The sequence below is a fragment of the Pyrus communis genome, chromosome 7 (assembly GCF_041283825.1).
Source record: "Pyrus communis isolate YQ-2024b chromosome 7, ASM4128382v1, whole genome shotgun sequence".
Classification (NCBI taxonomy): domain Eukaryota; kingdom Viridiplantae; phylum Streptophyta; class Magnoliopsida; order Rosales; family Rosaceae; genus Pyrus; species Pyrus communis.
The window spans coordinates 9,654,845-9,721,111 of NC_142571.1; the positions used below are offsets into that span (position 1 = coordinate 9,654,845).

The following is a 66,267-nucleotide window of genomic DNA, read 5'->3' on the forward strand; positions in this document are numbered from 1 at the left end:
CTTCTATTTGGAGACGATAAAGTGGATGTGTTTGATGACAGGTCTCTAAGAAACTTGGTGGTCAGTGTGAAATAGAAAGGGAATAGGTGTTTCCCCTTGATTTTCAGTACAAACAAGGAGCTTGCATTGAGAACAAATGTACAAGATTGTGCAAAGATGTGGCACAAGAGGTTTGGTCATCTAAATTTTAGGAGACTCAAACTATTACAGAGTCAAGGAATGGTATTGGGGCTGCCTGAAATCTAAGATAGTGATGAAGTGTGTCAAGGGTGTACACTTGGGAAGAATCACGGGGAGCCATTTCACAAGGAATCAATGTGGAGAGCAAGGGAGCCACTGGAATTAATACACTCAAATGTGTGTGGTCCTATGCAAACTCCAAGTCTGAATGGAAATAGGTACTTCAGTACTTTCATAGATGACTACTTAAGGATGTGCTGGGTTTTTTCTTTTTCTTTTTTTTTTTTTTTTTTTTTTTTTTTTGAGAAACAAATCAAAGGTCTTCCATGTATTTAAGAAGTTTAAAGCTATAGTATAGCTTAAATGTGGATATCCCATGAAGAAATTGAAACGTATAGGGGATAAGAGTTCATCTCAAATGAATTTGGGAAGTTCTGTGAAAACTTAAGGATAGAAAGACAACTCACTGTTGCATATTCTCCACAATAGAATAGAGTTGCAGAAAGGAAAAACAGGACTGTCGTGGAGATGGCAAAGTGCATGCTTCATGAGAAAGAACTTCCTTACAATCTCTGGTGTGAAGCAGTGAACACATATGTGTATCTGCTAAACAGAAGTCCTACAAAAGCTTTGGGGAATATTACCCCTTTTGATAAGTTCAGTGGAAGGAAACCTGGGATTAAACACTTGAAAGTGTTTGGTTCAGTGTGTTACTCTCTTATTCCAGGAAATATGAGACACAAATTAGAAGAAACAAGTGTCATAGGTATTTTCATTGGAAATAGTGCTTGTGAGAATGGATATAGAGTGCTTAATCATGCAACTCAAAAGGTTCTGCTCTCTAGGGATGTAATCTTTGATGAAAATGGTAAATGGGACTGGGAGAAGCATAAAGTCAAGGAAGTATGCATCCCACTATCTACAAATGAGTTACTTGACATAGGGAGAATTGATAAAGTGTCTGAATCTAGAACAGGTAATATTTGATGGGTCTCAAATTCAAATTGAAAGCTCTCCAGCCACTGATTTTGATGAATCAACTAGCTCATAGTCTACACCTCAATATGATGATACTCCACTGAGATACAGGAACTTGAGTAAGATTTATAAGAGATGTCACTTGTGTATTGTTAAACCAGAATGCTTTGATGAAGATGTACATGATGAAGCATGGAAAAAGGCAATGAAGGATGAAATAAGTATGATTGAGAAAAATCAAACATGGGAATTGGTAAGGAGATCATTTGATAAGCCTGTAATTGGGGTAAAATGGGTGTATAAGACAAAGTTGAACTTAGATGGCTTGGTTCAAAAGAATAAGGCTAGGCTAGTTGCAAAGGGCTATGCACAAAAGCTTGGGATAGACTATAATGAAACCTTTGCACCTGTGGCAAGGTTAGACACCATAAGAACTCTTATTGCACTGGCTGCAAAGAACAATTGGAAGTTGTTTCAACTGGATGTGAAATCGGCTTTTTTAAATGGTGTACTTGAAGAGGAGGTGTATGTAGATCAGCCAAATGGATTCATTGTGCAATGAGGTGAGGATAAGGTGTACAAATTGCAGAAGCCTTTGTATGGTTCGAAGCAGACACCTAGGGCCTAGTATGGAGAGATTGATCCCTATCTTTCAAAGTGTGGTTTCAAAAGAAGTACCAGTGAGGCAACATTATACACCAAGTGTAGAGGAGACTCAGATTTGATCATAGTGTCCATTTCTGTTGATGATATAGTCTGTACTTGAAGTTCTCAGGAGTTAATGGAGGAATTCAAGATTGGTATGATGCATAGTATGAAATGACAGATTTGGGCTTGCTGCACCATTTTTTGGGAATGGGGGTTATGCAAATTGAAAACTACATCTTCATACACCATAGGAAGTATGCCTCAACTCTGTTGAAGAAATTTGGACTCCAGGATTGTAAACTTGTATGCATTCCACTTGTACCAAATGAAAAATTGAGAAATGATGATGATAGTAGAGCTGCATGTGAAGCTCAATACAGGAAAATTATGGGAAGCTTGTTGTATCTCATAGCAATAAGGCAAGATATAATGTATGTTGCATGTTTGTTAGCAAGGTTAATGCATTGTCCTTCTAACAAGCATTATGGGACAACAAAGAGGGTACTCAGATAAGTTCAGGGAACTCTGGATTTTGGTTTAGTGTACAAGAAAGGCAAATGAGCTATTTTGATAAGCTTCTGTGATAATGATTGGAGTGGTTCAGAAGAGGACATGAAAAGTACATCCGGTTATGCTTTTACATTTGGTAGTTGCTTCTTTTCTTGGGCCTCTATCAAACAACAATGTGTTGCTTTATCCACAGCTGAAGTAGAGTATATCAGTGCATCGGAGGCAACTGCACAAGCCACTTGGGTAAGATTTGTGCTGGAAGATTTTGGTGAAATGCAATTTGTTGCAACACCACTGAATTGTGACAACATTTCAACTATTGCTATCACTAAGAACCTCATATTTCACCAGAAAACCAAGCATATAAATAGAAGGTATCATTTCATCAAGGAGGCATTGCAACAAGGAGTGATGGACTTGGTTCATTGTCGTACAAAGGAGCAAGTTGCTAACATTTTTACAATGGCCTTAACAAGATTGCAATTCACCTATCTCATAGAAGTTCTTGGGGTGAAATCAGTTCACAATTTAAAGGGGAGTATTAGTGTGTAAATTGATGAACTAATTAAAGAAGATTATAAGTTTGTATTAGTGTTATGCTTCAGCTCATAGGCTGAGCTTGTGTGTTAGCATGTAATGTGTTGGTTAAGTTTCATAGGGCTTGATATTGGACAGGTGTCTTAATCTTAGTGTAGGATGTAATGGATGGCTGAGATTGAATTTAGAGAAGTGTCTGTCTCTCTCACCTTCAATGGTTATATTGTTGGTGTATGAGCTCACATGCTCAGTGTGTATGCCCGAAATATATAGAAGAATTGTAGAGGGATATTCTCTTATTTATCTGATCGAAATTCTGTTCTTCTTCTTGCTTAAGCTTTATGAGTTTCTCTTCCATAACCAATGCTAGAATTCCCGTTTAATTTTGAATCCTCTAACACTGTATGGTCAAACACTTCGCTTCACTCAAAGCCGCCAGCACTAGTTAAGGTAACCTAACGACTTTAATTAATTACTGAGTTTTTGAACCACTGATATATGTTATTATCACGTACAACCATTCTTAACTAACTAGGCCTCTATCCCAATCTCACTTCGAAGCTCAAATTAATTTGCTTATGAATAAAAAGGTAATCCTCAAATCTATTAATTATGAAAAATTGGTTACTAAACATATTATAATCATCAAAACCGTCATCATTAAAAACAATAAGAAGTAGAGGATGAAGTAACAGTAAAAGTATAGTACGAAGTAAGTCGTAGTTGACTAGGGAGTGGAAAGAAGATTTTTGTTCCGTTAACACAGCTATTGTGGTGGTGTACCCGTGCTCTCCGACCAAATTATATACAGTGCACCAAAACCGGCCACCACCATCTTCTGCCTCTTTTGCTCATTCGAAAGTGTCCTATAATTTTACTGTTACACTACATTATGATATACACTGTTATAAAAAAAATCTTCGCCTAAACCCCACCTAGGCTTTAGGAAGCTGGATACCACTCCGATTAGTCCCTAAGTATATGAAAATTAAGAAAGTGCGCTTAGACCCGCTTCGATATCCGCCTAACCCGCCTAAGTGCCCACTACATTATGATATACACTTTTATAAAAAAATCTCCGCCTAGCGCCTCCTAGACCCCGCCTAGGCGCTAGGAAGCTGTACACCACCCCGATTAGTCCCTAAGTATTTGAAAATTAAGAAAATGCGCTTAGACCCGTTTAGATATCCGCCTAGCCCGCCTAGGCGCCCACCTAAACCCGCTTAGGTCGCGACTCTCACTTAGATAGAAATCGATAACTTTCATTATGCATTTCAATTTTTCAATAAAATGTAAGAAACTTGTTGAATGCTTAGATGAACACTCATTATATACTTGTTCTCCATATTTTGTTCTAATACTTTATAATTTATTTATCATTTTACTTTGCAATTTATGGATTCCAATATAATTATGTGTGTTTTTTTAAGTATAAATAGGTACTTATTTATTATATAATGAATTTGCTTAAATTTGCCTAGTCCGCCTAGGCACCCATCTTGGCCCTGCCTAGCCGCCTAGACGCTAAACCCCAACTCGCTGCCCAACTAGTGCCTATCGTCTTTTAGAACCTTGATGATATATCACATGTGTAACGCTCTCCTCTCTTCCATCACAGGTGTAGAGTGTGGTAAGCGACGTCTCCTATAATTAGTATGATCAGCACAACATTTCATGGATTAAATTCTCACTTATATATGTGTCAGGTGACACACCCCAACCCGAAATGTCCACTAGGACTCCGAATCGAGCTGTGCTGGCCGACACCTGGAAGGTGACGAAGCCATAAAGTACGGTGATGTGGAAAATATGATTAAATTTAAACCTAAAAGTGCCTAAGGACCAGAGTGCACTGCGAGCGGGAACGAGCCCATTTCACACGCAACGTTAGAGCATAAGTAAAGTACAGTAGTGTGGGTAAGGATCATACCCTCAGAGGTAGCCACCTATACTGAGATTCACCACTCACCCTTGTTTTTGCGCCCCTCCAGGTTTTAGCTGCTAAAAGGACCCACTGGGAAGTTCTTGTGTGAGTTTCCAGAAACAAAACCGTGAGGGCGTAGTCGGGGCCCAAAGCAGACAATATCGTGCTACTATGTTGTCGAGCTCGGAATGTGGTGGGGGTCCAGGCCAGGATGTGACATCAGGTGTCACTTGCATATATAGCATGCATCACTTAGACCTACATCAATTTAACTTTATTTACATTAATTATTTATGTATGCATGCATATGCTATTATATCAACATGTTCATAAATTTCACATTCATAATTCCTTTTGTGTAAGTTTATCTTACATTGCCGGTCCCAAGCCCGAATAAAGAAGAAGGAAGAGGACGTCGGGTAGTCGACAGCCAGAACTCCTAGATTACGTCGAATCCTTATGCACCCAAATATATATAAGATCGACAAAACCCCTGGCTAGCCTACCGGGCCGTGCATGTGGCAATTCATATCATGTCTATCGTGTTATGAAAACTTTACTTCGACGTTTACATGATCCGAGGGGAGCAAAAAGGAGTGCTCATGAGTGACATCTAATCTAAAGTAGAATGAGCATGTGAGATAGTATGAATCTGATATATTTTGTATATAATATATACACACACACACATCAATAGTATTTAGGGTTTTTTAATATGGATCAAAGTAACTAAAAATTGGACCTATTTCAAAATGTAGTCTATTGAATTGGACTTATTTCAAATTTTTCCATAGTATTTTTGGTGTATCAGATCCATTTCGGACGTTAATAGCCAATATCATCAATACCTATTAGATAAAATAAAAACATTAGGTCATATCATATATCGAATGCTGCGGTGTTAAAAAAATGATTCTTTTTTTTCTTTCTGGTAGTGCCTTCAGTGTCAAGTTCTTTTCTATATATTGTTTGTGATTCTTATGTTTCTGTCAACACTTTCACACACACACACACACACACACGTATTCTTCATATGTTGCATTAACATTTGGAACTGGAAACTTGGTAAATAATATTGTTTCATTCAATCTGTTGTTAATATACGAAAAATATTGAAGTCAAATTGTTATACATATATAGAGGGAGAGAGAGAGAGAGAGAGAGAGAGAGAGAGAGAGAGAGAGAGAGAGAGAGAGAGAGAGAGAGTTGGGCAAGCAAAAAGGCACAGTTTTAAGTACGTAAACCACACACAAGTGTTCCCAAACGAAAAGGACTTGGATTGTCTGCCCTTCTCATTTTATGTCCTTTTTATGCCCTCATATATTATGTGATCACGATTAAGCTACGTCAATATTTTATATTAATTTTTTTTATAGAAATAATAAGATAAAAGCAATGAAAATATAAAATGTAAAGTAATTTAACCGTGACCACAGAAATAAAAGGGCATGAGAAGTTCATGGAATGGGGATGGCAAACAATTCAAGTCGAAACGAAAAACACTTTGGCAGCACCACTTTTAATTCTTTTGCTGACGCCCTAGAACACATGAATCAGATCATCGGGACCACCTATGATTTTCATCTTTTGGGCGATTCTACAGTCTGATTGCGCAGACATTCTTCAGTGACACACACAGCTTCAACCGCCCACGTGTCTGCTCATGCTACATTGGCATGGAGAAGTATTGTGCGTATTCCCTCCAATGGCAGATACATAGATGAAAATGTTTCTTTATATAATGAGTTTATATATTTGACACATCCTAAGAGAAATCTTAGTTTTCATTGTTGTGTACAATTATTCTTTGTCTTCCTCGTCAAGTAAGATGACTTACGTGATGAAAGAGATAGATAAAGATAATGATTGTTGATAAGCACATGTAAAAGGTAGGACGGATAAATGTCACTTCGAAATTTTCGTCGAGCTCACCAAACTGCTCTTATCTTTTCTAACAACACTATATATTAGCAAGTGGTCATTTACCACAATGGTGGAAAGATATTGTGCCCATGCATGACGGCGTGATTTCAAATCCCGTCGGTGACTAATCTAATATTTAACTTACTAACGCTATCGCTCAACAAAAAAAAAAAGACTATATATTAACTTCCAACAACAACAAAAACAATATTTCCATCCTAACAGGTCGTAAGTGTAAATAACGGGTAAATTAAGAGAATAGATGGCTCAGACTATTAAGTTGCGATGCAAAATAATACTAATAATAATAATATATAATAATTAAATAAATAAATAAAAACTATGGATCTATTAGGGGTGGGGCTGACTGAAGTTCTTTCGGGGGTGAGTGAAGATCAAGCGAGTTAATAAACAATCACGGATCACCCTACACGTATGAATTGGAGTTTTCTATGAGTGTTTTCAGCAAAAAAATTATTCGGTAGATCTGCATCAATGTCAAAGTGGATTTTCGTAAAAAATAAGAAAACAACTTACATGAAACATGATAATAGCTATCATGGTGTCTAAAATCACTAATACAAGCTAGATGCATGGGTGGGATTCTCTTCGCACACAACTTTATATTATTGGTAAAAGACGTCAAATAACGGTAAACTCGTTCTATAAAATTCTCTCCTAAGATTGACCCAACATTATGTAATGTATGGTTGAGAAGAAAGATGACCCCCCATTAAGACTTCCTCCATTCCATCACTCCCCACTCCATCCACAAATTTTTCAACTGCTCATCCCAATTCTCACTCCTATAACATTTTTCTCCTCCTTTGGAAATCATTGTTCTTCTCTTTTCTTCAGTACTTAATTCACCTGTTAAGTTCAGAGTCTTCAGATCCTCATAATCCATTGATGTGCCGATCAAGCCCTCCCTCAAGTCCTCAAACACTCATCAGCCTTTTTGGCTTCACATTTTCAGGACAGGATTCCGTACAGAGCCGGCACCATTTTCCTGATAGGGAAAAGAGAGGAGGGTGGGAGCCTACAGGTGTACAAAACACATATTGCTCTATTCACCATCAGATTTTGACCCCACTGTTCTTCTTTTTTTTCTTTTTTCTTTTTTTTTTTTTGTACGTATAATTTCATGATCAAGAGGGCCCATGACCCCCATTACAATGTGATTTGACACCCGATGGTGGGGCTCAATAGATTTGGCTGAGGTACGACCCAGATTTGGACTTGGACTTGTGGTGACTCCCAACCAACCAATCCATCCATACAGGTTCATCATTTCCGAGTTTTATGTTAAAACCTAAAATTAAGACAAATTTAACCCATAATATGGCCAAGGTTGAAAGGCTGGCCCACTAAAATTTAGGTTTTAAACTAACCTATTCATTCTCTTATTGTTGAGCGAAAAAAAGTTTTGGGTTAAGACTTAAAATTTGGGCAATTTTATATACATTAAATCCAACGACTGTGCTCAAGTATGATCAAATTTGTTGGTAAAAAAAATCTAACGGTCCAAAAATCCAACGGATGAAACAAATAAAAAAAATTAAATCAAAATTCAACCTTAAGCTCTATAAATACATGTTTCTTCAGCTCGGTTTTTCTCGGAATCTAAATATTTTTATGTTAAAATGCTCTTAAAAATAAATTATGGTAATCTACATGAATTTAGTTTTTGAAAAATGCTACCGAAAAAATTTTAGGCTAAATTTATTTTTAATAATCGCAGACTAAAATTTTAACCCATTACCATTTGAGCAAAAAAACTATTTATGGGTTAAAACCTAAATTTTCTGGATTAAAATTTTGAGAAAATTGCAAGAATGGTCCCTCAACTTAACCCAATTGGAGCAAGGGTCCATCAATTGAAAATTCATGATCATTGGTCCTTTAACTCATCAAAACGTGCAGTTATGATCCTTTTCGTCAACTTCGTCAGAATTCTGTGAAAATGAGTCATGTTAGAAGGAACATTGCTGCAATTAGGTTAAAATTGAGGGATCATACCTCCAATTGAGTTAAAGTTTGGAGACCATTTCTTCAATTGGATTAGAGTTGAGGGATCATTGCTACAATTTTTCTCATTTGGTTTTTTATATTTTCCCCTTGATTTAGTTTCACATGCGTGCCAGGTAACTCATTTTGATGAAAGTTCTAACGGAGTTGATGAAAATGGCTATAGCTGCACGCTTTTATGAGTTAAGGGACCAATGTTCATAGATTTTTAGTTAAGAGATCATTACTCCAATTAGATTAAAGTTGAGGGACCATTGCTACAATTTTCTTTAAAATTTTAGATTTTAACTCAAGGGTTGGAGATAATCTACACATTCATTCTTGATTTTCCTTTTTCTTTTTTTTTTTCCTTCTAATAAAGAGGAAAATTTTAAAATGCTACATAGCATTGATGATGGAGAAATAAATTGCGGGGATTAAAAATAGAAAATCTAAACAGTTGCGCAAATCAAATTTGAACGGCTAAAATACTTACATTGAATGATACATAGCATAGAATCCACACCAAAACCCAACTGTCTCAATTGTACACCTCTATTACAAGGATAAATTCATCAAACACAAATTCATTTCAACCAAATCAATTAAAAATGAATTCCCGATTGATCTAAGTTTCGTGATCCAATAAGTAACGCTTAGGAGCATGACTCGAAAATAGAAAACTTGGAAATCATAAAACATGAGATTTGGTGAATCCTGAGGCGTAGTAGTGAGTGAGTGAGTGAGTGAGTGATGATTTCCAAAGCCATGGAACCAATATTTGCAGGCGTATTCGTGCGTAATCATAGAATTGCTCTCCACCTTAAACATTGCTGAAAATCTCCTTCCGATATCACTCTTGCCATTTTGGTCTTGATTGCGTGAGCAAGTGGCTTCTGAGGTGGGATGTTAAACAAGATTATCTTTTAGACTCCTAATTCAACAACCCTCACAAAAGTCTGCATTCACAACAAATAGTAGAGCCATTGTAGCAGGCACTTGTGATCTAAATATCAAAGACTACTATTAGTATCGAACACTTGTCCAAACTCACCACTGGGGTCGGAGGTTGGGTTAAGCCACACAATGAGCCAACAATACTTTGGTATCAAAGTAACCATTCTCGGGAGTCAGACCAACGACCGCACACATACAGGTGGAGAGAAATTCCACTAGATGTGTATAATGATATTTATACAACAAAAAACAAGATCGTAAAAGGAAAACTTCAAATATTCACTTATAAACAAAGCATTCACAGGAAACGGGTGAAATACCAACTCTTTGCACGTCCCTCTTTCCAAACATAAGGAGGCACGGTCAAGAACCAAGTAATCTCTATGAATGTCTTCTGCAACTCTACGATCATCATCTACATATACAGATTCAAACCCACAGCTTTTGGGGGGGTTTCAATTATCATATCATCAAATTAATTGCGGATCAAAATCATTGAAAAAAATTGGTTGCTGGCGAACCATAGCAAGAACCTAGTCATTATGTAGAGAGTGCATCTCTAACAAGCTATATGATTATCATGAGCATCATTAAAGTACTAGTGATATTTATGGACAACCCTTTTATTTCTTTTGCTAATTTTGCAGATTGGAACGCAATAGTTCTGTAGAAGGCAGTTTCAGTCAATTGCAATATTTTCAATTGATATCATATTTAGATTTTAGTTACTTTGTCCTCTGTAATTTGTTCCTTTCTCTTGTAGTAATAACAAATGGTTGCATTTCTCAGCAAGAAAATTAAGAAGATATTTTCTTTGCAAATATAACACAAATAGGAGGCGGAGGTAAGGGTCAGGAATCCATCACTTTGACTTCTTGAAGCAGTTAACTGTCTTCAGATTTCCTAATCTGTTGTCCAACTGGTCTTTCGAGCTTCATTTCGTGACAGTATATACTATAACTTTGACCAGTAGCAACTATGAGCCCCTAATTTTACAAATATATACCTCTAGTATAGGCACGAGACAACGAAATTCAGATACAACAGACTGTATGTTTAACGCCTAACCAGACCTTAAAAAAATGGGAAATTGACAAGGCTGTGGATTGATGAAATATGCAAAATTCAATGAAAAGTACAACATACTCTAAGGTAAAAACTAAAGTTATGCAAAAAGATAAGATCTGGAGTACCACGAGAAGGGAAGTAGTAACATTCTGAAGAAGAAAAAAAACGTTGATGGTTGGCTTTGAATAAGTGAACTCACATTGTGTCACTAGGAGAAATAATGAGATCACTGCAAACAACTTTCTTCTTCATTCTTTCCAAGTGTAGGGAGCACGGTCTACAACCAAATAGTCTCCTCGGATATCCTTCACAACTCGAATCTCGTCATCAAGGTACACAGTGTCAAACCTAAAAAGAACCAAATTCCCTTAATACCAAAAAACATAAAAGCTAAAACAAAGCAGCACCTCCCCAAGTATCACAAATACGGATTTGGGTTGATTAGAAAGACATTAGTATTGAAGCCTTAAGGAATACAAAATGCACCTCAAATTAAAGCATCAGATTTCTGTAATGTCAAGTTGTATGCTGATATTCACGCAGATAGTATTGCCTGTCAGAGGTTTGGCTTTTCTATCATGCAAGGGTAAATAGAAGTAAACCAGGCTGTAAATTTTTCTCATTTCTTTCTTTCTTTCTTACTAGTTTTGGTTAGTAATCAACTCAAGAGTTGAACCAGCAGTTTTCTTCAGGAGAAGTGATGAGTCTTCTGGAATAAACCATGTGTACAAAACAATGAACAGGATGCTACTATCAGGTGCATAACTTCCTTGTGACAGAAGATTCAACCTGATCAATTACGAGTAAACAACCTATGGTCGTAAAAACCAAAGTTTAGACTGCTCTCTGTGGCATGATAAACCTAAATTCCAAAATCATGCTACTAAAACCAAGCACCTAAAGAAAAGATGATCTTTAACAAGTAGTTTTCAAATTGCTCTACAAAACAAACAACTTGACTATTATATTGCACAGTAGTTTTCGACAGATGTCTGTTACTAAAGTTGAAAATTCAATGCTCTGGGGCCATTAGTCACACTATTCACCTATCTTTCAAGGTGGTATATTAATCCAGAAGTAGAAGCTAACTCTCTCAAAATAACAACATTCAGAAATTCAGCATCCATTAAAAAGGGCTCTAGCAACAAGAGGTAGGTTTCAAGCACTGGGAACGCTGATATGTTGCCTAGAGGAACAACCAGGCACACTTCCTATATGATAAGAAAAGTGGACACCAAACAAAGCTCCTTTGTAATTGAATCCCAAATTACGGAGGAAGGCTACATCTTTTCTGAAGCAGCTCTATGTCACACCTCAAAACCCACAAATGAGAATTAAAAATAGAGCAAATCAAATAGGTACTACCTATCTTCTTTCAAAACTAGCAACTTCTGGGATTCAGACGTCAAGAATAAATTAAAAGGAAGTATCTTTCATGCAACGAAACTTCATCAGGACAAAAGCAGTGATAAGTAGACTTATTGTTGGCACAAAGTACCAAGGAATTCCAATAACTGGAACTTGCAGCAAAGCGATACGTTCCCCCTTCAGTAAGGAGTTCTTGGGTTAAATCATGGAAGGTGAGGGATAGAACAGAATAAAGCTGTGCACCTCTAGGGCCTGTTATTATTTGTTTCAAAATTGGAAGAAAAAAATGCGGATATATGTACACTCCCACACAATGTAACAGAATGATTCACTTTGTCATTGAAATCAGAAGGTCAGGATAACAAGGAATAGGTAACGTAAAATAAATAACCAAAGAAACATTTATCATCACATATCAAGTTCAAAACAAATAAAAACCAGTAACCAAAACAAGTGGAGACATACCATGGATAAAACTGACTTAACAAAGAAACTAATGAGACTGTAAAATCAGTTCATGCCTTCATGAGACCGGTGTCGAAGCTAACCATATGAGTGAAGTTCATAATAGTCGGTTTCAAGCTCAGAGATGAAGTGATAGAGGCAAACTATATGGCTGAAGTTCATAACTTTTCTAACCATACCAAGCAAAGCAGTAACGACCTGGGATTTTCTTAACATCAGAAAATAAAGCACTCACCAGCCCTGCCCGAACGGCGGCAATGGAATTTCCCAGCTTTTCCCTCTTAGAACTGCACTTGTAAATCTAACACAAACCAAACATCACCAATTGATCATACAACAAAATATAATTAAGTAAATACCAAAACAAAGAAAAATAAACACTTCCCAAACTTCCAAATTGTAATTCGAATCGAAATTCAACTTCAACACCAAATTCTAACACATACTTGAAATTAACCCTCTGATTTGAAGCGACGGCGATATCAGAGCGGACGAAGAAAACCCCATCCGGAGGAAAAGTGATGACATTGTTGAGGACCCTTTGGCCGACATCGATCACCTGCAAGACGTCGCCGGTTTGAGTGCCGAATAAGGAAGCGTTCTGGATGATGAAGAGCTGCTCCTTCTCCGTGGTCCAGAGCAGCCGCCATGTGGCCGAGAGGGAGCCGCCGGTGGTGACGCTGTCTCGGCCAAGATCAGCCAGGTCGTCGATGGCCTTGACGATGGAGGCGAGCTTTGTGGGGTTGTTCTGGGTCATGAGGCCCCGGTCCTGGTCGCCGATGAGGTTAAGGAGGCGTTGCTTGAAGAGCTGCGATTGGGCGGTGGGGGCGGAGCAGGTGATTTTACCGGGGCGGGTGAAGTGGGGTTTGAGGGGGATAGCGCGGAAGGGGAGGCACGTGGCCATTTGATTATGGGGGGTGATGAGAGAGGGGGAATGATGGTGGCGTAGTGTTGAAGGTTTGAGTTATGGAGGTCATGGCTGCTAGTGGAAGTTGAACTGGATAATTGGCGGTTAAAACTTGAGAGGTTGGGGATAATTGCCAAATATTCAAAAATAGAAATTCATACATAAAATTTATAAATTAAATGATGTGTTACTAGAAATGAGTATGCACTTAAATAATAATTCAATTATCGAATTTCATATAATTTAGTTTTCAAAATTTTAGCGATAGAATGTTTCATTAAAAGATGAGTTATTATACCAAATGGTCCCTGAGATTTACATGATCAATAAAAATGGGCCCTGAAATCGAAAATCAATAGAAATAATATCTGAGATTGCCAACATCCACAATTTTGGTCTTTTCATTAAAAACACTTTGCTTAATTTTCAAAACTTCGTAACTCAATCGATTTTTAACCAAATTTGACCCATAATATATTAAAATGAAGATAACAAAGTGTAGAAAAAGATTACCTATTTGGAAGCCCAATGATTGTCGGAGATGGCCGGAAAATAGCCTAAAAGATGACCGGTCCGCGGGAAAATTAGAAAACTCGCCGGAAACTGGGTAAACTTTAAACGTTCTTAACTTCTTCAATACTCAGAGCAACTCCAGCGTTGGAGCCCTCCCCCCCAGGCTATGCACTATTCAATCTACCTAATGAACAGTAACTGCCCTTAATGAATAATAATAGTCTTGACAATAGCATTTGCATCTCCACCGTTACACTTCAATAGCCCTAGCAATAGGCAATAAAATATTAGTATTTTTTTTATTTATAAAATAATACAAAATAATTTTAATTGTAATATCGGATAAGATTTTTAATCGTTCTCGTTGCGCCACGTGTCATTATCCGAAGTATTATTAAATAATACAAAATAATATTATTTGTAATTTCGAATAAGATTTTTAATCGTTGTCGTTGTGCCACTTGTCATAAAATCCGAAAAAGACAATTATTGGGGATGGATTTCCGATAAATTTTTTAATCGTACTCGTTATGCCACGTGTCATTATCCGAAAATACAATTATTGGTGATGGATTTCTGATAAGATTATTAACCAATCATGTCGCGCCAAATGTCATAATCTGTTCACAATCTTTGAGGATAGATTTCCATCAGATTTTTAACGAATAACGGCATGCCACGTGTCATAATCTGTTCACAATCTTTGAGGATAGATTTCCATCAGATTTTTAACGAATGACGGCATGCCACGTGGCATTATGTACAACCTAATCATTTCTGAATCCTCCATATAATCCACCATCCATCATCACAAATCTCACACCAATTTTCTCAAGATCTCTATCATTATTCATAGTTTCTGCTTCCTTCTTCACAAAAATCTATATTATTATTCATAGTTTCTGTTTCTTTCCTACAATGTCTTCTTCTTTCTCAAGGATGCTGTGGGAACTCGATCAGGAAGAGGAAGAATTGTTTAACCAATCAGAAGCAATGTTCAATCACCAGGGGCAAAAAATGAGAGGGAATAGGATGAGGAGCGTAGAAGGAGAGATGACAAAGTAAGAATGGGTAGAGTCTCACATTCCCGTCGAGTCATCCAAGCTATAGCTCAGATCTGCAGGCCCAGCCGTTCCGGAAATCTTGATAGAAGCAGGCAACGACAAGGTATGGAACTCTTGGATGATTATTTTGTTCCTAATAGTGCATTCCCTGATACGTACTTTAGACGTCGTTTTAGAATGGAAAGACATTTGTTCAACAAAATCATGATTGCTGTTTGCAACCATGATTCTTACTTTGTGCAAAAGAAAGATGTTTTTGGTGCTATGGGTCTACTACCTGAGCAAAAAAGTATTGCTGCCTTGCGGATGCTTGCATATAGAGCATCTGCAGACCAAGTGAATGAGATAACAAGGATAGGGAAATCAACCATTCTTGAGTCCCTGATGAGGTTTTGCGGAGCAATCGAATCTATCTACACCACTGAGTACCTCCGCAAACCTACAAACATGGACTTGGAACGGCTGTTGAAGAAGGCCAAGATGCGTGGTTTTCCTGGGATGATTGGAAGCATTGATTTTATGCACTGGACGTGGAAAAATTGTCCAAGTGCATGGCAAGGCGCTTATGGGGACAGAAAATGAGCAAAAAGTATCATTCTGGAAGCGGTGGCATCTTTTGATACATGGATTTGGCATGCCTTTTTCAGGGTCCCGAGAGCTCAAAATGACATCAACGTCCTTGCTCAATCCCTAGTGTTCAACGATGTCCTGTAAGGAAAGGCACCAAAAGTCACATATGAGGTCAACGGACGTATGTACGACGGGCCATACTACCTAGCTGACGGCATTTACCCGCGATGGTCAACATTTGTCAAAACAGTGTCACGTCCCCGAAGTGCAAAGGAAAAATACTTTGTCAAAGCTGTCAAGAGGGGTGCAGGAAGTATGTGGAGCGTTGTTTCGGTATCCTCCAAGCTCGCTAGGCGATCGTTAGGGGTGCTGCCAAATTGTTTGATGTAAAGTCACTTTGATCCATCATGATGACATGCATCATTCTTCACAACATGATTGTGGAAAATGAGTACGATTATGAAGCCGTTGATGAATATGAGCCAGACACGATGAACAATTCAAGAACACGTATATATTGTGCTTATGACGCCACCGATGAGCCCGTGCAACATGAGCCATTACAAAGGGATGGACGTTACAATGAAAGGCTCATTCAACGATATACTGCATTTCAAATGCCAAACATGCACAATGCCCGACAAATTGACTTGATAGAGCACCAGTGGGCATTGAAACAAGCTGAAGATAATTAAGTTCATTTAGTGTGTTTTTTTGAATTTGGTATGTTTATGTTATTTTATTTGGTGTGTTTTATTATTTGGTATGTTTATGTAATTTTTTTAGTGAGTTTTAAATTATTCCGTATGCTTATGTAATTTTATTTGGTGTGTTTTTGTCATTTCAATAAATATTCTCTTAGTATAAATAACTTACCAAATTAATTTGAATAAATATTCAATAAATTGGAAACAACATAAATAATACAAACAATAAATAATAAATTACAACCCAAAATGATTGGAAAATTATGGGCTCCAATTACAAAAAGTACTTTATTCATCATCACTTAACCAATTTGTGCTGCTAGGATGATCTTCTCTTGTGGTGCTAGGATCATCTTGGCTTGCTATCGCTTCTCTTGCACGCCTCCTTCGCACCACGTCCGCTTTCTCTGACTTCCAAAAAAATTTAGAATTTGGAGACTTCCCTTCTAAAGGCGTGTTCATAATCTCACGATCTCGTTGAGCCCGTCTTTCTTCTCTAACATGTTCCCTTTCTTGCCTAAGTAGCTCTCTTTCTCTCTCATTAGCCTAAAATTCTCTCTCAATAGCTGCAGCTTTTGCGTCCTCTCTAGCCTTATCAGCCTCATATTTCGCCAGTTCCCTCACCAAAGTCAATTCACCTTGGTGAGTAAGTTCTTCCATGAACTTTGCATAATCATTCTTGGAAGCACTGCCTTTTCTCTTTGAAGCCTTCTTACCTTGAGGCCTAATTGGATAACGGGTCGAACCCGACGCTTGTTTAAGGAGGGGCATTTCGGGCACTTCTTCTGCATCATCTTCATGAACATGCGAGACATGATCGGGTGTAGAGTGTAGAGAGGTGCTATTCATGTGCACTTCTGGACCGACTAGCACAACTCTAAATTTAGGACAATCTTTGACAATATTCCAACATTCCCACCGGTTGAATGCTTTATTTTTGCTTTTGGTTTTGGCAGCGTACCAAGCTTGTGCTTGAAGTTCCTACACAATGCGGGAGAATAAATAATTATAATGAAAATAAGTAACAAATAAATAATACAAACAACATAATTATAATGTAAGTAGGTAACAAATAAATAATACAAACAATAAATAATAAATTATGTCGGTAACAAATAAATAATACAAACAATAAATAATAAATTATGTAGGTAACAAATAAATAATACAAACAAATAATTATAATGTAAATTTGGGTATCAAATAAATAATTATAATGTAAATTTATCGATAAGTTGTAACTGGAAGACAGACGCCTTTGCTCCCATCCTCTTTTATGAAGATGTGGCATAAGCAAACATGTTACATTTTTTCTTTAACCATCACCACTGGCGAAGCTACATCATAGAAAAGAGAGGCGGCCACCCTTCCGGTCGTTAGAATTTGACACTGAGGACAAGAATCCACCCCTCTTCACTAAATGTTGTTGTTGCGTGTGAAAACACCAGGAAAGAATCAGAAAACCACAAATTCGGATGAGCATGAATTTGAAGGCCTAAAAATGACGACGTACAACAGAGATTTGGTTGCCTTTCTTTTCCGATTAGGAGGAAAATCAGAAGACGACGCATTAATAGTTTAAGGGAAAACACAACCGTCTTTTGCTTTTGATTTTTTTACAAAATTGGTACTGCATTTGTTATGATATATCATAACTGCCACTGGACCTAATGAGCGCAACCCATTAGTTTCTGCACCCTAATGCTCAATCACAAAAAAAAAAAATGATCTTATCCAAAGATTTAATGATGGCCTTTAAGGGAAGATCATTTTCCAAGTTGCTTCTTATCTTGGAGGAGATGTCACTTTTATGTTTAATGGGACATATTTTTTTGGATCAACAATCCAAAGGTAATTGCCTTTCTCATCATGTGTCAATACCATATTAACTAGTTATCACACATAAAAGATAAAATTATCAACAATTTTTACACTTTCGTTTTCTCTTCTTGTCCTCATTCTCTTGTTTATGTCACTTAATGTTTATGCAATCATGTCAATTTATTTCACTTGCAATCTTTTCTTCTAAACTACCAACAAAAGTTGGGTGAAAACATTTTGATCTTTAATCTGAGTGTTCACATTTTCTGGGATGTTGAGTTGCAAACACTAACATGCAGTGCACACAACCCACACACACAAGTGGCATAACAAATGCACCCACGCTTTTGAAGTTCATTCTGTTTCTTGGGTTTATGACATTATAAACAATATTGAGATTGTCTACTATGTAAAATGATTTGGTTGTCTAAGGTTTTTTGGAACCTTTTATGCTTTTAAATTTCACCCCTCTCCTGACAATTCCTGGCTTCGCCACTAGCCATCACCTTGATCATACCTTGACGTTGTTACTTGTTGAGGTTGTCACGCATATATGTCCATTTGTGGTTGTGAGAAGTTGCAAAGTTTTGACCAATGGGGAGAAGAAAAAACTAGGAATGTTTCGCTACCAAGTTAGGTTGTCATGGCTTGATTTGATTTTCATGTTATTCTTTAAACCTAATTTGTTCTCATATTGATGGTGCAAGTGGTAGCGGGTGGAGGTGCAATCGGAACTGCATTGTTTGTGTAGAGAAAACCTTGCTACAATGTTAGCATCTCAAGAGCAGTTGGTAATTGCAACCTTTGCTAAAGATTTCTTAGTAATACCAAGGGTTCTTTCTAAATTTCTCAAGGGCGGAGCTAGGAAAGTTTATATGGGTGGGCTATTATTCTTTTTGTCTTCAAGGTAGGCTAATTTTTGTTGGTATTCAGACCATCTTCATCATTAATAAAACTTGAATAAAAATGAGAAAGATGGAAATCTTTATAAGGGGCAGTAGCAACAACAAAATGAGAGAACAAAAGGCAAAGAGGATACGGGAAAAACAGAGAGCAGAGAGATCTTTCTCACAAAGAGATATTTTCTTCATTTGATTTCAGCACATGGGACATCTAATAAGGCATTTAGACAACCTTTTTACAAAAGATCTAAGCCATACATGTGGCAATAAATTAGAGACCCAAAACATTTCATATTACATAAAAAGATTAACTTTAAAGCAAAGGATTAACTTTAACACTCCCTCTTAATGCTTTGCTGCTTCACTCCCAAAAGTTCTCTTAAGTAAATGAATCTACCCTTTGGTAATGCCTTGGTAAAGATATCAGCAACTTGATCTTCTGTCTTGTAGTAGATCAAATCGAGTTCATTGTCTTCCACAACACCTCTGATGTAGTGATGCTTCAGAGCAATATGTTTTGATTTGCCATGACAAACAGAATGCTTGCTCATGGAAATAGTTGACTTGTTGTCACAAAGGATAGGAGTTGCTGATTCTTGTTTTTCACCAAAGTCTTGCATAATTCTTCTCAACCACACTGCTTGAGAAGTTGCAATTGAAGCTGACACATACTCAGCCTCCGCAGTTGATAGTGCAACTGATTTCTGCTTCTTAGATGCCCAAGAGAATACACCAATCCCTAGTGTAAAAGTATAGCCAGATGTGTTTTTCAAGTCATCCACACTACCTCCCCAATCACTATCACAGAACCCATACAATTTTGGCTCAACATTCCTTTCATACATAATACCAAAGTCAAGTGTACCTTGTATGTATCTTAGGATCCTCTTTGTAGCTCCATAGTGAATGCGAGTAGGCTTGTGCATAAATTTGGACAACAAGCTTGTAGCATACATAATATCGGGTCTAGTCACTGTCAAATACAACAAACTCCCAACTAGGCTTCTATATACAAATTCATCAGCATCACCATTACCATCTTCTCTTTGAAACTTTTCATTCACAACTAGAGGTGTTGCAACAGGCTTGCAACCAACCATTTTGAATTTTTCTAGAAGTGTTTTTGCATATTTCTTTTGAGTAATAAAGATACCATCATTTGATTGAATGATACTAATTCCCAAAAAATAATGCAACATGCCTAGATCACTCATCTCATATTTCCTCATCATGTCATTCTTGAAATTCAAGATCATTTTATCACTACTTCCAATATAAACCAAATCATCAACATATAAGGAAATGATAAGGATATCTGAAATACCTTCAGTTTTGACATAGAGAGCAAGTTCATTCTCACTTCTTTGAAATCCCCTTTCATTGAAATATGAGTCGATCTCTCCATACCATGCTCTCGGAGCTTGTTTCAGGCCATAAGGTGCCTTCTTAAGCTTGTACACCTTGTGCTCTTGTCCTCTAAGAACAAATCCTTGAGGTTGATCAACGAACACTTCTTCTTTTAGGACTCCATTTAGGAAAGCGGACTTGATGTCAAATTGGTGTAGAAACCACCCCTTCTGAGCAGTTATAAAAATAAGGCCTCTGATTGTTTCATGCCTAGCTACTGGTGCAAAGGTTTCTTGGAAGTCAATCTTGGGTTTTTGAGAATAACCATTTGCTACCAATCTAGCTTTGTTCCTTTGAACGGAACCATCTTGTTTGAGCTTAGTCTTATAAATCCATTGCACTCCAATGACGGAGTTGTCACAAAGTCTATCCATTGGTTCCCATGTCTTGTTTTTCACAATGACATTGATCTCCTCTTACATTGCACCCTTCCATGTATCTTCTTTCACTGCACCATCAAAGTTTTCCAATTCTGCAACATAGAAATTGCAACTTTCATAGACTTTATTTAAGCTTCTTAACCGAACCGACGTTGAACTTGGACTCGAAGGTGTGGGAGAGTGAACTTGAGGATTGTTTTCAGGTGACAATTGTGGAATTTCCGGCTCAACTCCCTCTTCATTTGGCTAATTTTCTTCTTCAATTCTAATTAGTGTATATTCCTCTCGGATGGTTGCTTGATTCCAATCCCTTGAAGATTTCTCACTAAAGAGAACATCTCTACAAACCATAACTTTCTTCTTTTTTAATTTGTAGAGTCTATACCTTTTTGTGTGTGAAGCATAGCCTACGAAAATGCATCTTTCACTTGACTCATCAAGTTTTTGTCTTAGTTCTTTCTGAACATAAGCAAAGCAGATTGACCCAAACAATCTCAAGTGATTCACGGAAGGCTTTCTTTCACTCCATGCCTCAAATGGTGTCTTTCCTTCAATTGCCACTATCGGATGCCTATTCATCAAGTAGACCGTTGTATTAATTGCCTCACCCCACAAATATTGAGGCATTCCCTTGTCATGCAACATTGCCTTAACCATTTCGACTATGGTTCTGTTTTTTCTCTCAACTACTCCATTTTGTTGTGAAGTGTAGCTGACAGTGTCACATCCCGACCCAGGCTCCACCACATCCCAAGCTCAACTCTACCGTAGCACGATATTATCCATTTTGGGCCCCGACCACATCCTCACAGTTTTGTTTCTAGGAAATCACGCAAAAAATTCACAGTGGGTCACCCATCCTAGAAATGCTCTCACTCGAACTCGTTTAACTTTGGAATTCAGATGGAACCCAAAGCCAATGAGCTCCCAAAAGGCCTTATGCTATATGGAGGTGGGCATGTACATATAAGGCATAGAGGATCCACTCCCATGAGCGATATGGGATCTAACAATCCACCCCCTTTAAGGGCCTGACGTCTTCATTGGCACACTTCCTACCAAGGATTGGCTCTGATACCAAATTGTCACATCCCGACCCAGGCTCCACCACATCCCAAGCTCGACTCCGCCATAGCACGATATTGTCCACTTTGGGCCCTGAACACGCCCTCACGGTTTTGTTTCTGGGAATTCACGCAAGAACTTCCCAGTGGGTCACCCATCATGGGAATGTTCTCGCCCGAACTCGCTTAACTTCGGAGTTCCAATGGAACCCAAAACCAATAAGCTCCCAAAAGGCCTCGTGCTATATGGAGGTGGGCAAGTACATATAAGGCATAGATAATCCACTCCCCTGGGCGATGTGGGATCTAATAGACAGTAAGCTGCCTTTCCAAGCCAATATCTTGATAAAACTTATCAAATTCTGTGGATGTGTAATCTCCTTCTCTGTCACTTCTAAGAACTTTGATTAGATAACCAAATTGTCGCTCAACCATAGCTTAAAACTTCTTGAAGATTGAGAATACTTCTGATTTCTTTCTTAAAAAGTATACCTAAGTCATTCTGGAATAATCATCCACGAAGATTAGGAAATACTTGTTTCCCACTTGAGTGGAGGTCTTCATGGGTCCGCAAACATCTGTACAAGTCAATTCCAATGGAGCTTTTGCTCTCCAAGCTTTACCATGCGGAAATGAATATCTATGATGCTTCTCAAGTGCACAAGCTTCATAGATTTCTTCATTTTCTTGGATACTCGACAACCCATGCACCATTTCTTTTTCTTGTAGCTTCTTGAGACTTTGAAAATTCAAGTGGCCAAGCCTTTTTATGCTATAGCTTTGAATCTTCTTGCACTTCCATCTTGAGTGCATATTGAGTTGCATACTCAATTGTAAGAGGAAAGCTTCTACTCTTCCTCATCTCAATCTTAACCAAGAGTTGTTCACGATTCCTCCCATCATATATCTTGCAAGTATTGTCTCTAAAATATAAGCAGTAGCCATGCTCAATGAGTTATCCAAGACTTAGCAAATTTTGCTTCAAATCAGGAACTAACATGACATCCTTGATGAACATCTTTCCATTCTTCATATGCACGACAATAGTACCTCTTCCCAATGTATCGACTAGCTGCCAATTTCCCATCTTCACTCGGGTTGGGTTTGTAGTGTCAATATTATGGAGAATGTTCTTGTTCGCCGTCATATGATTGTTACAGCTGCTGTCCACAAACCAAACTTTAGCTTCTTCTTGGACGGTTGTATCATGACCAACATAAAACATATTGGTCTCTTCACCTTTTGCTTTGGTGTAATGAGCTAGCTGATTATCTTTGTAGGTACAATCCTTTTGCATATGCTCAAATCTGCTACACTTGTGGCATTTCACTTTTCCCTTGAACCAACATTCACCAGAATGAGCTTTGTCACAAATTTTACCCTTCGAAACATACAAACTCTTCTCAATATTTTTCTTCTCTTCAAAATTACCCTTTCCTTCCCACACTTTGTTTTTGCCTTTCCAATTCTTGTTGGACTTGGCTTGACTTAAACTAGCTTCAGTTTTTGGATTCATTGTAAGTGTTCGGAAAACATTTTCTACATTATTGTTGTCATGCCTGGATAGTCTCTGAGCAAAACCTTTGAGTGAACCAATCAATTCTTCAACACTCAAAGTTGACAAATCCTTAGTCTCATCTATGATTGAAACTATGTTGTTATACTTTCTTGGCAAGCTAATTAGATACTTCTAAACTATTCTTTCATCAAACAAGGTTTCACCATAACTTTTCATTTGATTAATAATCTCAAACAATCTACTCAAGTAATTATATAGCAATTCATCATCTTTCATTCTTATGTACTCAAAATCTCTTCTCAAAGATTGGAGTTTGACTGCCCTTACCTTAGTAGAGCCTCTGTAGACTTTCTCCAGCACATCCCAAGCTGATTTGGCATTTGTCTCATTCGAAATTCTCGGAAAAAAAATTCATCTGAGATAGCATTTTGGATGACCCCAAGAGCTTTTGCATCTCTCTTGATGTTTTCCTTCAATTCCCTTGTTTGAATCTCTATCAAAACCACAGTACTTAGAGGTACCACATAACCTTCTTCAATCAAGCTCCACAAATGATGAGATACAAAAATTGTTCTCAACTTTGTTCTCCAGAAGTCATAATTCACTCCACTGAAGATAGGAGTTCAAATCTCTCCACTACTACTTGAACCAGCCAAGAATTTGAAAATCTTGATTCTAGGGTTTCACCTAGAAATTTCCCCCTTTTGAGAATCAAAAAACGCCCCACTCTTTGATCAGATTAGCTCTGATACCATGTTGGTATTCAAACCATCTTCATCATTAACAAAACTTAAATAAAAATGAGAAAGATGAAAATCTTTATAAGAGGCAATAACAGCAACAAAATGAGAAAACAGAGGGCAGAGGATACGGGATAAACAGAGAGCAAAGAGATATTTCTCACAAAGAGATATTTTCTTCATTTGATTTCAGCATATGGGACATCTAATAAGGCATTTAGACTGCCTTTTTACAAAAGATCTAAGCCATACATGTGGAAATAGATTAAAGACCCAAAACATTTCATATTACATAAAAGGATTAACTTTAAAGCAAGGGATTAACTTTAACAATTTTATCAAAGAAGGCCGTGCTAATTTCAAAATTACACAACTTTGTCTTATCAAACTACACACTGTTTTCTAAAATTCCAAATTGACCCTAGGCTATAGCCCAACCTAGCCATACGCTACCTCCGCCCTTGAAATTTTTTAATATTGTATCCCTCTAGCATTTGCTAATGTCCTCGGTTCATGCTTTTCATCAACATTGTGAATTTATTGGTCACAAGTTCTGGCTATCAATGCTGCTAAGGATTCTACAGAGTTGGTTGCTAAACTACAAGTCTTCCACCACACCGCACAAACTAGGGCTGACAATAAGCATTTGTCTAGGTATTTTGTAATAACAGATATAACAGAAATTCCACATGGCATTATTCTAGTGATTGAGTTTGTTAATACAGTTAGAAGGGTATCATTGTAATTGGGATATATGGCTATATAATAGATTGTGTAGCTATCATTTCCTTAAGTTCATTTGTATACATTTTCTTTAATCAATCAATACATTCTCTTTTGTTTCTCTCTACCAATTATTTCTCTTCCTCTATACCAACTTCATCCTCTGTAATGTAGTTTACATGGTATCAAAGCCACTCGGCTCACGCCTTTGATTCTGGTGGTTCCATTTCCTATTATTTTTCATCTGTTTCTAGCTTAGTTTCTTTTCAAATTTTCATTAGATTTTCGGTGCTTCCGCGATTGTTCTTGGGTTGACTTTTCTGCGATTGTTACGATTGTTGGGCTGATTATTCTAGTTTGAAGATTTCTCCCTCTTAAAAGAGCTTTGTATTGGGCAGGCTCCAATTTTGAGCTGCCTTGCTTTCGGGCATTTCTATTCTTCTCTTGTGCGTTATATCCTTCATCCGGGTATCCGTCGTCGCCCCAGTACTAGCAGAGACGCCACAATGGAAAAATATTGATGCGAACATCACCGCCACCACAATGATCACCTTCATTGCCAACATTTTGCGACCTTGAAAAACTAGCAGTTCTTTATTTCTTGCGTTCGTAAGAAGAAGATCAAAACAAAGACGATTGATCAAGGACGAAGACGAGAAATTTGTGTGTAATGAATGAAGAGGAAAAAGTTGTGGAATAATGGAGAAGCGAATTGAAACTACGAATTGGTGGAATGGAATGGATTGGAAGAAGTTGTCTAGTGCATTCTTGCACATTACATGTTCGACGAAATGACAACTCAAGATTTTTTGTGAAGGTTATGTTTCTTGTTACTTTCTCTAAATTCTTTGAAGAATTGAAATGATTTCTTACTGCGATTACTTTTGGGATGTGACAATCAATTGTTTTCATCCAAATTAAGGCATGAAATCATCTCACTTTCGATCATCTTTTCTGAGTTTCATGTTGATTTTCTGATATTGGGGTTCAATATTATTGGAATAAGTATTTTGTTGATGGTTTGTGGATTTTACTCTCAATTGGGTCTTGGAGTTCATTGTTTAGACGATTAACAAGCTCTTGGAAGAAGTGGACTTGTTCTGAAGTATTAGATAGCACCGTGGATAATGCTTTGGGGTGACCAAGAAGCCTTGCAAATGAAGTATGAAGAATAGCAGCATCATAAAGTTGCTTTTTTGGTGCACGTGGAAGCACAACCCTCAATTTTTCTTGAATGGTTATAGGATGTGATCTAGAGATTACCTGTCAACACCCAAGAAACACACATGTTGAAGTTACTCATAGTCCTTGATAATGCAGTTGTTGCTACCATAATTTGTTCCAAATGGGACTTAATTTCAAGATTGTATATTGTAAGTCCTTGAATTTTTGTTGTCTCTTTATTAGGTTTGAATTGTTCAGAAGCTTATAACAGCCTATAATGTTGATTTCTTGGAGTGTCATTCTCCTTGGTTAATTTTGGTATCTGGGAAGATTTAGGAAGCTATCGGGAGTGTCAATCTCCTTGGTTGATTTGATTTCAGTGTCATTCTCCTTGGTTAATTTTGGTATCTGAGAAGATTTAGGAAGCTATCAAGAGTGTCAATCTCCTTGGTTGATTTGGTTTCTTGGAAGGTCATTCTCCTTGGTTGATTTGGTCTCCTTGGTTAATTTTGGCATCTAGGAAGATTTAGGAAGCTATCAGGAGTGTCAATCTCCTTGGTTGTTTTGGTTTCTTAGAGTGTCATTCTCCTTGGTTGGTTTGGTGCCAGTCTCTATAAAGATTTAGGAGGCGTAATTTGCATATACAGTAAGTGTGTTAGTATGGTTTGGTAATTTACAGTCAGTTCAAAGTCGAAAATCTGTTGGGTATGTTAACGATAAAGCTAGATTGTACTTGTGCCTTTCATCATGGCTTCACCGACGGCAAAAATTGTAGTCTTGTGTGATGATAACGGGGTGAGCAAAGGCTTTGGTCAACAGTTACAAAGGTGTCAGTGGGTGTTTTCATGTTTGCAGCAGGTTAATTCTTAAAGCATGACAGATATTTTGCTCTCGCAGTTCCAGATCAATCTCAAATACCTGGCTAGTTCAAATTTCAATTGGATACTCCAAGTGTAGTTTAAGGGGGGAGTAATAACTGATATAACAAAAATGCCACATGGCATTATTCTAGTGATTGAGTTTGTTAATATAGTTAGAAAGGTATCATAGTAATTGGAATGTATGGCTATATAAGGGATTGTGTAGCTATCATTTCCTTAAGTTCATTTGTATACATTTTTTCTAATCAATCAATACAATCTCTTTTGTTTATCTCTACCAATTCTTTCTCTTCTCTGTACCAACTTCATCCTCTGCAATGTAGTTTACATTCTGATTGCTATGTCATGGAAAAATCTACGTACTTTTTCCTTGTTCTTATTTCGTATAACTCTTCGTGGGTTTTAGTTTCTGTGGCATTGTGGTTATGCTTGCTCAAAGGCAGCAGCCAGCAGGCTAACAAAAGTATGCCAATACATGAACTAGCTAGAGCACATATGCTTCCTCTCCGTAGTTTAGATTAGTTTAAAATTGAAACTTGCTTGAACAAAAAAAATGGAGTTTTAACTAAACACTCCCAGTACTGTTCGCTTTAACGAAAAATGACATTTTTACTCTAAAAAGTCACTCCTGGTACTACTCACTTACAACACCTTTTTGTCCTTTTGATTAAAACTCAAAGTTTTCAAACTCTTTTCATTAGTTTTTATTTTAAAAAATGTATAACAATATGATAACAATGCAACTGAACTTATTCCACAGCTTGGATGCATAGAAATCCTTGCACATTCTATCACTGCTCATGTTCTTTGCCCTAATTGTTGCAGCATAGGATTGGACCTTACGAATGGAACCGTCTGCAACAACTTAGAAGCCAGGGTCATTGAGCCGGCACAATGAGCAAAGTGAAGATGTTTCGAGTAGAAATTCACACGCACACACACATATATGACACACCCCGACCCAGAAAGTCCACTTGGACCCTGAATCGAGCTGTGCTGGCCGACACCTGGAAGGTGACGAAGCCATAAAATGTGATAGTGTACAAAAAGTGAATAAATTTGAATCTAAAAGTGTCTAAGTACCAGAGTGCGCTACGAGTGGGAGCGAACCCATTTTCACACGCGATGTCAGAGCATAAGTAAGGTACAGTAGTATGGGTAAGAATCATACCCTCAAAAATATCCATTAATACTAAGATTCACCACAGATTGTTGTCAATACGAACTCAGCAGCTAAAACCTGGAGGGCACCAAACAGAAGGTGTGAGTAAGCAATAAAACCAAGCTTCCCAAAGTTATTACCTCTCTAAAAGTAATGCCCTAATGTAAAACCCGTATCGTTTTCCATAAGACAGTACAACATATATACATATATCCAAACCATACTCAGAAATGACCAAAACCACGGTTTGCCATTAACTCCACCATACATTAATAAGTAGGCCAAATGAACTAAATCAATACAAAGTGATATATCAGTCAGAGTCATCTAAAATGACATGTACAACTTATCCGTATCTCATCAATCATGGCTAGCATATAAGTCGGAGTCACCTCTAGTGACCTGTACGACTTATCCATATCTTATCAATCCTGGCTAGCATATAAGTCGGAGTCACCTCTAGTGACTTGTACGACTTATCCATATCTCATCAATCCTGGCTAGCATATAAGTCGGAGTCACCTATAGTGACCTGTACGACTTATCCATATCTTATCAATCCTGGCTAGCGTATAAGTCGGAGTCACCTCTAGTGACCTGTACGACTTATCCATATCTCATCAATCCTGGCTAGCATATAAGTCGGAGTCACCTATAGTGACCTGTACGACTTATCCATATCTCATCAATCCTGGCTAGCATATAAGTCGGAGTCACCTATAGTGACCTGTATGACTTATCTATATCTTATCAATCCTGGCTAGCATATAGCTCAATAAGTATACCTGCACACGAGTCGGAACCACCTAAAGTGGTCTGTACGACAGGACTGGGTGTAAATAAATAAGCTCAAGTGCTACGATCACGTGAAGACTGGGCGAATAATCGCGGGTCACCTACGAGTCGGAACCACCTAAAGTGGTCTGTACGACAGGACTGTGCACCTACCTTGAATCCAAGGTGAGCATAAGGTGCGGGAGGTGAACATCACGTGAAGGACTGTACCCTGGCCACGGGCGGGAGCACTAACACCGGGGTGCAGGTTTATGAGCTCTCAATGCATCTCAATATAACATGTGTAACTCATGGCAACCAGTACGACAGTATCGAAGTTGCCTAACACATAACTGTAGTCGTGCTATAACGCAATCGATTCAACTAGTACCATAAACTCACCTGAACTTACCAGGGTGTCCTGAGTTCACCTTTGCACTTGAAAGTATTCCCAATAATTATATGCAAGTAATATACATATTGATATACTATGATGCAATCTAATACTCAACCATGTCGTAGCATGTTCAATTATAAACAATACAATGAGAAGTGTACAATCAATAACGCATTACTCCCAAACTACTTATTTTCAGGGATAATTATCCATGACAACCCAATTAACACTAATTTAGCTAACTAATTCATAAAACTAAAACTTGCCTTTACCAATTTCCTTCGCCTTACTCAATTTCCCAAGTAAGGCTTTGGTCTCAAATATTTTATGGCTGCATCTAACGTCTCGTTAGACTGCCTACGTACCCTAAATAGGGATCAAGCCATTCGTAGTTCATATCGTACTTCAAGCATTCACAATAATTATATATGAAAGTAATATACCTAATCAATTTAAAAGTGTCGATAGAACTCTCAATAATATGTACGATAAAAAGGAAAAGATCCACTTACTTGGAGTCCATGCTATGATTCTCTAGCGCACACATCGAGGCGTCTTGACTGATTGGTCCCTGTGACCAATTATCAAATCACATCTCAGAACTCTTATCCGAAGAGTACGTAATTCACATAAAACACAACCTCAACGACATTCTAAAATAGTTTGATACCCATTGACCACAAGTCAACCGTCGATCAAAGATCGACGGTAGGGTTTACAACCCTGTATAACTTGACCCGGAAGATCCGCATATCAGATTTCCAATCCGCAACTCCCAACGATCCACAATATGTTTCAAGAATAACATACTAAAATTTCATTACGATCCAACGGTCAGATCTCCGCCAATTGCCTAAAACAAGTGGCCATGGACATTTATTTTACTAACTTACAAATCCAATTCAGGAAGATCCGTAAGTCGGATTCCCGATCTGTAAATTCCTATAATCTTTAAATATTACGTATTATAATATATCCCATTTTGGTGACGATCCAACGGTCGGATCATCGATTCACATTTTTATCAAGTAACGTATCGTAACGAATTTAGGTTCCAACTATCAACCTACGTCATTCAAATGACAAAACTGAATTCAAGACATTTGACATAGCCTAAAAATAGCATTGGCGGCCCACTGGCCACGCGCCGCCGCACGCGCCGCCGCGGGTGGCGGTCGGCCGCCCCGACTCGCCGGAAAATCCAACTATTTCCAAAAATTCTCAAACTTCACAGAAATGAAGATCTCAGTGAGTGGAGCAACTTTCATACCTGCCACGAAGTCCAAAAGTGGACGGAAGATGGTCAATTTTGCCCACGAAGCCGGCGGATGCCTAAAACTTCCCGACGTCGATTCGTCGTCTACGGTGGTCCAACGGGGTCAAGGTTGGTTGGGTTTTGCTCCTGGGATGATGGGCTACAAAGCCCAAGTGGTGGAATCGGCCATTGCTTTGCCGATTTGCCGGAAAATCGAAAAGGGTGGCCGGAGCACCATTGATTTTCGTCAACTTTCGTGGCCTCAAACCGCCTCATACCATGGTCAATCAAGGTGGTTCTTGGGTGGGTTTTGTAGAGGGGAATGAGAGCTTCAAGATGGTGGTGGTGGCATCGAAAAACTCCACCGGAGTTGGCCGGAATCGGCCTTGGAAGATGATCTCGTGGTGGCGCGGGTATGGGTGCACGGGAAGCTCTCTTCCCTTTTTTTTTTTTTTTTTTTTTTTTTTTTTTTCTTTCTTTCTGTCTTTCCTCCCTCCGTTTCTGATTTTGGGCTTCTCCCACAAAGTGGGGGTTTAATTTAAATACACACTAAACCTTGAATAACCAATTTCGAACGTCCGTAACTATACCGTTATAATCCGGACGCGCAAACGGCTTTCGCCTATACGTTCGTACCAAAGAGTACTACGAGGATATGCTTAAAGAAAAAGTCTCACATCTCTCAAGTCGATGGTCAACGGAAGTCAAAGTCCTTGCCTCTAGGGTAATTTAGTAAATTCACGCTTTTAAAATAAAATAAAAACGTAAAATTTGAAACGGGTTGTCACAATCTACCCACCTTAAGAAAATTTCGTCCTCGAAATTTAAAATCATCAGTCCAAAGTAGAATACTCAAAATTAAAGAGATATATGTATGTAAATACATACACGAGGAAGATACAAAGTGATGGCGACTACATAAAAGAGGATGACATTCCGTCATGATCGGAGCGTAGTGACTCTTCTTTCATGCCTCCAAATTCCTACTATCCTCTCATAAACGTGTTCAAAGCGTAACGCACTTCGAAATTAAGTATGTAATATTTTTAGGTCAAGCCCAAACAACCATTAACGAATTAAATAAGTAAATACAAATATTAACGTAGAATAATCTACTTGTTTACTTGCTTAACAACCCAACGAATAAGTTATTAATATTACGGTCTGCACCCCGCAAAACCGACAATTCACTGTTGTCTTGATAAGCAAGTAACAATTCTCGAGGGTGCAATATTACCATCTTGCCCCTCAATGGGAAATACACATGCCAGCCTTGATCGTACTCATTCACTACCTTCTGAGGCAACATCGTCAATAACATAAATTTTCTACATCACAATCTCAATCAAATTTTGTTCGCAATAATCTGCTGTAAATCACAAACTGCACATACAATAATTGTATTATATTTCGAAGGATACCATACTCCTAAACAGGAATGTAACCGTAGTTACCCATAATTCTAACAAAAGTATGCGTTCATTAAATATGCGTTGTGCGTAAAATGTCCATACATCAACTCCGATGATACCATAGTTAACCCAAAATTGTAACCGTGGTTACAAGTGACTAAAATGGAGATAAGGATATACTGCAACCATGCTACTGGTCAGACAAACAAGATGCAACTCGCCCACAAAGGTCTGAGTAACTCATTTCAAACTAATCGTTAATCTAGGGATAGAAATGCAATAAGGAACAACTTCTAATACTCAAAACCTTCATAACGACTTCCAAAGGCTTGGAAGTGAAACATGTAACACGATGAAATATAAATACACCAAGATGATAATCTTGTCAGGTTTCTGTTTACTGAAATTGGTATAAAAATCTAGGAGTAGTTTTCTCAAAAAGTCATCGTCCTCTGGACGTACTTAGAAAATTGTAGTTGTCCAGAAAATTTTGAACTCTATAACCTCAATATCCTCACAACATTAATCAAAGGCAAGGTCCATCTAGAGTGAGGATTCATTTAAAACACATCAAAGGAAGCCTCGATTTTATCTCTTCCCTACTTCCACATTTGGTCACGTCACAAAGAGAACTTCTAGATCACATCACCCGAAGAGGTTGACTACATCCCACTTCTATCTTAGTGGTCTTCACAAGTGTCTTATTGTTGAAATTTCAACACCCATTTTCAGGAAATAACTATTGTCAATACTTCAATTTTTTGAGCAAGAAGAATATTGTTTTCTACTTAAGTAAACAACCACCAATTGGAACATCATATAAGCGTATCATCGGTTTAGCATCACGATTAATGAATTTCACATTCTTTACATATACCACATATCTCGAACTGCGCATATAAAAAGATACTTCCCAATTAAATAGAAAAGGATAAGTTGGAAATGTGCGAGAGTAGATACACGATAGTGCACTCATAGATGCTAATTTAATTCTACTATTGCCTCTGACAGAACTTAGCTTGTTCCAAAAAGTAAATGTAATAAAAAGTTCTAAGATCAATGAAGATTTGGACACACTTTTCTACATAAGAGTCCCAATCAATATTCCAATGAAATTAGAAATTGTTAATTCTAGGTCAGAAGTATGATGGTTCATCTTTAGCGGTTCTACCACCGAGAAACATAAGCGTTAACATACTAAGAAAGTCTGAATCCGAATTGACTTATCACATCAATCGACAATCATCATGCATCATCAAAATCTCCACCGAGAAGTGTCATTTAGCCTTCGAAATAAGGTGATGACTGTTGACTTTAGGTTAATGAATAAGATGATTCGTTTCAAACGATTCTAATCGTGAAAAGTAAAAGCAATACTCCGTCATGTTGCCATACCAACTTAACAATGTGGTGGTATCCGCGGTAGGATTTTTGGGATATGACGCCAAAAGTATACGTCCTCGAAATTTACAGTACTACTAACCAACTCTACGACACGAACTAAAAGGTCTTCACAGTTTCCTCGACACTTATAACAATCTAACAGTGAGATATCATCCCGCATTTCGATTCTAATGTCTATGGAAGTGATCGAGAGGTGGTTAGTCAAAGGGTTTTCGTTTACCTAAATAAGTGATAAGGTAAAACAACAATCATGAGTTTAACGTCCTATTGCAAAGCTTATTCCTAAGCTTCCACGATCCTAATTTATTCGGCTCAAGCGAAGTAGTTCATTGATCCTAGGAGGATTTGATGATTGCTTTTCGGATTTCTACAACTCCCAGGATATGACAACTTACATTCGCAAGCCTATTCTCACACATTTAATAAGTACAACTACGAAAGCAAAAATCTGGAATAGCGTTGATTGAAAAATCTCAATGCTAGAAAAAGACCTTGCTTAATATCTACTTTCAAAAAGACTTCATCGACAGTCGATCTTCCTCCTAAAGATCCAACATGAACACAAGTACGCTTGTAGATATTAGTGCTAATAGGGACCGAACAATAATTATCCCTCCGATGATCTTCCGCGGAATGTTACTAAGAAATCAAGATTAACTAAGATTTCCAATCTTTAAAGAATCAATACTAATGGCGGTAGGACAATGATAGAATTATTTGGTAATATCTCTGGCAATACATGATTATCAAAACATTTACTTAGGCCATCAACTTGCCTCACTTTTATACCTTTCCTCCACAATGAAAATCTTCGTTTTAGTTCTATGGACATGGCCAAAATGATCATCTAAAATGTCGTGAAGACAACATAATTGTCCAAAACTTAAGAAAAGTTAGCATATCTTTCCATATTCGACGAGGTGGCATCATTCGAACGTCAAACACAAAAACCAAGAGTGCTCACATCACGCGTGTGATGAACACAATACTGCCCAACATATGCTCTGATACCAAACTGACACACCCCGACCCAGAAAGTCCACTTAGACCCTGAATCGAGCTGTGCTGGCCGACACCTGGAAGGTGACGAAGCCATAAAATGTGATAGTGTACAAAAAGTGAATAAATTTGAATCTAAAAGTGTCTAAGTACCAGAGTGCGCTACGAGTGGGAGCGAACCCATTTTCACACGCGATGTCAGAGCATAAGTAAGGTACAGTAGTATGGGTAAGAATCATACCCTCAAAAATATCCATTAATACTAAGATTCACCACAGATTGTTGTCAATACGAACTCAGCAGCTAAAACCTGGAGGGCACCAAACAGAAGGTGTGAGTAAGCAATAAAACCAAGCTTCCCAAAGTTATTACCTCTCTAAAAGTAATGCCCTAATGTAAAACCCGTATCGTTTTCCATAAGACAGTACAACATATATACATATATCCAAACCATACTCAGAAATGACCAAAACCACGGTTTGCCATTAACTCCACCATACATTAATAAGTAGGCCAAATGAACTAAATCAATACAAAGTGATATATCAGTCAGAGTCATCTAAAATGACATGTACAACTTATCCGTATCTCATCAATCATGGCTAGCATATAAGTCGGAGTCACCTCTAGTGACCTGTACGACTTATCCATATCTTATCAATCCTGGCTAGCATATAAGTCGGAGTCACCTCTAGTGACTTGTACGACTTATCCATATCTTATCAATCCTGGCTAGCATATAAGTCGGAGTCACCTATAGTGACCTGTACGACTTATCCATATCTTATCAATCCTGGCTAGCGTATAAGTCGGAGTCACCTCTAGTGACCTGTACGACTTATCCATATCTCATCAATCCTGGCTAGCATATAAGTCGGAGTCACCTATAGTGACCTGTACGACTTATCCATATCTCATCAATCCTGGCTAGCATATAAGTCGGAGTCACCTATAGTGACCTGTATGACTTATCTATATCTTATCAATCCTGGCTAGCATATAGCTCAATAAGTATACCTGCACACGAGTCGGAACCACCTAAAGTGGTCTGTACGACAGGACTGGGTGTAAATAAATAAGCTCAAGTGCTACGATCACGTGAAGACTGGGCGAATAATCGCGGGTCACCTACGAGTCGGAACCACCTAAAGTGGTCTGTACGACAGGACTGTGCACCTACCTTGAATCCAAGGTGAGCATAAGGTGCGGGAGGTGAACATCACGTGAAGGACTGTGCCCTGGCCACGGGCGGGAGCACTAACACCGGGGTGCAGGTTTATGAGCTCTCAATGCATCTCAATATAACATGTGTAACTCATGGCAACCAGTACGACAGTATCGAAGTTGCCTAACACATAACTGTAGTCGTGCTATAACGCAATCGATTCAACTAGTACCATAAACTCACCTGAACTTACCAGGGTGTCCTGAGTTCACCTTTGCACTTGAAAGTATTCCCAATAATTATATGCAAGTAATATACATATTGATATACTATGATGCAATCTAATACTCAACCATGTCGTAGCATGTTCAATTATAAACAATACAATGAGAAGTGTACAATCAATAACGCATTACTCCCAAACTACTTATTTTCAGGGATAATTATCCATGACAACCCAATTAACACTAATTTAGCTAACTAATTCATAAAACTAAAACTTGCCTTTACCAATTTCCTTCGCCTTACTCAATTTCCCAAGTAAGGCTTTGGTCTCAAATATTTTATGGCTGCATCTAACGTCTCGTTAGACTGCCTACGTACCCTAAATAGGGATCAAGCCATTCGTAGTTCATATCGTACTTCAAGCATTCACAATAATTATATATGAAAGTAATATACCTAATCAATTTAAAAGTGTCGATAGAACTCTCAATAATATGTACGATAAAAAGGAAAAGATCCACTTACTTGGAGTCCATGCTATGATTCTCTAGCGCACACATCGAGGCGTCTTGACTGATTGGTCCCTGTGACCAATTATCAAATCACATCTCAGAACTCTTATCCGAAGAGTACGTAATTCACATAAAACACAACCTCAACGACATTCTAAAATAGTTTGATACCCATTGACCACAAGTCAACCGTCGATCAAAGATCGACGGTAGGGTTTACAACCCTGTATAACTTGACCCGGAAGATCCGCATATCAGATTTCCAATCCGCAACTCCCAACGATCCACAATATGTTTCAAGAATAACATACTAAAATTTCATTACGATCCAACGGTCAGATCTCCGCCAATTGCCTAAAACAAGTGGCCATGGACATTTATTTTACTAACTTACAAATCCAATTCAGGAAGATCCGTAAGTCGGATTCCCGATCTGTAAATTCCTATAATCTTTAAATATTACGTATTATAATATATCCCATTTTGGTGACGATCCAACGGTCGGATCATCGATTCACATTTTTATCAAGTAACGTATCGTAACGAATTTAGGTTCCAACTATCAACCTACGTCATTCAAACGACAAAACTGAATTCAAGACATTTGACATAGCCTAAAAATAGCATTGGCGGCCCACTGGCCACGCGCCGCCGCACGCGCCGCCGCGGGTGGCGGTCGGCCGCCCCGACTCGCCGGAAAATCCAACTATTTCCAAAAATTCTCAAACTTCACAGAAATGAAGATCTCAGTGAGTGGAGCAACTTTCATACCTGCCACGAAGTCCAAAAGTGGACGGAAGATGGTCAATTTTGCCCACGAAGCCGGCGGATGCCTAAAACTTCCCGACGTCGATTCGTCGTCTACGGTGGTCCAACGGGGTCAAGGTTGGTTGGGTTTTGCTCCTGGGATGATGGGCTACAAAGCCCAAGTGGTGGAATCGGCCATTGCTTTGCCGATTTGCCGGAAAATCGAAAAGGGTGGCCGGAGCACCATTGATTTTCGTCAACTTTCGTGGCCTCAAACCGCCTCATACCATGGTCAATCAAGGTGGTTCTTGGGTGGGTTTTGTAGAGGGGAATGAGAGCTTCAAGATGGTGGTGGTGGCATCGAAAAACTCCACCGGAGTTGGCCGGAATCGGCCTTGGAAGATGATCTCGTGGTGGCGCGGGTATGGGTGCACGGGAAGCTCTCTTCCCTTTTTTTTTTTTTTTTTTTTTTTTTTTTTTTTCTTTCTTTCTGTCTTTCCTCCCTCCGTTTCTGATTTTGGGCTTCTCCCACAAAGTGGGGGTTTAATTTAAATACACACTAAACCTTGAATAACCAATTTCGAACGTCCGTAACTATACCGTTATAATCCGGACGCGCAAACGGCTTTCGCCTATACGTTCGTACCAAAGAGTACTACGAGGATATGCTTAAAGAAAAAGTCTCACATCTCTCAAGTCGATGGTCAACGGAAGTCAAAGTCCTTGCCTCTAGGGTAATTTAGTAAATTCACGCTTTTAAAATAAAATAAAAACGTAAAATTTGAAACGGGTTGTCACATATATATATATATATATATACAAGTTTAGTAATTAAGTATAGTAGTCTTGCTTGCTTAATAACAGGCTTTGTTAATTTTTTTTTGAACTAGAAGTTCTTGGTTTGATAGTGTTTGCAACTGACACAACTATAACTATTCTCCGAATTCATGACAAGATCTTTCAACATAAACATTTAGCAATTTTAGCTAATTTAAATACTTAAAATTCAAATACAAAATGTAAAATACATTTTTAGATCGACCAATGTGAGTAATCTTCCAACAAAAACTTCTATTTTCTTTTTCACTTTCATTTCGAAATAAAATACTTTTGATTTTGATTTATCATTTTGGTTTCCATGTAACAGTGTTTGATTTTGTTACCAACTTAAATTGATTTAAATCACAACTTAAAATCTTAAACCTTGTTCTAAGTTTAACTCATAAATATTACTCTAGGATTGTTGAGAGAATAGTGTCCATATCCTAGAATTTGTTTATTAAACAAAAATCAATGACAAGAATTTATATGAAGTAACTTTACTGTCACATAAAGTTTCTATTAATAGTTTATTGTTATAAGGTTTTTACATAACGATCTATTATTGAAGCAAAATGTTACAATAAGAACAAACTTGTTCAGGATAAGTTGGATGAAATGGCTTTACTGTCACATGAAGTTTCTATTAATAGTGTATTATTATAAGGTTTTTTACATAACGATGTATTATTGGAGTGAAATGTTATAGTAATAACAAACATGTTCAATATAAGTTGCTCTCCAAAAGATGATGATAGGGAGACTAAATTTTTTAAACTAAATTGCAAATCAAATGATATATCATCAATAAGAAATAAGTATGTTAATTTACACTTAATTAATAATACAATCATTTACAATCATATCATTTGGTTTGTAAATTTAATTTAAAAATTTTGATCTCTCTAGCATTCATCATCTCCAAAACACCGCATGCAAACCTTACGGCCAATAGAAAGCGACCACTGAGAAGATCAAAGTCCAAGTTTTGCATGCAAGGGGCCGTTTGGTAAGAAAAGGTGTCTCTTATGATCCTATCACGGAAGCAGAACACGTGTCGTGGCCCCAAGCCAATATCTTACTTAATTACTATGTGATGCAAGCCTGGCCCCACATCCCATGTCCACCGACATAGCCCAATTAAGTTATAGTCACTTGACTTTCTTAATTTCTTAATTATATAAATTCCTTTCCGAAATTGGGAGAATCATAATCTTTTCAAACAAGATGGGATTGGCAGAAACATATGATGATCATTGACACCATTAGTTAATTAATTGTATTATTATTTTAATTGATCAGGATTAATGGGCACATGACCATGCACATGCAATGAAATGCGTTACTTTTGAGGAAAAAAAAATGAGTTACCCTTCGGGATCACCATTTTTCGTGTCATATGTGTCACGTGATTCGAGGCATCTTTCTCGCTTATGACAAAAGCTCCAAAAGCTACTTGGTAGATTAATTTTCCATTTAATATTTATAGAGATTTAGATGATCTTCAAGGTTGATGTACATACTTATCGCACACACCTCTCAATTTTGATTATTAAATCGAATAAATTGAAAAATATCAAATAACAAAAATTAACAAAGAATATGTGTAATGTAAAAACAAGTATGTAGATAGCACTACTCCTAAGTAATTAAGGAAATGGAAGGAAAAGAGGTTGATTTGAATGGAAAATCCTTCGTGATTCCACGACTGCAGCTTCCGAAGAGCACTTTCACCCGTTTTCTCATTGCCATGGCAAGAGTAGCCTAATGGCAGTTACTAGCCAATCTAAAAAGTAATTGTCTTTGTGCAACTCCATCCATTTTCCATTGCCATGACAATTACTATTCGCAAATGTATTTTTAATAAGTTTTTTATGCTTTGTTGGTCTTATTCTCCACGTATTATTATCGCCTTAGATTATCGATGAGATTTTCAATCACTCTCATTGTGCAACGTGTCATTATCTATTCATCATATTCGCTCATTTTTTTATATAATATTATCGACCATTCACATCGTGTCACTTGTCCTAACTGCCAGTAATCAAACGATTGTCATCGTGCCATGTCATAAAGTTGTTGGGCTCTTGTATTGAAGCTGTTGCAGTAGCCCCTAGGACCGTAGTTTCTGTTGGCTAATGTTAGCCAAGTCAGCAGGCATAGAGGCTGGTAAATCTTGACCTAGCTTTTGGTCGAGAAAGGGATCATCTCTGAATCCTTTCCTCCTAATCCACCAAATCTTGAGATCCGTCTTAAATTTCAGGTAGACGGGTCATGGGCCCACTCCAACAACATCGATATTGTCCCCACTTGACCACCTGCTCAATCTGTCAGGTGTGGGGTTTTAATACAAAATGTCTCGGTATTAGTTAGAGTGGGGTAATTTTATTTAAGGGGCTTGTTCTCAAGCCTTTTGGTGGATGTGGGATAGAGGAATTCTAACACTCCCCCACCCGTAAAAGACCCCATTTTATGGGTCACACGTGAAGTTCCACAGATCGGCAACCACGTGGAACCAAGCCGGGGCTCACCTGTTCACGCAGGGCCAATGGGGACCCACTCATTCACGTGGCATCTCTCGGCCTATGTGGAGCCAATGGGAACCCACCCATTCATGTGGCATATCTCGGCCTATGTGAAGTCAAGTCGGGGTTCACCCATTCGTGTGGGGTCAAAGGGGACCCACCCATTCACGTTGCAATACGAGCCCGTCCTTTAGCTCTGATACCATCTTAAATTTCAGGTAGACGGGTCATGGGCCCACTCCAACAACACCAATACTGTCCCTACTTGACCACCTGCTCAATCTGTCAGGTATGGGGTTTTAATACAAAAGGCCTCGGTATTAGTTAGAGTGTGGTAATTCTATTTAAAGGGCTTGTTCTCAAGCCTTCTGGCCGATGTGGGATAGAGGAATTCTAACAATCCAGACCGTTGAAATTTGATCTAATGGCTAAAGTTATTATAACTTTTAAAGTGGACCCTTATTTGTAGCCGTTGAATTAAATTTCAACAACTCGAATCTCCGAACATGATGAATTAGAAGGAAGGGATCCGAAGAGGATCCCTTTCCTTTTGGTCAAGCTTCGTGTGGCCCACCTTTTGCCCTCCTCATTACGTGACGGTGGAGTAGTTATTTTGGCTTTTGGGCAATTTAATAGCCTTTACTCTCCACGGGTGGACATGCTCTAAGGCAATGGCAGTGGCAAGACCTAACTCTTAAGTGTTTGGTTGAAATATAAATTAGGGCTTCTGAAATACACAACCAAACTCCAAAACTATAATTCTATTTCTACTCATAATTGAAGTTCATATATATATATGGATTTGAATATCTTAAAACTCATACTTGAGTTTGCACATATCTTAAAACTCATATCTGGGACTAAATATAACTTAGAACTCATATCTGGATCTAAATTAATGTAACTTAGAATTCATACATGAGTTTGAGTATGAGTTTAACTAAGAATTCAATAATGCGATTCGAAGCAAAAATAAATTATAAGTCGTTAGTTCCACCACTTTTGAACCCAAATCTGAGGATTTGAACATCATATTGAAGATGAGATGGTCTAGCTAATAATAAAATGGACGTAAAAAAAACACTCCACGTTTGCTTACTTATGATTATATGCCAAAAAGAAAAAGTTGCTTCGTATGTGTTAATTTGTAGTTCTTTAGAATTTAGATTACATTTACAAACTAATCACATTGGTAATTGTTAATCATTACTGTATGCGAAATATAGATGTGTTCAGAACGGATAAAGCTAGAGAAACCAAAATTTTAAATTAATTTTGTAAACTAATGATGTGGATATAAATGGATTATTTCTTAAGTGCTGATTAACGTGCTTATTTTCTATTAATGACATGATTTACAAATTTGGTTTAAAATTTTGGTCTCCCTAACATTACTCGTCCATAATCTTAAACCATGATCAAATTCACATACACGTAGGAGAATGGTGAAAGAGTGGTTAACTATCAAACAATGATATTGTAGTCAGTATGAACTCGCATGCATCTATAACATGTTTGGGCCATAAGTAAAAATAATGTCTGCTGTCGGACCAACACATCTTTATTTGCACAAAATCGCACGACTTCAGGCTATCAACTTCAAAGATTAGTTTAGGATCTCATCATGGGGCTCAAACCACCACCTCACATCACTCCAACCTGTCCAAGGGCTCGGACAAAGTTCTCTCTGAAGCGCGTCTGCCACAATGACGATCAAAATCCAAAATATCTCGCCTTCTTGTATGCCTATGAATGTGTAATCCAACAGGCTGATGTTGTTGCAGTAATCGTGTGAAACGCCACTTGACACAACTGAAGGCTACCTACCAAGAATTACAATCATTGTCAGCGCTAAATGTTTGATCTACCTCTGCTCCAGCTCAGCAATGAGATTGAGGTTGTTCCTTCTTCACTGCCTATAAATAGAACCATAGGCCTTCAAGTTCAGGACCTTCGTTAAATCAATCTCGAGACATAGCGGTTGAAAATAAATGTCATATCCACTAGTGCAATACACCACATGCAGCAACCCGAACAATTTTGGATTAATTGAATGGGTTACTAGAATGTGTCAAATCAGATAAGCAAATTAATGGAAAGTCTCAATTCATATCATTTTAGTTACATCAGTTTCGGATTAAGAAACTTCAGCCCATGACAAATGTACTGACTATAGTATAACTGCATAAGTTATACAAAACTGTCATTTGGTTCAACAAAAAGGAAATATCCCAACAAAGCACACTGCTTTCATCAAGTAACGTACGTTACAACCTCAAAGAATAAATTTTAATAAAATCAAAACGCTCTTCATACGACTTCAACTTGACTATTGTGCTAATGCCACGCTCTATATTTATCTTTTGAGATGCGAATGGATATATAAAATTTGAAATCTCCAACGTGGGGTCACTCAAAGTGCAAATTAAGCACTAAAGTAAGATTAATTTGTGCTAACTTATAAGTTGATCACTTTGTATTTTACAAGAAAACGTTTTTTTTTTTTTTTTGAACGAAAAAAAAAATTAACGTTTTCTTGTAAAATACAAAGTCAAAGTGACTCTAAACTAGCTAGTTGATATCTTGAGCATACCCAACATTGAAGAAACTATCGGTGTTCATGCATATGCAACGAAATACATTGAAGATGCCATTAGTAAGAGGACTTCTGACACGGATACAACGTTATTTTGAAATGGTATGGTGTAATGTATAAATTTTTCTTTTTTTTTAAGTACAAACAATAGCGTCAATGTCATTATAAGTTTCTCTTAGCATAAAATTTATCATACAACGACATATTTAAAATTAAAAATGGAAGAAACATTAGGGGCAGATCCAAAGGGGTCTCCTGAGTCCCGGGAGCCTATATGTGGAAGTCAGGAAATATAAGGGGACAATCACTAGAAGACCCAATGGTCATTTGGTATGGGACCTATGTCCACAAACTACTCTAGTAAGTGCTTCTTCGGCAGGGCTTGGCAAGTGATGCTATATAGGCCTTTGACATTAGGCGTTGGAAGCTGTCGACATATCTGGGCATAACGACATTTTCATTGAGTACTGGACTAAATGCCTCAATGAAAAAATTTTAAAGAAAAATTTGTGATGTGTGCGCATGAATCTCATAAAATTATAAGAGCTCCAAATCCGAGGCTGGAAAACATAACATTGTATTATTGATCGTTTTGGAGATGTCTTCATTGATGCCCTCTAGCCTAGGTTTATTATACTGTACAACTGATGGGCAGTTTTGTACCTATGTTGCATGAGTAGCATCATCACAAATGAAAAATAAAATATAAATGACAATTTATTTGTTAATTTATTTGCAAGTGATACTCTACTGGATGAATGTTATTTTTACATTACATAGTGATTCAAACATTGTTGATTTTCTAATTTAACATCTACTTTAATAAATTCAAAAAAAAAAAAACAAAAAAAATACTTGTTAATTTATTTATCCATACTGGGGGTTTTGGAGGGTTGTAGAAGCGTACTGGCGTACTGTGCAGCACTAATGTGCTGTCTCTGCCCCTCTCTCTCTGCACAGAAAAAAAAAGCCAGAGCCCCAATTAAAAACACTCGCCACTCTCTCTCCTCACGTTCCTCTGCTCCCTCCTCCATCAATATATCAAACCCCACCCTTCTCCCTCTCTCTCTCTCTCTCTCTCTACAGAAAGAGAGCTGAGCCTCAGAGAGCCAGAGAGAAGCAACTCACACCCAAACCCCATTTCTCTTAACTCACTCACTTTCCTCGGTCTCACTGAGTCACTGCCCTCTCACTCGCTCTCTCTCTGTAGAACTGCAAAGCGAAATAATAAATAAAAGAATAAAAATGGAAGACTTCTTCCCCGTCGACGACCTTCTGGATTTGTCAAACGACGCCCTTTTCTCACCCTCCACTGCTTCCTCCACCAACTCCATGGACCTCCACCACCATCCGCCGCCACTTGACCACCTGCACGGCACCACCACCACCTCCCTTTTCGCCCCCGCCACCACCTACACCGACTTCACCAACAACCTCTGTGTCCCCGTAATTCCCACATTACCCTTTCTCCATTCAATTTCCCCATTTTCATATTTTTATGACGTTTTCTAATTCTGGTTTTGTTTCTGGGTTGCTGTAGAGTGATGACGTGGCGGAACTGGAGTGGCTATCGCGCTTCATCGACGACTCCTTGACCGACGTCCCCGCCACCGACCTAGCCGGTTCCGCATCCTTCCAAAACGAAGCGTCGTTCATGTTTCCCAGTCGGGTCCGCACCAAACTCTCCAAATGGGCCGGCCCGCCTGACCCCCAAAACTCCCCCGCGAGGCCCAACAGGCCTAGGAGAGAGCCGTCGGAAGCGTCCCCTTCACCGCTCAGGTGCACGCACTGCGCCTCGGAGAAGACGCCGCAGTGGCGGGCAGGACCGATGGGCCCCAAGACGCTCTGCAACGCGTGCGGGGTCCGGTACAAGTCGGGTCGGCTCGTGCCCGAGTACCGGCCGGCGGCGAGTCCGACATTCGTGCTGACTCAGCACTCGAACTCGCACCGGAAGGTTCTGGAGCTTCGTCGCCAGAAGGAGGCTTCCCAGCAGCAGGCACCGCAAGAGCAACCACAGCAACACCGTCCGCATCAGCAGCAGTTCTATCTTCACCGCGACGAGTTTCGAGTTTGCTGACATGTGAAACACGTGGCGGTCTCTCAGTTGATGGGTCGTGTGGAAATTTGACCATAAACTATGGGAATTTTTTGTTTTTGAGGCAAAGAAAAAGTTGAAATTAATTTCCATTACTATTTTGGATATTTAATTAATCAAAATAAAATGTATTAATTTTTGTGAGGGGGATTATTGATTAATAAATGAATTTGGGGTGGGCCGGTGGGTGATTTTAATTAGGACCACCTACCAATGCTCTCACTCTAAACAAAGCATGGCGGGCATGATGGGGAGGGAACGGCACGTGATAAAGTGGCTGATCTTGTTTTTTTTTTTTTTTTTGGTCAAACGATAAAAATTAAGTGTCAGATTAAGAAATTGACGGAACTCAAACTCACTCCGTGGTGTAATGGCTGATTTAATATTTTTGTATCACACAATTACAGTTGAGCAATTCACTTTTCCCTTGATAAAAAAGAGTTGGGTAAATAGAATTGTGCTAGCAACCGTCGCTCATACGCTTTGTAAAATTGTTAATGATTGCCAATTATTGATGCATTACGTGACTAACTTGCGGGTAACTTTGCTCTGTTAATGCATTATAAGGTCTCGTTGTCAATTATTGATGCATTGTGTGACTTGGTTGTGGAGCCTTCTGCTCCAAGAAATTAATGTCTTGACATAAATTATGACTCGCTAGATGCATTTGGAAAATCCTCTTGCCCTTGTGAGATGAAAGGAAGCTTTGGATGGGTAATGGATCATCAAGGCGCAAATTAGGGCTTCTGAGGCCCAACATGTGAAAATAGGGGAAGAAAGGAAAAAGTAAGATAAATGAGTTGGTGAATAGGTGTCAAGTTATGGTTGGTGGAACTCCAGGTCAGCTAATGAACCCAAAACATGGAAAAATTTCTCATGCATAAGGTATTTCAAATGAGTTGGATTTTTTGTGCTTGTATAATAGAGGTATTCGTTGATCTACCCTCTAAACTTGTAAAGATTAGTCAATTTCCCCCCTCAACTCTCATAATTAGTCAATTTCCCCATTGTTGTTCACTTTTCTGAATTTTCTATCTATGATTTCGTTAAGTATATCACGTGTTATCCACGTGACCGCCTTTTAAGGGCAAAAATGTCATTTTCTCTACACCTTCTATCTTCTTCCTTTCTCCATCCATGTTTTCTACTCCCACCTAGATTCTTCTTTGTTAGAGAAGCACCTCTTCACCAAAAGAGAAATTGACCAAAAAGAGAGAAGCACCTTAGTTCTTTAGCGTGGCAATGACCTTCGACACCGCTTACAATCCATGGCTCCATGGCACCAATAAGCCCTCCCATGAAACATTTCAAATCATAGCCAACCGATGGCGATGCCTGCTAACCCTCCCATGAAACCCTTCCATTTCAATTTTGTATAAAAGTAGCAAAAAAACTGACTTGAATAATGAAACTCCAAAACCCACCTGCAATTATACACCTAATACAGCCCATAAAGCAAACCCATCACAAAACCCCTAAATCTCGTTCTCCATAATTGTCGAAACCCATCCCCAAACCCCCAACACACCGACGCCACTACAACAAACCCCAACAGTGCCGCTGCACCCAAAAACATCAGGAAACCCACTGGAAGCTTAGCCCGGGCAAGGGAATTGCCGTCTGTCGAATCGGAGCCTCCTGGGGCAAAAATGAAGCGAACGAGCTAGAGAAAAGAGGCTGGGCAATGTGGGTGGGCAAGGAGACGAGGGAGAGTGAGAAGGAGAAGGGAGCTGGGAGAGGTGGAAGGTCAAAAACGTAGAAAAGGGCAAAAATCGATGGGCCGAAGGGGAAAGTGAAGAGGTTTAGCAGCGGAATAGGAAGCGGAGGAGATGACTGATGAGAGGGTTCTGAAGAGGAAGAAGATGATGAAGGTGGAGGAAGAAATCGCGTCGATGGAGTACTGGTGGAACCAAAACGAGCTCGGCTCGGAGAAAAGGAAGAAAATAGAAAGTTTGGAGAAAAATAAGAAGATAGAATGTTTGGATAAAATGACATTTTTGCCCTTCAAGGCGGTCACATGGATAGTACATGACATACTTAACAGAAGAATAGATGGAAAAGTCAGAAAATTTAACAACAAGGGGAAAATTGACTATTATGAGAGTTGAGGAAAGAAATTGGCCAAAATTAAAGTTGAGGGGGAATTTGGCCAATCCTCACAACTTCAGGGGGTAAATTGATAAATACCTTCTTATAATAATCAAACTTATATAGGGGAAATGCCACTAGCACTACGGTCTAAAATATTTTTCTCTACTTAAAGAAGTCTCATGTTTGACTCTTATAGGTGATGAGTTTTATAACTTACCCGTTATGTGACTAAGCAATTTTGAGCTCAACTGGGGCGAATTTAATAGTTGAGTATATTTTGAGCTCATATTGATTCTTGCTGGCCATTTTGCAGGTTTACTATACTTACATTTTACATGTGCATAAAAATTAAAAATATTAATTTACTAATATTATTTTTTTGGTCAAGAATTTACGAGCATTGAGAATACATGTTTATAGATTCGGTCTATAATCTATGTATTTATATAGCAATGGCTTTTTAGCCAAACTAATCTTTAAGATTTCATCTCTTCACTTTGGTCTCTGAAATTTGAAATCAATTCAAGTGGTCACTAAGTTTGTTCATCATCAATCATTTTGGTTATTCCTTGAAAAATCTCCATTAAATAAGGATAAAATGAAAAAAATATCCTTAATTTTTTGTCAAAACATTTTGACCCATTGTTTAATAAGGAAAACACTAAATTAATGGGTAACTGAAGGTTTCATTTTGATGATGACTCATAAAGTGATGACTCATAAAGTCATTATTTCAAATGTATTTTCTAAATTAATGGGTAACTGAAGGTTTCATTTTATTTAATAAGGAAAACATGAAAATTGAATAATCTACTCTTTATGGTATTTATGAAGAATCGGCGAGAAAAGGGATTCATGTATTCATGAATTTTTTTTTTTTTCGAACGATAAATTTTGTTAAATTAGTCTCCGATGAAGTTTGAATCCACATCATTATGTAAGAGCCCAATTCCTTTCTACCATTCTGGTAAAGGTCACTTACATGTATTCATGAAATTGGATGAACCCTAAACCCTTTTAAGAGATTAGTCTTACCTAAAATCGGTATTGAGGAAGAGGGAAAGAGATAAGGATGGGCGGCTGCCATGGCAACCGATAAGAAATTATAAATCCACCCATTACAATTATTCAGATAAAGTAATTTGATAGCACAGAGGGAGGGCAAAGATGATTGTGTCAAGTATAACAAATGTCTTTCATGACCAAGAGAAAGGAAAGCGAGAAAATACTAAAGAAACGAAGAGAAAGAAGACAGCGGTGAATATAACGAAAATCTTGCAGCCTCTTCGACCGCCGGTATTGCTTGCTCTCTCTGCTTCTACCAATGCTTCTGCTGCTGCAACTACAATCGCAAGCGGCTTATCGCCCACCTGCTGCCCTTCTTCTTGGTCTAGACAAAACACAAATACCAGACAGTCCAAGAGATCAATACAATCAATACAGCAAGTTCTTCAAAAATGCAAGTGGATATGGACTTACATGTGTACACTAAGATTGATATATATCGTATTTTAAAGCACAAACAAGAACAATGCCGGATGACAAAGTGAGAGTACGAACAACTTTGCTAAACAACATACCATTCTCTTCATTAGAGTCTCCAAAGATGCTGCGGAACCAATCTTCCTTTTGCCAACTAAAAACATAGTCTTTATCTTTCACCATGGGTCCACCCCACAGGAAGTAGGTTCCTGGAACAAATTCTTCCAAATCCTCATAAAAGGGATGGCAAGGGTCTATGTTGTAGTCTTGGATGCTCATGATCTCATCTTCTCGCTCGTGCACAAGTTGGATGCCGCACTCTTTCACTAGAAATGGAGAATGTGTAAATATTGAAACAGTCACTTCATCGCCACATTCTAATCGATTCCCAAACTTCCAGTGGCTTAACCATGTCATGTCGTTTCCATCATCAGGAATGCCGTAGCAGGAGGGGCCATAGATCCAATTAAGATTCTTGCTTTTGTTACTTATTTTGATCATTACTGGATTAGGCATACCAGAAAAATTATACACACCAGAATTTGCATAGACGGAGAAGATATTCAATCCTTGGATCTTGAAATTAGGAAGTGAAGGCAAAGTAAAAGATATTGAGGACCCTTTACTTGTATGACTGAACCGGCCTGGAACCTCGTTTCCAGGAAGAAATGTGCTGAATATACCATATTCATACAATCCCTATGCCAGATAGCAAACAGTAATTAGTTGTTTTACCAAAATTTAGTTCTTCCCAACTTTTCTTTCTCTAGCTTACATGTCACATGATAATGCACAAACCATCATTGCGTTAAATACCAGTAGTGTGAGCATGTCATGCAAATTTGGAAAAACAATTGGGGTTACATATAGCATTCTTGTGAAAGAGAGAGAGAGAGAGAGAGAGAGAGAGAAGCACCTCAAGGGGACGGATCATGCCATCCCGATATAGCATATCTGGGATGAACATCCTGATGGCTTTCATGGATTCCAAGTTGCACAATCCCAAAAGTTTGATCATTTCTACATCAACTCTTTCAATGGGTTCTAACTTATACCAGTACTCAATCTCAGCAAGTTTAAAGTTGTAACCATGCATAAACCTCTCCGGGATGCACGAAATTGTTTGAAATGTTATTTTTTCCAAGGATTCAGAATGTACTGTAACTAATTCTGTAACTCTCGGTAGCCCCACAAGCGATTTGAGCTTTGAACACCGGGAAAATGCAAGGTGATTGAGCTTCGTGAGGCCTCTGATGCAATCTGGTAGGCTACAAATTGGATTGCTACTTAGATCCAAACTCTGCAATGAGGGTAAGTTACCAAAATCCCTTGGAAAAGCATCATCAGAAAGATTGCATTCCGTTAGACTTAAAACCACTAAAGTGTGAGGAAAAGTGGTAGTGTGTAATCTACTTATTGGAATTTCATCTCCTAGAAACACTTTTAGAGATTCCATCTTTCCCATTTCCATGGAAAATTCATTAAGACTCGAACAACCAGATACAATAAGTGTTTCGAGTGATTTAAGCATAGAAATGCTCTTTGGAAGCTTTGTAATATTTCTGCAACCTTTCATATTCAAGTAAACAAGCTTCTCTAGATTTCCAATGGATTCATGGACATAAACCAAGCTTACACAATCTTCAAGAATAAATCTTTCTAGATTGGGGACCGATGAAAAGTCAGCGGTTTCAATGAGATCATGGGAATGGCTGAGATCAAGGATCTTTAATGCTGGAAGATACTGTAAAACGATAAAATGCAAGAAAGCATGGGATTAATAATTGGCGTTAAAAAAGAGTTAATATGGGAATTGTTCTTGGCACTCCAAAAATCTCATTTTGCACTCCTCATAAGTGTGTTTTTCATTATAAATATAGAAAGTTTGGAGTGCTAATAACAATTCCCGTTAATATTAGCGCATATAAATCCCTAGATTCCCTACAACAGAAGAACAAAACAAAAGTTCAATACCTTTATTCCCTTCCATATTTGTCTTAGGCTACTGTAGTGCATTTCAAGAACAACCATGCTCTCTAAAAGAAGATCGCTGGGTATAGAGTCTAAGGGGAATTTAAGCCAATGCAACCATCTCAATCCATTAGGAAATTCTTCATAGCATCCATTAAGTTGTACATAACTAAGCTGGAGGAATCTCAACTTGACCATCCTTTTAAATGCCTTGGTTTCCAAGACAACCATATTCGATTTTCTTGAAGGGCAGTCCGCAGGATGCATGTTCAGGGCAAGACCTTCAATTTTTTTTGAACCCTAATACAAAAGAAGAAAGAAAAACAAAAGAATTTGGATTGGTAACACACACTTAAACACAAAAAGAGGAAAATTCATCCATAATTACAAAAGGAAATTTCTTACATTCTTTTCTCTCAAGACATTGAGAGAATCCTTATGATTCCATAATCTGCTACGTTTCTCAGGCTCTTTCGATTCTTGGCGAACAATTTCTCTTCCCATGTCCCGAATCATTTGATGCATCTTCACTTTATTATATTCATCAACTGTTACCAAACATCGGTCGATGAGATTTTGAATGCCAACAATTGTAAAGAAGCCGCATCCATCTAGTATCTTGACAATGACATCCTTATCCTTTCCAATAAAGAAACATGCAATGTGGAGGAATAAATTTTTGTCATGGTCATCTTGTAAGGATTCGTAGCTTAATTTGAGCTTATTCATGATGTCACTGTTTGGAATAGCTTCCAATTTCTTCAATGCACTTTCCCATACATCTAAATTTTGCCCCGATAGAGAGGAACCAAAAACTTGAAGAGCCAATGGAAGTCCACCGCTATGCCTTACTACTCTTTCTGAAAGTTCGATGTAACCATCAATTGGATGGTCTTGTCCAAAAGCATGCCAACTAAAGAGCTCCAATGATTCAACATGATTTAAAGTTTGAACATTATGTACCTTAACAGCCTTCTGAGACTTTAACAACCATGCACGCCTAGTTGTTATAATGATTTTACTTCCTGGATAAAACCAATCTTGCATTCTAAGTATTGCATCTAATTGGCTCGTATGATCTACATCATCAAGAACGAGAAGAACTTTTTTGCAGCTAATGACATCTTTAATCTTAATTATTCCCTCGCTAATACTATGTATCTTCACTTCTCTCCCACCCAATATATCATAGAGAAGTTGCATTTGAACTTGTACCAAGCCATTAGGTCTTTCAGAAATTTCCCTGATGTTTTCAAGGAAACTTCTTCCTTCAAATCTTGAAAAATTTGAATTGTAAACAACTTGCGCAATGGTTGTCTTCCCTATTCCACCAATACCACAAATTACAAATATGCCAACATTGGATGATCCATCTTGTAACCATAAAGTAATCTCTTCTACTCGAGAATTGATACCAACCAGGTAAGGGGCAACACTTAATGGCGTGCGACTTAATTTGGCTTCGATCACTTTAACAATTTTCTTGATAAACTTTGCCTCATGCCTAAAAAATTGCAATCGAAATGACTTCAAATGATCAAAATTATAATGTATATAAGAGGTAATTTAGTGACAAAGTTAATCCACTAGCTAGCAATAAAAAGATAATCTAATTACTGAAACTTCATAAAAATAAATCAGTTGTAGTAGGAGTTTACCCATCATTTTCATTTTGTAAGACCATCCCTGCTAGATCTGCAACTTCTGCAAGTGCTGCCCTCCATCCATTTACCCTGTCCTTGCTCAAAGATCGATTTTTTTGGTGTCTAGAAAATGCTTTCGCAAATGATCCAGTCTGCTTCCTCACCTCCGATGGATCAATGTCATAAAACACTGGTATAACTATATTTTTAGACGCCTTCTTCCGTTCAAGGATCATCACAAGCTCGTCAAGGCACCACTTGGAAGAAGCGTAGTCTTTTGAAAACACTATGACTGAACTTTGAGAATGTTGGATTGCTATCGGCAGCTCCAACTTAATATCTTCCCCTCTCTCAAGTTCATCATCATCTCGGAAAGTTCGAAGGCCTGCACTGACAAAGGCTTCATAGAGGTGGTCGGTAAAAGTCTTGCGAGTGTCTTCGCCTCTAAAACTCAAGAACACGTGATAAGTACTAGAATCGGAAGACGAGGCTTCTCGAGCTCTAACGAGAGCCATGGATGAACTCAGTTCTCTTGCTGGTAATTACTCTGCTGATCATAGAGATAAGGTGATACCAATGTCCTTTCTTGGTCAAGCAAATAAAGATAGTCTACCCCATCGACTTAAAAGCAATTGGAGTAACATGAAGGTACATATGCCCTCTCTTTTTTCACTCAGCCAAGAAAAGGAAATCAGGTTCCTTACAACCATAATGCATGACAGCTTGGTAAAACTGGGGCAACGTGTGAATTTGATAGTGACATAAATTGCAAGATGCCAAACTTTTCTTAATACAAGTGATATAGGGAAGCATAAAATTTGAACTTCGGATATTAGGTGCAAAGAAGAATACTTTTAACCAACTTAGCTACAAGTCTTTTATGAATTAAAGATATAAGTAGTATTACAATTTAGTGATATTCTTAATTATTAAGGTTGACTTATTAGTTAGCTTAGCCTAAATCAACACCTCTTAGAGTCGAACCTAAAACTAAATTGGAAAAATGGGACTTTTTCTTTCTTTTTTGGTAAATATATATGTGACAATTTTTACCTTATATATAAATATATATATATATACACACACACATATATTAAATAAATGCATATATCGTAATCAAGTCCTATTGTCAATGGAAAATCAAGTGGGAGGGGGAGAGATTCCCTTTGCTTTTTTACAAAGGTTGTCTTGGTGGGTTTGTGTGGTGGCAACACACACAAATATATTAAATAAATGCATATACCGTAATCAAGTCCTATTGTCAACAGAAAATCAAGTGGGAGAGGGAGAGATTCCCTTTGCTTTTTTAACAAAGGTTGTCTTGGTGGGTTTGTGTGGTGGCAACGGCATCATGCGACTAAGGTGTAGGTTCATTCACAACGACTTTCGGGAGACGTTTACTAATCCATAATTAAATTAAGATGAAATGAATTGAGGAGGAATTAGAATGAGGATGAATTGAATTGAGGAGGAATTGGAATGAGGTGGAATCATAATCAGATTCTTGTTGAAGTTGTTTACTAAAACTGCCTGGAATCTGAGTAGGAATGATGTTGAGTTTATATAAGTTGTTTACTAATTCACTTCAATTGGAATGAAAACTAGATTGATTACTAAATTGCCCTTACATAAATAACTTATTTTCTTACTAATTAATTAAATTAAATTCTTAATTAAATTTATATAATAAAATTTATTTATATAAAAATATTTAAATAGGTTTTATTTATTTATTAAAAGATGGCATAATGAGTGTCAAATGAAGAGCAATGTTAGGATAATCAGAAACAAGTGAGGGCATAATTGGTAGAAGAAATCCATTCCGGATTCCTCAAGTGTCAAGGAATTGAAATACCTCCCTCATGTAGGGAGTCCAATTCCTCCAAAATTAGGAGTTGGATTCCTTAATGCGCATGAACCTCACATGTATTTTGATTTCCTAAGATTACATAAACAAATGTGTATCCTGTAATAGGAATTCAATTCCGTAAATTAATTTTGATTACGGGTAAGTTACGAACTAATCCATCAAGTTTGGTTTTAACTTCATTTTAAGTATCGTGCACAAAAATTCATGCATTCTTCCATTAAGTACCCCTAAGCAATTAAGGCCTCAGGGTGCGCATGATTACACACATAATTTTGAAGTGTTAATAAATACCTACAAAACAATGTAATTAAAATAAAATCTGGTAAGTTATATTAAAAAAATAAATAAACATATTTGATTAAGATGAAATTAAAATTACATTAGCATATTTACGAACCTCTCAATAGTATACAGCCATAAAATTGAATAGCTCCAACAATTAATGCTTCCTCAGCTAGATGGATAAACAAATGTTCCATTACATCAAAGAAAGACAGTGGAAATATCTTCTCCAAATGACAAAGTGCATGGACAATCTGATCTTGAACATGTTCAAAATCAGATAACATGTTCACTTTTGAGCAAAGTTGTCTAAAGAAATAGGTCAACTCGATTAATACCTCAACAACAGTTTTAGGCAAAGCTCTATGTGCAGCTACAGGAAGTAATTGTTGCATTAGTATATGCTGGTCATGGCTTTTAAGACTCCAAAGACTACGCTCCTTTATGTTTACACGACGAGAAATATTTAAAGCTTAACCGTCTGAAACCTTTACTTCCTTCAATACTTTTATGAACACATCTTTATTTTCTTTATTCATAGTAAAATAAGCAGGAGGTAGGTAAACCTTTACTCTTACCTCGTTCTTGGGGGTGTAATGGTTTTTTGATGCTCAGCTCTTGCAAATCAAGTTGTGATTTCAAATTATCCTTAGTCATTTTAGCAACACCTAACAATGTCTAATGCATATTTTCAGAAAAAATCTTTTCAATATGCATGACATCCAGATTATGATGAACCAAATTATGTTCTCAATACAGTAACTAAAAAACATAAATACTTTTATTCTTCCATAATGATCGATCATTTTTATTCTTAAGTTCATCTATTTTCCTTTTTCGAATGCCTTCCTTTTTACACTCTGTGAGTATCCTTTGTAATTGTCTTTTCACATCAGTACCAGAAATTTAGGTGGTGCACGTCCTCATTCTTGTGTGCCATCAAAAGATGCCTTATCTTTTCGAAACTTATGACTTATGGCTAAGTACCTAAGGTGACCTTTGTAGCAATAATTTCTTCTATTAGTCAGCCAACGAGATCTTGTGTTCTTATTGCAAGAAGTAGAACTGTAAACGGGTTGTGTTTGTTGCGTTTGGGTCTGGTTCAATCCGACCTGTTAAGTTAACGGGTCATCCGAACCTAACCCATTAAGCTTAACGGGTCACCTGAACCCGTTAACAACTATTTTTTTTTTTTTTGCATAGTTTATTTTTTGTTGCAAGACTTTATTGAAATTACTAAAACATCCTCAACTATCGGGTCTAACGGGTTGACCCAAAGTGACCCGTTATTTAACGGGTTGTTAATGGGTTCACCCGTTAGCGACCCGACTCATTAAGCATCCACCAAAATACTAATATTAACGGGTTGGGTCCAAAATGCCAGATCTAGCAAGAAGGACATGCTTTCCCACCTTTAGTGCTCCAATCCAATAAATTTCCATATGCAGGAAAGTCACAAAAGTCCAAAACAATGCAGCATGTAGTTTAAACATCTAATTGCTTAAGGCATCATAAGTATGTACACCTTCACGCCACAATTCCTTTTAACTCCTCAATCAATGGTTGTAAATATACATCAATCTTATTACTAGGTGCTCTCGAGCCATCTGCGAGCACATATAATATATAGAAAGGCTGCTTCATGCATATCCATTGACACGCCCGACCCTGATATTGACCAAACACCAGAATAGGCACGTGCTAGCTGACACTAGAAGGTGATGAAGCCATATTAGGATGCATGAAAAGTAACGAACATAAATAAAAGCTATCAATTTAACTATAGTGAATATGCAATTGAGGAATGTGTTCAGAGCATACAACTGAACTTAGACACTAAAAAGGAATAATATAAAATTGAATGAACAAAAGGATGGGCCCCACACCAAGAGGACTCGAAGATGCCGATGCGGAAGTGCATTGACGCCGGGATTATACGCATGGATTCTAAGTCCTAAGGGGGTGCAAAACAAAACATGAGTGGACTAAGTTGATATATAAGTAATACTAAAACAGTTATTCAACAACGTACTGACCCCCAAAATTTATGAAAACTCAATAGTATAATATGTAATAGGTTTTCCGAGAACCCTAACATGTCATATAACCTTCATAAAATATATATCATAAATAGTGTGTTAAATAGTGGTATCTGTATCGCCCGAAGGCATATAAAACTCTTCATTCACCTGAAGGCCTTCATTCGACCCATAGGCCCTTACATCACCCAATCGAAGCCATATATAGATATCATTCGACCCGTAGGTAGGCTTGGCAATTTCTGACACGACCCGATAACCCGACACGACACGACATGAAATTAACAGGTGTTTGGGTCGACACAATAACGAATCGGGTCGTTATCGGGTAACCCGATAAGCACCTATTAAGATAACGGGTTGGTTCGGGTATACACGTGGGTAACACGATACACGATAAGCAGAATATTATTTTTATAATTTTATAACCCTAAAAAAATACTGTAATAATTATACACATTAATTTTACAATTTTATACCCCTAAAAATTATAATAAATATATATATTAAATTAACTATAAAATTTATAATAATTATAATAATTATATATACTATAATAATTATACCCCCAAAATATTAAGTCTATCTATAATAATTATATATATATATATATATATATTAAATTTTATAAAAACTATAATAATTATTAATTAATAATTTAATATGCATGATGCATTGCATGATTTTGCATCCATTGAAATTTGATGTGATTTCTTTCCATTCAAATTTCAATAATCAATTTCTTGCCGTTGCCAACTTGCCGCCCTTTTTGAAAAAAAAAATGGAGGGAAAATGAAAATGTTAAGAAAAGTTGAAAATAAAACAAAAAAGTGAGGGAATTAGGGAAAGAAATTGGAGGGAAAAGTGAAAATGATAAGAAAAAGTTGAAAAGGAAACAAAAAAGAGAGGGAAAAATGAAAATTAATAGAAGTGGTGAGAATTTTTTTTTTTTTTTTTTTTTTTAAGTTATTAACTTTTTATCACACACATGACTGTCATGACATATCTCACTATTTTTATAATGACACACGTGACACGTGATGTATGTACTATTCCGTGAACCAGTCAATTATAATTTATACATACAAAATAAATAGATTTAAATCTACTTAATAAATATATATATATACACACACACGCACGGAACTTGATTGATGGCATACGAATTCTCCAAAACTAATTTCAACGATCCCAACCGTCAAACTTGTTTGTATATGCTTTGAGATCACATCAACAAAAAATCATAAAAAATAAACATTTAGAGATCAAGTAACGGGACAAAGCTTTTCAACGGTTATAAACGAAAAATCACGATTTAACGGTTATTTTAACTCCGATTTTGATGATTTTTTATAACTACACTCCTTGACCCTATATGAATACAATGAATGAATTCGATCTTCAATTTAAAATATTTACACAAGTAGATACCACAAAATCTTATATTATACTTAATGAAAGTATAAATAAACTCTAAGTGTTAGTCAATCTATCGTTTTACGAATTCTCCAAAACTAATTTCAACGATCCAAACCGTCAAAATTGTTTGTATATGCTTGGAGATCACATCAGCAAAAAATCACAAAAAAAAAACATTCAGAGATCAAGTAACGGGACAAAGCTTTTCAACGGTTATAAACGAAAAATCACGATTTAACGGTTATTTTAACTCCGATTTTGATGATTTTTTATAACTACACTCATTGACCCTATATGAATACAATGAATGAATTCGATATTCAATTTAAAATATTTACACAAGTGGATACCACAAAATCTTATGTTATGCTTAATGAAAGTATAAATAAACTATAAGTGTTAGTCAATCTATCGTTTTACAAATTCTCCAAAACCAATTTCAACGATCCAAATCGTCAAAATTGTTTGTATATGCTTGGAGATCACATCAGCAAAAAATCACAAAAAAAAAAACATTCAGAGATCAAGTAACGGGACAAAGCAAGCTTTTCAACGGTTATAAACGAAAAATCACGATTTAACGGTTATTTTAACTCCGATTTTGATGATTTTTTATAACTACACTCATTGACCCTATATGAATACAATGAATGAATTCGATCTTCAATTTAAAATATTTACACAAGTGGATACCACAAAATCTTATGTTATGCTTAATGAAAGTATAAATAAACTATAAGTGTTAGTCAATCTATCGTTTTACAAATTCTCCAAAACCAATTTCAACGATCCAAATCGTCAAAATTGTTTGTATATGCTTGGAGATCACATCAGCAAAAAATCACAAAAAAAAAAACATTCAGAGATCAAGTAACGGGACAAAGCAAGCTTTTCAACGGTTATAAACGAAAAATCACGATTTAACGGTTATTTTAACTCCGATTTTGATGATTTTTTATAACTACACTCATTGACCCTATATGAATACAATGAATGAATTCGATCTTCAATTTAAAATATTTACACAAGTGGATACCACAAAATCTTATGTTATACTTAATGAAAGTATAAATAAACTCTAAGTGTTAGTCAATCTATCGTTTTACGAATTCTCCAAAACTAATTTCAACGATCCAAACCGTCAAAATTGTTTGTATATGCTTGGAGATCACATCAACAAAAAATCACAAAAAAAAAAACATTCAGAGATCAAGTAACGGGACAAAGCAAGCTTTTCAACGGTTATAAACGAAAAATCACGATTTAACGGTTATTTTAACTCCGATTTTGATGATTTTTTATAACTACACTCATTGACCCTATATGAATACAATGAATGAATTCGATCTTCAATTTAAAATATTTACACAAGTGGATACCACAAAATCTTATGTTATACTTAATGAAAGTATAAATAAACTCTAAGTGTTAGTCAATCTATCGTTTTACGAATTCTCCAAAACTAATTTCAACGATCCAAACCGTCAAAATTGTTTGTATATGCTTGGAGATCACATCAACAAAAAATCACAAAAAAAAACATTCAAAGATCAAGTAACGGGACAAAGCTTTTCAATGGTTATAAACGAAAAATCACGATTTAACGGTTATTTTAACTCCGATTTTGATGATTTTTTATAACTACACTCCTTGACCCTATATGAATACAATGAATGAATTCGATCTTCAATTTAAAATATTTACACAAGTGGATACCACAAAATCTTATGTTATACTTAATAAACTCTAAGTGTTAGTCAATCTATCGTTTTACGAATTCTCCAAAACTAATTTCAACGATCCAAACCGTCAAAATTGTTTGTATATGCTTGGAGATCACATCAGCAAAAAATCACAAAAAAAAAACATTCAGAGATCAAGTAACAGGACAAAGCTTTTCAACGGTTATAAACGAAAAATCACGATTTAACGGTTATTTTAACTCCGATTTTGATGATTTTTTATAACTACACTCCTTGACCCTATATGAATACAATGAATGAATTCGATCTTCAATTTAAAATATTTACACAAGTGGATACCACAAAATCTTATGTTATACTTAATGAAAGTATAAATAAACTCTAAGTGTTAGTCAATCTATCGTTTTACGAATTCTCCAAAACTAATTTCAACGATCTAAACCGTCAAAATTGTTTGTATATGCTTGGATTTTCGAGTGTAGATATAGTACTTGAACGAGAAATGTTTTAATGTTTTGAAGTAATATTTATGTGGCAATGTGTGGTATGTGCAAATTAAAAAAAAAAATATATTTTTCTTAACGGGTCATAACAGGTCATAACGGGTCGGGTCACTTTACCCAACGGGTAAAGTGACCCGACCCGTTAAGGACCCGTTAAGATAACGGGTGTGACACGACACGACCCGTTAAGATAACAGGTGTTACACGAAAACGACACGAACACGATAGACACGACCCGTTTGCCAGGCCTACCCGGAGGCCCCTACATTACCCGACCGAAGCCATATATAGATAACATTTGCCCGTAGGCATATAGTGACCACTAGATAAGCACAAAACTCATTGAACATAATATTTCCAAAGTATAAGTATATATATCTCAACGAAGCTCAGTAGCTCAAACATCATATCATAAATCATGTTCATAGTATATAGTCATCAATCATGTCTACCACGAAGAACGTAAAGTCGATAAAGCATGATAATTCATAAAGCGTGAAATATCAATAAGCGTAAATCCAATTTACTCATAAACGTTTCATAAAACGTAACCATTAAATCATGCTTTTCATATATGCATTTCTAGCAATTAAAACATGCATTTTGGAAGGGGTCCACTCAAAGATACTCTGTCGTCAAGAGCCGTGCGAAATAGGAGGGACGGAAACGCTGCTAATAATCGCACCTAAGCACATAAAGGGTCCAATTAATAAAAATCTACCATAACTATTGAATTTCATAAAACGAACGTCATAAACGGATTTAGGACGTCGAAAAACATAAGGGGTGACCTCGGGTACCCCCACGCATTGCCACACACGCCCTTACGTGCCTCCATGGGGTGGCGACCGGATGGCCACGCCCCGATTTGGGTCGCCGAAAAGTTCGCTAGAAAAGTCACCAGCATTGCCATGGATGGTGGTAGAGCACAGTACCTCCTGTGGAGGTGTGTGTGCTCCACGTGCTGGCCAAGGTAGACACATATGCACCCACACGTGGACCCACGCTCGGCTTAGGATTTGAGTTAGTTCCACATGGGTTGGGTTGATGGTTTTGGGCCAAGGGTTCAATGGGTGTAGGCTGCAAGGTTGGGCCTGGGCCTAGGTTTGGGTTTGCGTTCAGATAGGGCCAGAAGCCTTGGGTTTGGACTTTAGAGCTATTAGACTTGGGCTGGGTTTAGTGGGTCTAGGACCCGAGTTTGCACGGTCCAAAGGCCTGGGTTTAATGGGTTTGGGCTTGGCCTAGAGGGTTTCGGGTTTTGGGTTACCTAGTCAGGTCGACTCGATTTCAGACTGGTTTCGATGGAAATGGAGACCCGAGCTTCCTTAGCTCTGTTCAACTCCGATTCTCCACCCTAACCTACAATCTACGCACCAAATTGAAGACCACCAATAATAGTTTATGAATATACCTTTTGTTTCCCAAGTGGTGCCCGAAGTTGGCCTGGAATGTTGTCTAAAACCTACGGTTCACGCCAAGAACCTGGGTTTGGTTTCCTTCCCACGTCGAGAGGTCGAGAAGCTTGTCGTGGGGATGGTGGTAACGTCACCGTTTTGGTGTGGGTCGCCGGAGGGGAGAGCACAGAGAGAAAGTTAAAGGGGAGATGAGAAAAAGAGAGAAAAGTGAGGGAGAGAAAGAGAGAGAGAGAGTTGAGTTGCTTTGGGTCGAGAGACAAAAACTGAAGGTGGGCCCTTTGGGCACACCAAACAAGACCCAAAAGTAAACCTATTTCAAAATATCCCATTTTTTGTGAAATTACAGAAATGCCTTTTTGTTTCAAAAAACTTTGGGACGGGTTGTTTCATCCATGATGACAATTATATGGTATTAAGACAACACGCCACGTAGTGTGAGGTATGGTCATTGTTCTCAATGTGTTGAAATCATCCAGTGCCAAACCAAGGCTTATATTACAAACTTCATTGGCAAAATCTGGACTCTTTGCATCAAAAGTTTTTCATGCTTGTGTCTACATGATGCCTTAACACATCATCATCTTTACACTTCTCTGCATGCCATTTCATAAGCGAAGCAATTTTTTATGACATAAAAAGTCTTTGCAATCTTAGCTTCAATGGAAACTATCTGATTTGTTTGGCTGGTATTATTCTAATCACATTCTGAACTTTATCAGATTGAACTTCATTCATAACATTATTAGGCCAATCTTCATTCAAATCATCATTAAGCATATCCTTAATCATTTTATACCTGTAGTGGTGATAAATGACACATTCTCCAAGATTCTCATACTCATTTCGAAATAACATACAATTATTGGGACATGAATCTCATGTCTTGTACGTGAAACCCAAGTCTTGAGTTTTCTTTTGAGCATCATAATATGTAGTTGGTATATTTGCTTCACTGGAAAATGCTTCTTTCAGTAACGTTAGCAAGATTGTCATTGACCTGTCTATCCATCCATAAACATTTTTGTATGTTATAACCGAACAACTTAGTGAACTTTTTACACCTCGGATACAAAGGACATTCTATATCTTGTAATATTTTAAAATATTTGTAGTTTCATCATTTGGCCCTTTACCATGACCATATTTGTTTGCTAATCATTTTCTGTGGCTTGATCATTTGTTGTCGGTTGATTGTTCCCTGAATTTGAATCAAAATTTTGATGCCCAAATGTCTCATGTACCATTTGAAATATATCATCACCCACAACTATCGCAGTACCTTGGTTGGAATTTACTGAATTATATGGTATTAAGACAACACGCCACGTAGTGTGAGGTATGATCATTGTTCTCAATGTGTTGAAATCATCCAATGCCAAACCAAGGCTTATATTACAAACTTCATTGGCAAAATCTAGACTCTTTGCATCAAAACTTTTTCATGCTTGTGTCTACATGATGCTTTAACACATCATCATCTTTACACTTCTCTGCATGCCATTTCATAAGCGAAGCAGTTTTTTATGACATAAAAAGTCTTTGCAATCTTAACTTCAATGGAAACTATCTGATTTGTTTGGCTAGTATTATTCTAATCACATTCTGAACTTTATCAGATTGAACTTCATTCATAACATTATTAGGCCAATCTTCATTCAAATCATCATTAGGCTTATCCTCAATCATTTTATACCTGTATTGGTGATAAATGACACATTCTCCAAGATTCTCATACTCATTTCGAAATAACATACAATTATTGGGACATGAATCTCATGTCTTGTACGTGAAACCCAAGTCTTGAGTTTTCTTTTGAGCATCATAATATGTAGTTGTTATATTTGCTTCATTGGAAAATGCTTCTTTCAGTAACGTTAGCAAGATTGTCATTGACCTGTCTATCCATCCACAAACATTTTTGTATGTTATAACCGAACAACTTAGTGAACTTTTTACACCTCGGATACAAAGGACATTCTATATTTTGTAATATTTTACAATATTTGTAGTTTCAGCATTTGGCCCTTTACCATGACCATATTTATTTTCTAATCATTTTCTGTGGCTTGATCATTTGTTGTCGGTTGATCGTTCCCTGAATTTGAATCAAAATTTTGATGCCCAAATGTCTCATGTACCATTTGAAATATATCATCACCCACAACTATCGCAGTACCTTGGTTGGAATTTACTGAATGATACGCTTTGCCATGGTGGGTCCAATTTTTGTAATTTGACATAAACTCATCAATTAATCAATTATTATATGTGCTATTGCCTCATCCCTTGCAACAAAGTAGCGATTGTAACATTACTTGCAAGGACAATAAATCCTTGTGTCACCCATATTGTTATCAAATACAAAGTCCAAAAACTTTTCAAGGCCAACCCGATACTCATAGATCTTCTATCTGTTAATCTAATCCAACTTTTATCCATACCTAGTTGCTATAAAAAGATAAAGAAAGAAAAAAGCATGCACTTTTAATGCTCTAAAGTAATTCGAATAAACATTAAGTGTATATGCATGTAGGAATGTAGTTTCTAGTTTAAAAAAATAGAAAAAGAAAAAGAACACTCCTATACGTAGCATATAAATTTCATTTTTGTTCTCTAATAATCAAAGTACTTATTTGTTTATAAAACAATAAAACCGAAACATACCGAATATTTGCTCAGCTTGATTCAAACTTGGTGTCAATCATACAGATAGAAACTCAATATAAGATCCTGCAATACATATGGGATTACAAATGGATCACAAATGAATTTGAACTATAACTCATATGGGATTACAAATGGTGCTAACGATTGTTGATATTCAAACAGGGTTCATATGTGATTAGAAATGACTCCTCATCTAAATTAGAAATGTCATATGAAAATTCATTTCATTCAGAGCTAATAAATTAACAAGTAGTGATAGAAACTAATTTACCCAATTGGAAAACCTATCTAACAAAACTGAGTATTAAAAATAACTCAAAGCATCACAAAAATACCCAATAGAAAAAATCAATTGCTTACCTTGACCAAAATTGGGTTGAATTGCCTCATTTTGAAAGCTTGACTGATTGTCGATTAAACTAGATTTAGGGCTGAATTGAAGTGTACAATTGTGAGAGTTGTGAGAATTTTTTGCTACAACAGCGGACGTCTGCAATTGGAGAATTTTCCCGAGAAAAAGTGGGTTTCCTTTTATTTTTCTTTTCTTGGAAAATTTGGGGGGAAAAGGTAGGAATTGGGGTTTGGATTTTAATGGAGATGTGTGATGGTAACTGAAATGAGAAATGTTTACAGAGGGAGAGAAGGAAACCAAGAGGGAGAGGGAAATGAAAAGAAAGGTGTCGCATAAAACTCATATTATACTACATTTGCGATGCTTGTTGCGATGTTATTTTTATTTATGTCACATATACTTTAGCGCCAACACCTTGTGCAAAAATTACAAATATTTGCTATGCCCACTAGTTTCATTGCAAAAAATATGCCGCAAATGAGCCTTTTTCTTGTAGTGCATTTTATTATTTGCTAATTTCTGCTTGGGAGATGCATCTTGATTACGTGCATCATTATGATCAGCTCAGTTGAGATATATTTTCCAACAATAACGAATTATGCAGACAAAGATAATTTTCGTCCCTTAAAATTAGGATTCAAGTCAATTTGTTTTAAGTTGTGCTCATAGTTACCGCAATTTTGTGCACTGTCACTTTGATGAGATAATACTCGCGACGTTAAGGGGAGAAATGATAGCTTCAAGAATGTCATAAATCAGTGTTGGTATATATGTTCTTGTCTTATAAATGAGATTTGTTAGTCTGTTACATGCCTGAGGCATGAAAGATATTAGGTTCTAAACTTTGATATCCCCGAATGTGGAGATTAAAGATTTCAAGCCCGATCTAAATGACGCTCCATAGGAGGTTATGATCCAATTTTCTAAATAATTCATCTTAAGATGCTTATTCTAGATGTGCCAATGGAAGCCTCGAAGATGCATTGTACCAAGCAATGAAATATTTATAAATTAAGCGTGCATGCGCATACGAATGGATAAAAAATTGATGTTAATTGATAATTTTTATTATAGTAGCTACTCATAGCATCAAGAGCGATTTAATCACATTTTACTATTAATGTTGACAAAGTAAAGGGTTGGCCAAATCATAAAGAGGCAATTCTATTTTTGAGTCACTGAAAACGTGAAATTAGTGAACTCATAGTTTAAACCCCCATGGTTATTTTTGAGTGTATGAGGAAGTGAAATAAAATCACAAAAGATGGCATAAGACTTTGTAATATATTCTCATTGTAGATATAGCCACATTTCTATAAGTACAATTTTACTTTAGACGTGAGACTTATGGCATGCGGAAATTGCATACTAACCATTTTGAGATTTTCTCTGGAAGCAATTTCTTAGAGCGTGAAAATACCATGAAATTCTTTATCAAAGATTTTGAATGAAGATCCTAAAACCTAAAGAATATAAAAAACTATTGTCAACTCCTGCACTTCCCTGGATCAAGTTCTACTCAAGTTCAATTTTCTTGAAAATTGAAGTCACATTACTTCAAACTTGACAATGGTGATTAGTCGAATGAAGGCTTACCATCATTAGGAGAGTCACTTATCAGGGAGTTATTGATCAGGAAGAGTCTTCAACAATATGCTACAATGGATATATAATCCTTTGACCCCAGTTTTTATCCCATTATATTTTTCTTGGCAATTTTTTAGCGAGGTAGCACTATGCCGTCCAAAACCTTATCAATGTTTCTTAAATCGTGCTAGATTTTTCTTCTTTGCTTTGGTTTTGTCCCATTGAATTT

The 66,267-nt window shown here is 37.3% G+C and overlaps 3 protein-coding genes and 1 long non-coding RNA gene across 4 annotated transcripts; 1 reads left to right on the forward strand and 3 right to left on the reverse strand.

Moving 5' to 3' along the window:
- Positions 1-10,745: 10,745 nt before the first annotated feature.
- On the reverse strand, positions 10,746-13,574 carry LOC137735218 (Plastid-lipid associated protein PAP / fibrillin family protein). The gene is made up of 3 exons (XM_068474624.2): positions 13,012-13,574; positions 12,801-12,866; positions 10,746-11,080 (listed from the first exon to the last, which is right to left on the reverse strand). The coding sequence occupies exons 1-3, from the start codon at positions 13,467-13,469 to the stop codon at positions 10,981-10,983; spliced, it is 624 nt and encodes a 207-aa protein (XP_068330725.2). The 5' UTR covers positions 13,470-13,574; the 3' UTR covers positions 10,746-10,980.
- Positions 13,575-27,963: 14,389 nt separating this feature from the next.
- LOC137729591 (uncharacterized) lies at positions 27,964-37,722 on the reverse strand. The gene is made up of 5 exons (XR_015964891.1): positions 37,004-37,722; positions 36,246-36,304; positions 30,531-34,640; positions 29,773-29,831; positions 27,964-28,167 (listed from the first exon to the last, which is right to left on the reverse strand). It is a non-coding gene; the product is annotated as an uncharacterized LOC137729591 (long non-coding RNA).
- A 6,279-nt stretch (positions 37,723-44,001) lies between these two features.
- LOC137733732 (GATA transcription factor 4) lies at positions 44,002-45,158 on the forward strand. Its single transcript, XM_068472896.2, has 2 exons — positions 44,002-44,365; positions 44,460-45,158. The coding sequence occupies exons 1-2, from the start codon at positions 44,165-44,167 to the stop codon at positions 44,994-44,996; spliced, it is 738 nt and encodes a 245-aa protein (XP_068328997.2). The 5' UTR covers positions 44,002-44,164; the 3' UTR covers positions 44,997-45,158.
- Positions 45,159-48,172: 3,014 nt separating this feature from the next.
- Positions 48,173-52,856, reverse strand: LOC137733733 (TMV resistance protein N). Its single transcript, XM_068472897.2, has 6 exons — positions 52,217-52,856; positions 50,964-52,062; positions 50,562-50,858; positions 49,504-50,331; positions 48,686-49,286; positions 48,173-48,495 (listed from the first exon to the last, which is right to left on the reverse strand). The coding sequence occupies exons 1-6, from the start codon at positions 52,714-52,716 to the stop codon at positions 48,302-48,304; spliced, it is 3,519 nt and encodes a 1,172-aa protein (XP_068328998.2). The 5' UTR covers positions 52,717-52,856; the 3' UTR covers positions 48,173-48,301.
- Positions 52,857-66,267: the final 13,411 nt, after the last annotated feature.

Coding starts and splice junctions, on each gene's coding strand:
- LOC137733733 (XM_068472897.2), bottom strand. CDS start 52,716: ATGGCTCTCGTTAGAGCTCGAGAAGCCTCGTCTTCCGATTCTAGTACT. Junction 50,859..50,963: donor ATGTCTTGAGAGAAAAGAAT/GTAAGAAATTTC, acceptor CTTTTGTATTAG/GGTTCAAAAAAAATTGAAGG. Junction 50,332..50,561: donor AAATATGGAAGGGAATAAAG/GTATTGAACTTT, acceptor ATCGTTTTACAG/TATCTTCCAGCATTAAAGAT.
- LOC137735218 (XM_068474624.2), bottom strand. CDS start 13,469: ATGGCCACGTGCCTCCCCTTCCGCGCTATCCCCCTCAAACCCCACTTC. Junction 12,867..13,011: donor AATCAGAGGGTTAATTTCAA/GTATGTGTTAGA, acceptor GGTTTGTGTTAG/ATTTACAAGTGCAGTTCTAA. Junction 11,081..12,800: donor CCGCCGTTCGGGCAGGGCTG/GTGAGTGCTTTA, acceptor GGTTCTTTTTAG/GTTTGACACTGTGTACCTTG.
- LOC137733732 (XM_068472896.2), top strand. CDS start 44,165: ATGGAAGACTTCTTCCCCGTCGACGACCTTCTGGATTTGTCAAACGAC. Junction 44,366..44,459: donor CCAACAACCTCTGTGTCCCC/GTAATTCCCACA, acceptor GGGTTGCTGTAG/AGTGATGACGTGGCGGAACT.